Source organism: Miscanthus floridulus, chromosome 7 (genome assembly GCF_019320115.1).
Source record: "Miscanthus floridulus cultivar M001 chromosome 7, ASM1932011v1, whole genome shotgun sequence".
Classification (NCBI taxonomy): domain Eukaryota; kingdom Viridiplantae; phylum Streptophyta; class Magnoliopsida; order Poales; family Poaceae; genus Miscanthus; species Miscanthus floridulus.
Genome location: NC_089586.1, coordinates 131,866,340 through 131,921,983, shown reverse-complemented (window position 1 = coordinate 131,921,983; position 55,644 = coordinate 131,866,340). Strand labels below are relative to the sequence as shown.

At 47.3% G+C, this 55,644-nt stretch overlaps 3 protein-coding genes, 1 long non-coding RNA gene and 1 pseudogene across 4 annotated transcripts; 1 reads left to right on the top strand and 4 right to left on the bottom strand.

Moving 5' to 3' along the window:
* Nucleotides 1–7,090: 7,090 nt before the first annotated feature.
* Nucleotides 7,091–8,000, top strand: LOC136464840 (uncharacterized). Its single transcript, XM_066463781.1, has 3 exons — nucleotides 7,091–7,475; nucleotides 7,563–7,802; nucleotides 7,884–8,000. The coding sequence occupies exons 1-2, from the start codon at nucleotides 7,116–7,118 to the stop codon at nucleotides 7,599–7,601; spliced, it is 399 nt and encodes a 132-aa protein (XP_066319878.1). The 5' UTR covers nucleotides 7,091–7,115; the 3' UTR covers nucleotides 7,602–7,802; nucleotides 7,884–8,000.
* Nucleotides 8,001–13,877: 5,877 nt separating this feature from the next.
* LOC136468019 (uncharacterized) lies at nucleotides 13,878–19,771 on the bottom strand (annotated as a pseudogene).
* Nucleotides 19,772–31,548: 11,777 nt separating this feature from the next.
* Nucleotides 31,549–45,114, bottom strand: LOC136466306 (CLIP-associated protein-like). The gene is made up of 14 exons (XM_066464689.1): nucleotides 45,094–45,114; nucleotides 44,899–44,973; nucleotides 44,726–44,794; nucleotides 44,569–44,654; nucleotides 44,376–44,493; nucleotides 36,784–36,882; nucleotides 36,389–36,698; nucleotides 34,499–36,276; nucleotides 34,208–34,267; nucleotides 33,973–34,077; nucleotides 33,779–33,853; nucleotides 33,612–33,680; nucleotides 33,026–33,127; nucleotides 31,549–32,099 (listed from the first exon to the last, which is right to left on the bottom strand). Exons 1-13 carry the CDS (start codon nucleotides 45,112–45,114, stop codon nucleotides 33,035–33,037), a joined length of 2,958 nt encoding a protein of 985 aa, XP_066320786.1. The 3' UTR covers nucleotides 31,549–32,099; nucleotides 33,026–33,034.
* A 121-nt stretch (nucleotides 45,115–45,235) lies between these two features.
* LOC136464838 (uncharacterized) lies at nucleotides 45,236–46,116 on the bottom strand. The gene is made up of 3 exons (XR_010761284.1): nucleotides 46,020–46,116; nucleotides 45,450–45,611; nucleotides 45,236–45,334 (listed from the first exon to the last, which is right to left on the bottom strand). It is a non-coding gene; the product is annotated as an uncharacterized lncRNA (long non-coding RNA).
* A 254-nt stretch (nucleotides 46,117–46,370) lies between these two features.
* Nucleotides 46,371–48,819, bottom strand: LOC136466305 (uncharacterized). Its single transcript, XM_066464688.1, has 2 exons — nucleotides 48,593–48,819; nucleotides 46,371–47,106 (listed from the first exon to the last, which is right to left on the bottom strand). The coding sequence occupies exons 1-2, from the start codon at nucleotides 48,817–48,819 to the stop codon at nucleotides 46,371–46,373; spliced, it is 963 nt and encodes a 320-aa protein (XP_066320785.1).
* Nucleotides 48,820–55,644: the final 6,825 nt, after the last annotated feature.

Here is a 55,644-nt window from a genome sequence, read left to right as displayed (position 1 = left end):
ACGTAGGGGTAAAATTTGTTATCAGTCTTTTTAAATTTGTGTTCTCATTAATTTTATAACCTCACATGAATATGTCATGATAATGTATTCCCAAATATCTAAAAATTTTCTTGTGATGTCGGAATGTTTTCACACAATGCTGGGACATCTTTTTTTTCACAATGTTGGTATAAATTTCTTCTAAATATGGAACATTTTGGTCATGAAACTGAAACATTTTCTTATGAAAATGCAACGCTTTCCTAGTGAAGTTAGAATGTTTTTTCACAAAGGTAGGGCACGTATTTTTAAGCAAGGATATTTTTCTTCTTAAGCTGGAATATTTAGTTTTTATAAGCTAGCACACCCTCCCTCCCCACGGTAGGTACACAACACTTTCCTAATTTTGTATGTCACCGTGCCCCTGATCTGCATCTAGATGATCCTCTCTCCCGGCCGGACCATCTTCATGAGCACAATTAATCAAGATCTGGCACCTCATCCAGTGTGATGCACAGAGAAATTATAGCATTTCTTGTGATGTGATCTATCTAGCACCACATGACAAATTATATATAGTGTGACAAGCTATAAATGTGCATGTCATGATTTTAATTGTAATTTGGTAATACCGCCCCTGATTCCCCGTCAGAAAAAAAGAACATTACTCTTGATTGGCAGGGAACTGTCAGCTTAGTTGTAGCACAGATCAGTGCTGAATTGTTTTTAGAGTGTATTACTGTATTAAGGGTATGTTTGGATCCACTACTCTAAACTTTAGATCTCTAAATTCTTGAGCTAAGTCTCCAAATACATGGTTTAAAGTTAACGCTAAACTTTAGCGCACCTCACATTAGAGCTTTAGATATCAAAACTCAGCTAAAATGCCCTAAAGTTTTTAGAGCTCTAAAGTTTAGAGGGGATCCAAACGTGCACTAAAATGGCCCAAGTAGACTCAGAGGATTCCATCTGTGATATATAGGTCAGGCAGTTGGAGTATTTAAAGATTGTCGCAGTAGGATACAAGTTTTACTTCATGTGGTTGCTTAGGAAAATCTGCCATGCTGCAGAGTATATCACCACCTAGTAATTAATAAGTTGCAAGTTTGCAGCATCTCTGAATGGTCCTAAATTAGCAATCTCTCTACTATCACTGATATTATTAGAAAAATGATAGTACCACCGTACCAATTTTCCATGCTGTTGTCAGTACGATGCATATATGTTACGAAAATTTTATGAATGAAAACAGTGTCCTTTTTGGCGCATGTGCACACGGCAGATCCTTGAATTGTGAGCTGAATTTCTGCTCACTGAAAAAGGACACTGTTTTCATTCATAAATTTTTCGTATTGCTTCAATGTAAAGCCTTGACTGCTTGTTCCCTCTGAGAGAACGAAAAACATGCAAAATTCTGGAATCAAGCTAAGGGCCATAAGATTCTTCGTGGCTATTGGCGTGTGTGCTTGTAAAAAGTTTTTGTATCATGCTTCTTCTCTGAAGAAGTTTAAAGACTGAAACTTTTGCGTTATCTAGAAATCAAAATTATGAACTGAATCTATGTATTATATATTTATATATTGTTACTACTCTCCATGCATGTTGTGTGTTGCGTATCAGTGCAAGCATGAAGCAGCAGCTAGCTTCTGTACGTGTAGACGCACGTGAACGTTTGGTATGAGCAGTGGTGTGGTCCTGCTGTGTTTATTCAACAACAAGAAGAAAACTGGCTGGGGCTTATAGCGTACTGATGTTGGTCACCCTTGCTCCTGTAATTTCTGGTCTTCTGGATGTGCCTGCCTGTTAGTTGGAGTTGGACCATGCATGCATATCCATCTGTCCACTTAGTGTTCCAATTCTAAGATTGCGGCTAATAATATATATGCTTTCATTGGCAGCTGTGTGGCGTGAGAACTCATCGTACGTTGAACCAGGGAAAACATGTACACACAAAATAAATCAATTTCTACAATCACCCTAAGTCATAATATCTTTAGTTAATTAGTTTGATCAACTTTATAGAAACATGTAACACATCATAACACCAAATAAATAGACTATACCATGAAAAATATGTTTCATGATAAATCCAGTTACTGGTTTGGTATCGTAAATATTGGTGTGTGTTCTTTTCTGTAAGATTACTCAAATTTAAAATAGTTTGACTTAGAACAATTCTAGGTCAAAGTTGAATCTAATTCGGGACAGAAAGAGTATTACTGACTCAAAGTTGTTATTTTATGCTAGGCGACTAGCTTGATGATATACTAAATATATTACTGATGAGTAAACCCCATTCTATATTTTTCTCTCGCTGAGGAATGGTACGGCCGTACGGTCTAAATATCTAAGAATATTGTACTGAGGAATTCGACTTGATAGTCCATTCAATCAGCTTCTTCATTCCCATAAGTAAAGTACAGGCTTGCATTGCTTAAGCTGAACTGCTATCTATTTATTCTTCATCCATTTATTTACGTGCTTGCAAGACGTCTCTGATTTGACGGGACAGCGGAGTCGTCGCTCCATAGGCGTCTCAGTGTCCGTGGGTGTAGTGGGGGCCGGGACGACTAGTCCTTGCACTGGAGTGTACTAGCTGGCAGGTGGGCCCCCCGGGAGTGGGGCAGTGCTGCGTCTGCGTGATGGGTACACGTCCGCATAACTAATAACGCATGCACGCTTGCATGATTAATTGTTTTTTTTTGGGAGACACTCGCACGAACACACACTCACTACAGGAAACTGGATCTTTCCGAGTGCGTAGAGGTTTACCGAGTGGTAAAACTCGGGCACTCGGCAAAGAGCCACTTTGTTGAGAGCTAAATTCAGCACTCGGCAAAGGACGCTTCGTCGAGTGCCTAACTCTCGGCAAACTCAGGCACTCGGCAAAGAAGTTCTTTGCCGAGTGTCGGACTCTCGGTAAACATGGACACTCGGCAAAGAGTGCCAGAGGGCAAACGGCGTCCATGGCCGTCACCTTTGCCGAGTGCCTGCCGTTAGGCACTCGGCAAAGAGCTGCCACGTGGCAGGCTCTGGGGCCACTAGGCCAGCTGGATTTTGCCGAGTGCCATGTGGCCGGCACTCGGCAAACGACCTCTTTGCCGAGTGCCAGCCCTAGCACTCGGCAAAAAATATTTTTTTTGGTTTTGGCCGCCAGTTTTTTTTGTGAAGCATTCCTACAGTACCATGATCAACATGTTCAAATTTGGCACATTTTAAGTACATTTTGCTATATTTTTCACTTTATTTCGATTTGTTGATTTTTTCCGGAAAATATAGGTTTGAACTGCGGGTGCATCGAATATTCGATTTGAATGATTCAAAAAATGATATTCTTGTTTTTGAGTGTAAAGTTAGGCCAAATCCATGAACTGACCTAAAATTTCGATCAACGTGCGCACGGGGCAACGCCACCATCTTCCGTGCGGGCGGTTTTTTAATTCTAAAAAATGCAAACGAATTCCGAAAATCGCGAAACTTGTCGAGATGTCATGATATCGTATGCGTATGCTGTGGTAAAAATTTGAAAAAGTTTCGAGCACGTTGCACGTACTATGTTTACAAATCAGTACATCCCCACATGTGCGCACATTGATTGAACTTTTGGGTTAGTTCATGGATTTGGCCTAACTTTACACTCAAAAACAAGAATATTATTTTTTGAATCATTCAAATCGAATATTCGATGCACCCGCAGTTCAAACCTACATTTTCCGGAAAAATTCAACAAATCAAAATAAAGTGAAAAAATATAGCAAAATGTACTAAAAATGTGCCAAATTTGAACATGTTGATCATGGTACTGTAGGAATGCTTCACAACAAAACTGGCGGCCAAAATAAAAAAATTGCCGAGTGCTAGGGCTGGCACTCGGCAAAGAGGTCATTTGCCGAGTGCCGACCACGTGGCACTCGGCAAAGGCGAGCCGGCCTGGTGGCCCCTGAGTCGGCCACGTGGCAGCTCTTTGCCGAGTGCTGGCACTCGGCAAAGATGGAGTCTTTGCCGAGTGCCAGCCGATCTGGCACTCGGCAAAGCGCGCGGCCCACCACAAACTGACTGTGCACGGCCACACACACCACTCCACACACGCGCGAGCACGCCCGCGCCTGCCGCCGCCGCACGCGCCGCCTCGGCCTACGCCCACGCCCGCCGCCGCGCCGCCTTGCCCCGGCCCTGCCCCGGCCCGCCGCCTCGGCCCCGTCCCAGCGCCACCCCGGTCTGGCCCCGCCGCGCCGCCGCCACACCGCGCCCCGGCCGTGCCCCGTCGTGCCGCCCGGCCCTGCCACGGCGCGCCGCCTCGGCCCCGTCCCGGCGTCGCCGCGCCGTCGCGTCGCCACCTCGGTCCGGCCCTGCCGCGCCGCCGCCCCCGGCCTCGGCCCCTTGCCGCCATCCCCGGCCCCGGCCCCTTGCCCCGGCTGGTCGGAGAAGAGGAGGAAGGAGAGGAAGGAGGAAGGAAAAGGGGGAAGAAGGAGAAGGAGAAGGAGAGGAGGAGGAGGAGGAGGAAATACCGCCAACCAACCCATCCCCGACGCCCAGCCATCCTCGCACGTCGTCGACCACACCTCGCTCGGCGGCCCACCAGTCCGTCCACGCCGTCCTAGGTACACTCTCTTTTCTCCTTTTTCCTTTCTCGTAGTAGTGTAGATGTGTGTTGTGTTGTGTTGTGTTGTGGTGGTGATGGTGGTGGAGGTGGTGGTGTGGTTGTGGTGGAGTAAATGGAGGTGTTTGTGGAGGTGGAAGTGGTGGTAGTGGTGATGGAGGTGGATGTAGAGTTGGAGGTGGAGGAGGTTTTATGGCTTCATAATTAAAGTATATGGTTGTGATGTATGCTTGTGGTGTTAAATGTGTACTTGTGGATGTTTGTGTGGTTGCCGGCCATCGTGCCGATGATTTTTTGCAGGTTTTGGGAACCTCACCGTGCAGGGGAGGTTCTATCAATTTTTTTTTGGAAATGACAGTATTTTCTTGTTTTGTAGAGAAGAGCAGATCCAGAGTAGCCCTGCGCCGTGCCGGTCTACCTGCACAGCGTCGCCTCACCACAGCACCGCCACCCTAGGTATAACCCCTATACCCATACCTTGGTCGTAGATCTCGTCACCCAGTTAGGCGTCTCCCGTCCGAAAGAGATATGGTTCCCACCGTATCTCTTTTGGATTGTCCACATTTTTTGGACAGCCCGTGGATGCGTAGATGGGTTAGCTTCCATGTTCTGCTCCCGTCCGAGTCAGAGTTTCGGCAGCACCTCCCCATTGTTCTCCGGATACACACTCTCCTTTGCAGGACGTGTATCGGGAGAATAGCGGGGAGGTGCTGTCGAAATTCTATCTCGGATAGGAGCGGAGCATGGAAGCTAACCTTATCTACGCATCCTCGGGTGGGATTAGGACCTATCCTTCACCTATTAGATGGTAGGAACGCCGTGTAGATGCAATTGCTGGTTTTATTACTCGCTTACATATGTGTATGACAGAGGATGGATAACCGTGAGTGGATGTACACGGGCTACGCAAGTAAGAGCCATGAATGGGTTAGGGGGATTGGTCATTTCCTAGAGCATGCATTTGGTAGGGCTGCTAAAGGGTCGAGTCGGATGCCCTGTCCCTGTAGCAAATGTAAGAACACAAAAAGAAAATGAAAGAGTCAGGTGGTGAGAGATCTTTACAAGCACGGATTCGTTACAAACTATACCCGCTGGATCTACCATGGTGAAGGCGATCGTATTAGAGAGCAGGTGGTGAGACCACGCCTCGAGGAGTATGATGGAGATGCCGGGATGGCAGACATGATGGCAGACTTTCACGATGCATGGTTTGTTGAAGGATTGGAGGAGGAGGAGGATCCAGAGGAAACTGCAAAGGTGTTCTTAGCCATGCTGGATTCGGCACAGAAGCCCCTTCACGAGAAGACAATGGTTTCGCAACTGGATGCCATTTCACGCCTAATAGCGTTGAAGTCGCAATTGAGCCTGAGTCGAGACGGCTTCGATGCCATGTTGACAATTTTGGGCAAACTGCTTCTGGAGGGTCACATCCTACCGAAGAACACGTATGAGTCATAGAGACTCCTTCGTGCACTTAAGATGCCATATGAGACGATCCATGCTTGTTCGAACAGGTACGTCCTATTTAGGGGAGACCACGAGAAAGCAACGCACTGTCCAAAGGGCAAAGCCTCTAGGTTTGTGGAGGTAGACGGTAGTGATGGCAAGAAGAAATAGTCTAAGATCCCTGAGAAGGTCCTACAGTACCTTCCTTTCCTACCGAGGATCCAACGGCTGTACATGACAGAGGAGTCCGCGAAACAAATGACATGGCAAAAGAATGGCAAAAGATACAGTCCTGACAAGATGATACACCCATCGGATGGTGACGCATGGAAGCACTTCGATGACATGCATCCTGGCAAAGCTATGGAGGCTCAGAATGTATGTGTAGCGCTGGCAACAGATGAGTTCAACCCGTTTGGAATGATGGCGGCCCCGTACACTTGTTGGCCTGTTTTCGTGATCCTCCTCAATCTTCCCCCCAGCGTCATTTTTGAACCCAGGAATGTGTTCTTGTCGTTGATAATACCTGGACACCCGGGCAACAATATGGGTGTGTTCATGCAGCCAGTGTGGGATGAATTGCAAGATGCTTGGGAAAAGGGGGTACTGACGTACGACCGAGCTACAAAGAAGAACTTCACAATGCATGTGTGGTACCAGTATTCAATGCATGACTTCCTGGCGTATGGCATATTCAGCGCGTGGTGTGTTCACGGGAAGTTCCCTTGCCCAACATGCAAGGCAGCTGTGATGTTCACCTGGCTGAACAAGGGTGGCAAGTATTCTTCGTTCGACAAACATCGTCAATTTCGGCCTGACAACCATGAATTCAGAAGAGACATCAAGCACTTCACGAAAGGTGTTGAAGTGACCGACCCCATTCCTCAGATTATGGGCAGTGCCACCTGGAGATGCAAGGGCCGTCACACCACCAAGGGAACCGGCCCCTCCCAGTCTACATGGAAAGATGGGTACGCTTCTGTTGATCTATTTATTTATTTATTCTAGCGCTCAATTATCATTACTTGTAATCATCTTTGTGTTTTCCTCGCAGTCCTAGTCGCATGGTGGCCAGGAAATCAACGAGTTCATGGGGTACGCCCTGGCTCAGAAGGGCCCAGCGACAGCGGCGGACAACGTCTACAACCCGGAGGACGGGGCCGACGCGTACACCAACGCGAGCGTCTACCCCAAGCTTGCCGAATACACCTCAGCTGCTCGCACGCGCCATGGGGAGGACTTCGATCCGGCCACCCAGCCCCTAGATACGGACCTCGTGATGAGGTTGGGAGGAGGGAAGCAGCACGACCGGTACTGGATGGCCAACAGCGCAATCGAGTCATCCTCTGTTCCCAGACTGAGCCAGATTCGACAAACCAGCACGAGCTCCTCCGACATCCCCATAGCACCTCGGCAGCCGAGCTCCACGCAGATGATGGCGGCATTTCAGGTAAGTACAGTTTTATTCGTCGTTCACTGGTTTTACACATGTACCTGGCCTTTGCATTGTTTAAACCTTGAGGGTGTAATATTGTAGGCCCAGCTGGCAGAGTCACAGGCCCAGCAGATGGCCTAGGCGTAGGCCCATCAGCGGCAACTGGAGGCTGTCCAGCAGCAGTCGGCGCGTCAGCTGGAGGCTGTCCAGCAGCACTCGGCGCGTCAGCTGCAGGACGTGGCAACCTACTTTCAGGGCCTTCAGATCCCGGGTTTGGTCCTGCCTCCGTTGCCTTGCTCGCTGTTCGCTCCACCCCCTCCTCCTAGTCCTACAGGGACTCCGGTGAGTATATATGGTTGTTTATTGCTTTAGCTTGTGCGGCCATCCTGCAGGTACTAATGAGATCGCTTCTCCTTTGTGCAGGCACAGTCGGCGGGTTCGAACCCGACTCCTCCAGGTGGCCCTTCTCCACAGCACGGGTGGCCGGTTGGCACGGTTGGCCCGACTCCATAATACACGTGGCCAGGTGGCGTTCCTCCGTCTACGCAGCACGGGTACTCCGGGTGGACAGGCGGCCATCTTCCGCCACCCGGGTGGACGTTCCAGGGTGGCCCTCCGCAGCAAGGGTGGCCTTCGTGGCCATCTGGGAGCTCTTCACACTCTGGGGGCCAGGGGGACCAAGGGACGCAGTAGGTACCTCTCATTTCGCTTTTGGACTTGTGATGGTTATGTTGGACTAGTGATGGATTGGCTTCTGTGAGGGTTATGTTGGACTTATGTTGGACTAATGATGGATTTGTATGGATGTACTTGTGATGAATGGATGGATTTGTTACGGATAAACTTGTGGATGGATTTGTGTTGAATTGTATGGATGGAATGTGATATATATGATATTGTATGGATTTGTGTTGAATATATGTGTTATTGCATGGATGGAATGTGAAAAAAACTGAAAAAAAATTTACCCAGATTTGCCGAGTGCAAAACACTCGGCAAAGCTGGGGAAGTTTTTTCCAGCACAACAGCTTTGCCGAGTGCTGACACGGCACTCGGCAAAGTGACCATAAGTTTGTCGAGTGTCAGCACTCGGCAAAGATTGTTTCAAAAAAAAATTACTTTGCCGAGTGTCTGTCAGAGCGGCACTCAGCAAATATTAATTTTTTAAAAAAATTAAAAACTCTTTGCCGAGTGCCTGCTACGTCAGCACTCGGCAAAGAAATCGACAGATGACGGTGGACGTTAACTTTGCCGAGTGCTGACATGACACTCGGCAAAGGCTTTGCCGAGTGCCCGACAGGTGGCACTCGGCAAATAATTCTTTACCGACGAATTCTTTGCCGAGTGCGGCACTCGGCAAAGCCTTTGCCGAGTGTAAAGCGGGCTTTGCCGAGTGCGGCCTGCACTCGGCAAAGAACCAGAATCTTGTAGTGACTCACCCGTATAAACGCACTCAAGTACACTCTATCCTTATGAACACCTTCGAAGAACTGAGTTAGACCGACAAATCTCGAGATTGACGAGGTCACCATGGGTGTATTGCTACCACTGCTCGTCTCACGGGTCACATGATGTGTTTTCAGTGAGAGCGAATAGCCAGAATTAATGGTGTAGCTCATGCATTGCAGCAGCAACGCAACCGGGAGCCATGATACCATATCATATACATGTTTTATGATTCTATACACAGGTATGCATGATTAATTGCTTGTAGTAGTCTATATATATCTACACTTATGCAGTGATTTGCTTGTGTTTAGTTTGATTTATCAGCATAGATTTATGCAGACTTTGCACGGTGCTCGAAAGCAGGCTCAATATAGCATTATAGCTAGTACGCCATAATTGGTCGTTTTGGACAATGCATATTTGCACAATCCGATAGTAGTCGCACAAGGAAAAATATTTTCACCCGACATACGTCTACTAGAAACATGAGATCTCCACTAGAATATGGATGTGAGTACATTTAACAAATTGTAAACAATCAAACATAGTTTATTAAACACGGCTTGCCTATATAGGACAACCAAGCACGAAGACACATCGCATTGGCTTGGGTTATGCTACGTATATATGTAAGGTCTAATGCAGATTAAGCCTAATGCAAAGCAACCAATCAAACTCTTATATCTAGTAGCTACAGAGTCCTGTTTTTGTCAGTTCTTCGTTGTTGCTATGCACATCGATCGACTATATTCATTCATATGTATTTTCCAAGCGATGTACAACTTTGCTTTGGCAGCAAAGATGTGCTGTCAAGACGACGTATGCATATATACGACGTACGTATGATGCATGTGGATATACTACTATCTGTACATTACATGCATGGACCAGCATCAGTTGGCCAGCTGAGTACAGGAGTATGTTTGAGACTTGAGAGGGCACGCATGCAGGGCAGTAGCGTTAGATCACATTAGGTGTAGTGATTGATGGGAGTGCATGTGGTAGTTGAGATCTGTACTGCAGTACCAGTAGTTGTAGCAGGAAGAGAGATGCATCAGGCAAAGGCATTGGTTGGTCAGTTGGTCACTGCTGGCAATGCCTGCCCGGCCAGCCTCATCTTCCGCTTGCTTGCTTGCATGCTCTGGTTTTAGTTTGGTCGATCTGGACTGCTTTTGAATGTTGCTGGGGTAGATGACCGACGACTCACTGGCGATGCAGTCTGGCTCTCTCTCTCTCTATCCCCTGTTCTCGCGCGTGTGGGAGTTGCTATATTTCAGGTGATGTAGCACCACATTGTCAAATCATGGACTAATAGGCTGTAAAAGATTCGTCTCGCGAATTAGTCGCAAACTCATACAATTAGTTTCGTAAATTAGTCTATATTTAATACTCCATGCATGTGTCCAAACATTCGATGGGACATCGAGCTAAAATTTAGGAGGTGCAAAACCAAACACCACCTTATATATAAGAGTCAATTCATAATTGTTAACAATAAATTATTTACATATTACCTAGCATAAGTGATATATTTACTTCCTTATTAGGTTCGTTTCTAAGCCAAACCACTCAAATATTTTTACCTTTGACTATGAATATCTAAAACTCTAATATGGATCAAGTGACAACATAAGATCGGAATTACTTGACTATATCATTATGAAAAGATCTTTCTCAACATATTTCTAAATAAGTGTCGAATGAAGGGGTAAAAGGGGCAAGTGAATGGGAATGCTATTATTTGTCCCGAATGGAACTACTGTCTTCTCATCGTTTCACTGATAGCTGAGTGATTTCACAAAACAGTCTAAATGGACTCATATATCTCTGAATCATTTTAATTATTTCTTAGATTAGAGATGAAGGCCTTTAGTTATTTGCAACGACCAGGTCAGAAGTAAAGTAACCCAGTGAAGCTGGAGCCTGGCCGTCAATCAGCAGGGGATGCATGCGTGCATTGAGCTAGGTAGCACAGTAAGTACTAGTAGGGTTCACTGCTGCATGATCATCCTGGATGCATGTTGAGGAGGACGTCCTTGCATGTGTTTGGGTGCTTCTCTGCCGTGCCAATATAATAATTATTAAGCTGCATGCAGTAGTTTTATCAGTGGTGACGAAGAGGGCGGGCGCGGCCACCGGGGCAAACACAGGCACAGGCGTGGAGATGGAAGAAGAAGGACGACGAGGGATCGAGGCTGGAGGCATCGGGAGAAAGTGAGAGAAATACGGAAGGAGGATATAAAAATACGGAAGTGAGAGAAAGACAGCACTGTGAATATGTTCTTCATCAATTCTATCTACTATGATATGATGAGCCGATTTACCAGACGCTTCATCAAAACAGTTTTGGTTCCACAAGTTACGAAAAACTACTCGACCTGTGAAGCAGAGCCATATCAAACGAGACCGCAAACTACGTTTGGGCTTAGGCTTGTTTAGCTGATAAGTCATAACTAAAAGTACTATTGGCTGATTTAGTGTGAGAGAAAAATATTGTTCGTTGGCTGATAAGCTAAATACCACCAAACGAACAGGCGGTAGGTTGCTAGTAAAAAGTGGTTAACTGAAATTACCCTTCCGAGTCCCATCATTCATTAGTCATTATTACTAGAGTAACCATGTGTGATAACCAGGTTGGAAAAAAAAAACCCCGATAACCCAGCAGGAGCTGGCTGCATCTGCACAGCAGCATTGCTTTGCCTGCTTGCCAAACGCCATGCCAGATCAAACAAGCAACCACCCTTTTCCTTTCTTTTCTTTCATCAGTCATCGTACACATGTATGCATGCATGCTTCAAGGACCGGTGAGAAAGCATGAAGGCAGAAGCCGGCCAGAGACCGTTGTGAGCCGTCGTGGAGATGGTGCTGGTGGCAGTGGCATGGCAGCCCCAATTCATCAATGTTGCTCCGATCCACACCTGTCAGTCAGTCAGTCACTGTGCACACACGCCGTGCATGTACAGCACTGTGCATGCAATCTGAACGAGAAGAACCAACCAACCAATCAACAACACACAGCCAGCCACAACAGGCCCACACGACAGGGGCAGTACGTACCAACGTACTAGTAGTACCTAGCAACCTACTTTTCAATAGCAAAGCATGCAAGCCGGCCATGGCATTCATTCATATCATACCACAAAAACCTGGCAATTTGTCGGCAGCGATTTGTCGGCAGCGGCTGCAGGGGAAAGGCAGATTTCATGGCAATTACTGATAGCCTTCAGCCTTCAGCCTTCAGGCTTTGGATTGGATCCCATGGCAATGGGCCAATGGCCGAACACTCCACTCCAAATCCAGCAAATGGCGGCATCAGCAGCAATAGACACTGCAAAACAAAGGCATCTGATGTCAACACTTTTCGTTTACATCTTTACCATCTTTCTTGTGAGAAATGAGAACCAGCCAGTCTGCATGGGCTAGCTTTATCTACTGTTCACAAGTACCAGCGAAAAGCTAGCTGATGATGGCATGCAATGCAAGCGAAAAGGCACAATGTACATACGTACATATACAAGCCCGAAGCAAAGCAGAGAGGAGTCACAAACATTTCTTTGCCCTGCTGTCAGTGACTCAGTTCAGTCCCCATGCAATGCAAGTATGCAACCACCATTGAATTGTTACTGGAGAGACAGGGCGATGTAAGTATATGTAACAACAGTCACAGCACCGAGTCGGAGCTCGCCCTTAGCTAGAAAACAAGAGGACCGAGGCCGACTGCTGTTGTGGTTTTCTTTAGAGGCCAGATCACAAACAGTGGCAACTTGAGAGTCTGGAGAGGAGCGCGAAAGAAATTACACTGCTGAGTTGCAGATGCTCCAGGGAAATTCACATGCTCGCCTGAAAAGTGAGCAAAAGATGAACAGAGCTAAGCTACCTGCCCGGCCATGGCTTTAGCCACCACCTGCATGCTGGCTACTCCTCCAGGTCCCCAGTGACCTGTAGCATGCCGCAGCAGCGGCAGCGGCCCGCCGCCCCCTCCCCCGCCCCCGGCCGGTATCATTCAGCAGCACCAGTGCACCGTCTCCTCTGCCTGGCACGTGGGCCCACGTGGCACGCCCACATGGAGCCACTGTCGCCCACATGGCAATGGCAGCCACAGGCCACAGGAACCCTAATAATCCAACCAGGCAGCAACAACAACATCAACATCAACATCACAAGCAAACCTCCTTTCTTCAAGCAACAGCAGGAGTAGTATACTACGTATCAAATTGGTTTGAACTAACTGGTGGAGTGGCGCGAGACACCAGGGCAAAGCTCCATGTTTGATGCCGTGGTCTTCAGCTTCACCTCAAATTACTCTTTCCCAAATGTAACCGTGATATGAAGGCTGCTCAAGAGATTCTCCTCTCCCGTTAGTTTTTGCTTATGCAGGGCCCAAAACGTGCCAATCTCGAGGCGATGACAAGGCAGTTTAGTCTGGTTGATTCCTTCACCAAAATAACCATGCCAATGGGCAGGCAACATTTGTCTTACTGCTAAGCATGTACTACGTTTCAGCCTAGTGGCATGGGAGTACTAGGCTCTAAGCTTGGATTAAACTAGACTCAACTAAACAAAAGGTGTCCTCGAATCAAATAAACAAAATGACAGTTGACATGCACACTAACAGGATCATCTTGTGCCTTTTGAGATGTGTGGACAGGACAGGACAGGCTCCAAGAAGCCATGTGCATGTTTTCATATCTTTTGCACTAGACCATGCAATGGACTGATTGATCCAAGCAGGCATAGGTCCCCACCACAAACGAGACAATCTCAACTACAGGCAGCATCAACAAACTAATGCTGTGGAAGTGTGGAGCCATGCAACTTATTATTTTTTGTCTTGTGTGTGCAAAACGGCTACATATAGACACAACAATGGCATAATTCATTGCAAAACCATTAATAGTTAACGGCTAGAGCAAATATCAGAGATCAAAACAGAAATGTAAACAAGGTAGAGACCCATTTGACATCACATTTCAGCAAGTAATAGCGTGAATAAATGGAGCAGTGTTACAGCAGCAAGTATCACACCAGCAGCAACATTAGGGAGCAGAGGCAAGATTATTAGTTAGAGGACAGAGGTACCTCACTAGCAGTTAGTCAGATCTACAACTGTCTCTTCAACCAGGTCCTCCAAGACCATGGTGCAGACCGCGGTGTTGAGATCAAACATCTCTAACCGAGTCGTGTCAGCGCTGGCTGCCTCAGCCACCTCCCTCTTGAGTATCATCTCCAGCAAGAGATTTCTTTCAATAGCTTCGCCGGGAGGATACTTCTCAAGTATCGACCAGTTCCTAATGACCCGCCAAATTTCCTCAGCCGCCAAATTACTGGAACCATTCTTGCAATCCCCGTGCTCCGAAGAGCATGATCTACCCCAGGGGTATGCAGCCAGTTCCGCCATCGAAGCAAGCTCAGTGAGTGCTTCGTTTACGGCGTCAAAAAGAAGCCTCTGTTTTGACCGTCTTTTCCCAAACTTAATTCCTTCATCATAATCTGAAATCTTCTCAAGCAAATCTGGGTCCAAAGGGTCAGCTAATATGCAACTTTCTCCATCCATGCCACAAGAGTGGACCAGCTTTTGGATAAAAGTCAGTGAATCTAGATCTTCATCAGCCTTTGAGAAAAGCCTTGAGAGTCTCAAAGAATTTGGCGACATGACTTCCAGCGGGGGATCCTCCCATGACAGTGACCGTGAAAATGATCCGATCAGGGGAGACCTCGACAAAGCTTCTGCACATATATGTAAAAATGCCATTTGAGATAGACCATCTTGCGCTAGACAGCTAAGAGTTTGATGAAATGGGTTTTCAGGCTTACGTGGGGATGAAGTTATGAAATTTTCAGATGAGTACAGTAGCCTCCTGTTATCACATATAAATGGTCCATCTAGTACAGATACAGGACTAGGTTGGTCCTGAGGGTCACCAAAGATTCCTGGGGCGCCAAGACTTGAAATGGAGGAAATATCCTGATACAGCAAAGCTAACTATCATATTTTGGACTTTTGAAGGCTACACAAGTGATTGTACGAAAACCATGAGCACCAGATTTAACAAGATAGATGTTGAATTACCTTGGCAGGGATATTAGCTGTATCATTAGTATCACAAGAACTAGTCACGAGTCCTTGCACAGTGTTCTTCTCATCTGTATTTAGACAAGTACTTTGTTTCTGAAGATTCTCTAGCGCAAGATGGCTCCAGCCTTCCTTCACATCACCAGTAGTCACAGCCCCTCCATTCTTGAGTCTATTGCTCAGCAGATGGATCTACCTTCTCCCTAGTTGATTTCTTATTTTTAGAGAACAGGCTAGAAACTTTTTCCCTAAATGATGATGACTTCCTGATTCTTTCCTTTTCAGCTTCCTGAGTGCCAGAGGCTAATCCATTTGACTCAGCGACTCCATAGGACAAAGAAAGTGGAAGAGATCGAGATCTTGGCAAACATGAGAAAGGCTCTTCAGGTTCCAGCTCAGGTGCTGGGCTCCCCAGTGTTTCAGCCCCAATTTCTTCCTGGTCCTTGACTTTCGGTATTGTGAGCATGTCACCAAGTGTGCCTGTACTTCTGCGACCTTCCATTTCTTCCTCACTACTGACTGTTGATGATACCATAGACCATCTCTCTAAAATCTTCTTCTTGCCTTCCCTAACTACAGATGGTTCCCTTCTATGGGATGCCTGACTAGAGCATGACGCAGAGTAAGGACTTCCACTTCTACTCAGAAAATCCCAAGAACGACCAGAAGTCGGAGTGCCAAACTCCAATTCCTCACTTGTTTCACCAGACATCTCTTTTGCAATCTCAATTTCTGACTTACTGAAGGAGTCATCTCCGAAATAAAAGTCAGGGTATTCACATGAGAGCATGCTCTCTTCATCTTGCTTGTCTTTTAGCTGCATCCTCATCTGCCAAGTGATCTCCTTTGCCAACCTTCTTGAGCACACGGTTTCATCAACCGTCATCATACTTTCTTCTTCACTATCTTCTGCTGATGATAATGAAGACCTCGCAATCCTGGAATCATGAGAATTGGAGAGTCCTGGCTTTAGTACTACAATTTTTGTTGGCTCAGACAAATTTGAATTTGCTGGGGAAACATCTAAACTCTGATGGCGTCCTGTATCTGTTACGTTCAGCTTTCATCTCCATCTGAAAACAGTTGTCTCCCCACAAGGATGCTGCCTTTTCTCTTTGTTGGTTCTGATGGCTTCAGTATGGTTATTTGCTTTACTTCAGAAGGTGGTGCAACAGGTTGGAACTCATAACGGTTGCTTGATAACAGAGGATTTGGCTCATCAAGGAACTCCAAGAATAGCTCTCTATTTGAGCTTAAAAACTGCAGTGCATCTTGGAACTCCTTCGAATGAAGAAGCTTCTCATCCGTGGCTAGACGCTTCGCTTCAGCAAACTTCTCGCGAACAAGCGACATCCTCTTCTCACAACAAGGCTCATTTCCTAGGTGCTTGCTCTGGATGCTATTGATTCTTGATGGTTGGTCACCAGAACCATTCCAAGTGTGCTGATGGCGTGCCCCTACCTTTTGGTTTTGGTGGCATTTGCTTTCCTTCTTCGGCTTGAGATTCCGGTAGTTCTCTTCAAAACCACCACAATGATATTCCTTATCCAATTGTCTTCCTAAAGGGAAATTAGATTGCTGAACTGGAGCGTCATGTAGACCCATTAATCTTGCAACAACATTCAGTGGCTCCTCATCAGGCATCCCTTCTTTCCACATGTCCTGCTCCATGAGCATCTTAACAGGTGTCGCACCAGTCCTTTTAGTAGGTGAGTTGGATCTTTTAGTAGGGGAATTCCTTCTTGTCTGACTATCTCTCTGCAGGTAAATCATAGAAGATGAACAAAATTGTGTAACTTCTAGTTGTGCGCAAGTTTTATTTCGAATGAGAAAAAACATATAAAAAAATCGTACATACCTGTTTATCTTCAGTCTGAACTGGGGGGTTAATTGCCATCTTGAAAGTATTACTCCGGTCTTTTCCGGCTGGAGAAACTGCAAAGCATATGCTACACTGCATCACAGATTTTGTGGAGCATAACCTTGCACACGCTGAAGAAGAAGAAACCCATCCCAGGGAACAGAAAAAATCATGCAAAATTTACAAAACCATGTAGTGGAAAAGGGTAAGAGAAATAGGTACCATCTCTATGTGCCTTCTCGGTGAGCATCTTGGTGGCAACCACGCCATTGCCGAGATCGAACATGTTGATCATCCTCCCCAGGCATCCCGGGAAGGGCGCGAGAACCTGAAGGTCCTGCTTCTTTCTGTGCCTCTTATCCTGAACCCCTTTCATTCACAACTTCCTCCTGCAAATCAGAGCCATAACTCATCAGATTCCGTAATCACGTCGCCATCATGCTAGCAGTGACATACATTTCAAAGTTAAACCTTTTGAAGACGATAGTGAGAGAGAAGAACCGGACAAGGCAGGAGCGGAAGAACGGAACAAAAAAATACAACAACTGATCAGCTGCGTCCAAAAAGCGGCTTCCACATCACGAAATCCGACGAGGAGGCAGTGCGGGAGCGCGAGGAATCAACACGTGAAGCGCGAACCCCCACACGCCTTGCTCCCCCGAGGACAAGAACAAATGTGCAAAGGACGGACGACAGGGAACTATGATGATGGGAGAACGGCGAACAGATCGACGGACGCCACGAGAACTCATTATCACATATTCACATTTCGCCCGCCGGCCCCCGGAAAAGGCCACAAGAAACGAACTAAGGCCTCGTTTAGATGCTGAAAAAGTATCACTTTCGTCTTATTTGACAAATATTGTTCAATCGTGGATCAACTAGGCTCAAAAGATTCATCTCGTGATTTCCAACTAAACTGTGTAATTAATTATTTTTTTTACCTACATTTAATACTCCATGTAAGCAGCTAAAAATTGATGTGATAAAGAGAGAGTGAAAAAACTTGGAATTTTGGTGGCATAACAAGGCCTAAAGCTAGCGGGGATAAAAAGATGCGCCGCGGGCGTGCAAAAGCTGCCGTTGCGGCTCTCTCTCTCTCTCCGCCTAGCTGCCTTTCTCTTTCGCTATGCAGGCTGCAAGGAAAATGGCTCCTCGACGCAGTAGCAATCTCCTCGCTTTGGCAGGAACTTGCAAGCTAACGCAGCGGAAACAGAGGGAAGGAAGGAAGGAAGAAGCTTTGCCAATGTCGCAACCACGCCGCGAAAGGTGGGCGATTTCCTACCCAACGAACCGAGGCGCTGTGTGCCCGCAGACGCGCCAAGAAAGCTGCGACGGCCGGAGCAGCTAGCTTGGGGCGCGGAGGAAAGGCACCGGCCTTTTTATTTTCTTGCCCGCTCGAACGGACGGCGACGGACACAGGAAAAAGACCCGACCGAATCTCATCTCATCGGACGAGACGCAGCGGTGAACCGAATAATAAATTACGGAGTACATTACATGCAGACGAGAGAGCGGCACGAATTGCGTGATTGGGACGGGCAGCGCGGAGCAGAGCAGAGGCGCATGTTACCTGGTCGGCGGAACGGAGCCGGCGTATTGTTCGCTGGTTGCGTGAGAGAAAAATACTATTCCCATCGAAAATTTACGATCTTTTACAAGCCACAGCCAAACGTTGGCGGGGACGCAGCCGTCGTTATCCCACCACCGAGGAGGAGGAGGACGGGGACAGGGCGCAGCAATGGCAACGGCGAAGTCGGCAACGGCACCGGAGCCAATGGGCGTGGCGGAGGGAAAGCTGGCGATGGCGCTGGTCCCCATGGATGCGGCAAGGCAGAGGTTAGGAGGGGAGAACTAACTACGGGCATTAATTACTACAGGATAGAGTGGGAGGCGAGCAGGTGACTGCGATTAGATCGGATTAGAGAGGAGATTAAAAAAAGGGTAGGAGCGAGGAGGAGCTCCGTAATCCAAACCGAAGCCCCAGCTCCAATCGGAAGCGCGGCTGAAAAGGCGCCGCTTTTGGGAGCGACAGGGACGGCGAACGGTCACCTCCCACCACCATGGCACCACCCCGGATGAACAGCTCACCCAACCCAAACCAACCCAAAAATGGCAAAACCCACCACGGCCACCAAGCAGAGATAGAGAGGAGCGTAGGAGGGTGGGGTGACGGACCTGCACTGCAGCAGCTACGTTGGCGCGCGACGAGGAAACCGCGGCCGCCGCCGCCGCGGGCGGCGGTGCGGTGGAGGCGGGGCCGGACACGCGGATCTAGCGTCCTCCGCGCCTACCCCGTGTCTCCCCGCGGCGAGGGCGAGGGCGAGCAGAGGAGAGTTCCCGCGGCCGGTGGCGCCTGTGTCTTGCTTGTCGCTGTGAGGCAGCGCCGGCCGGACTGCGCTCAGTCGGCCGGGCCACGTCCGTACCGTCAGAGACAGAGCCGCCGGGCACCGGTTGCAGTAGGCCGGAGGTATGGGGCGGAGCCCAGCAGGGTGGCACCGGCGAGACCGAGATCGTGGCGCTGTGCTGTGCTGTGCTGTGTTGTGGTAGAGCGTGGAGGGGGGAGACAGGGCGACAATGGCAGCTACCGTGACTCCGTGAGTGGGGAGGGACTAGGGAGGGATGGGGAGGGGAGGCAAATGGCAAATTGGCCAAGGGTCCGGTGACCGGTGAGGGAGGGAAGGGAGGCAGGGCGCGATGGGCACACGGCACACGCGGACGGACGGACAGACGGAAGGGGAGGGCAGGAGGTAGGGGCGTGGCAGGTCACGTGAAGCACCATTAATGGGCCGCGGCGCCCGCCACTCTCTCTACCCCTCTCTCTACCGGTTCCCTCTTCCCTCCTCTTGCTTGTGCGCTGCGTGCTCGGGCTCGGGGAATCGAATCGCGGGGATGGAGTGGACGGCGGAGGGGATGTCTGAACGACCATCCCATCTGCTCATCCCAATAGATAGTAGATCAATAAAAAAAAATGCACTAAGCACGAACGGGAGGGGGGGTACTGCTGCCAGTAATCTTCCTACTCCTCGAGGACTAACAGGGATGCTCTATCCATCCACCGCACGCATGTTGTGCGCGCGGCCGGCCCGCTCACAGCCACAGACCTACAGTGCTTGCCTCGTCGCCCTCGCAAGTCACTCACGAGCCTGGCTAACTGAACTGGACTGGACCGACCTCAGCTCCGCTCGATGATTGCGGCCGGCCGGCAGCCTTCTCTTCTCCCTGCTGCTCCCATGCCATCCCTGCAGTGCAGGCTGCAGGGCGCAGGCTCCATTTCACTTGCCCTCGCTGCTCTCTCACCCTCTCTCTTTCTCTGTCTCTCGCTCTCGTAGCAGGGTAGTGTTTAGATGGCGAAATTTTTTTTTACAAAATGATACTGTAGCACTTTTCGTTGTTATTTAACAATTAGTGTCTAATCATAGACTAATTAGGCTTAAAAGATTCGTCTCGTGAATTTCGTCTAAACTGTGTAATTAGTTTTATTTTTTATCTATATTTAATGCTTTATACATGTGTCAAAGATTCGATGTAATGGGAAATCTTGAAAAATTTTGCAAAATTTTCTGGAACTATCAATCTCCGGATGGACAGGGTAGGGCACTGGGCATGTTCGTCCGCCTCCTTCCTTGCTGAACCTTGCACCTGCGCCGCGCGTTCATGGTTGCAAATGGCCATTGTCTGCCTGGCGTGCCCGGCCGTACGTATATCCTGTATCCTCCTGCTCCCCGCTGTGCTGCTGCAGCATCATGCCATACACCAGTCGCCATGTGTGGCCGTGTGCACCTGGTCATTTCGTGCATTTTCAATATTGGTTGGTTGTTTCAAGAAAACACGGTTATTTAGACTCAGGCTCATAATTTACAACCTCGATGGAAGGCTGCTTCTTACATTTTCTAAAACAGCGTGCAATTAGGCTATCCCAAAAACAACACCCACACAATACAATATCTATTCGTCCTTTGATAGCGCTACGGGCAAAAGATTTAATACCTATTCAGAATCTTCTCCAACAACTAGACTCAAAAAAGAATCCTTTCTACAAATGAGTTTTCAGGAGAAAGGATGCCCATATTTAAACTGTGCCTCTCAGACAACCCAAAATAAACCTTCTATATAGATACTCTGTTGGAAGCTAATTTTGAATCTCTTATTACCCTTTTTGAATTTGAGTACCCATACGAGTGACCGTCTTACGACGGGGAATGGGACCCAACAGAGCGATGCATGTACTGGTATTATGCATACTTCTTCCGTCCAAAAAAAATATTAAACATAGAAACCAATGTACATATAAAATTACCTAAATGCCCCTGTAAAGTTATACCCCACCAAAGTGTGCATCGTGCAGATTTCCTTCCCGCAGACAGAAGCATCTGGATGGAGCGCTCCGGAAGCCACGCGTGCCGCCTGTTCAGCTGGTAAGAACCGGCTGGTGTTGGAAACCAGCTGGCACAGGGAACACCAGCCAGCACAGTTCCATCCAGCCAGCACACATGCAGCCAACAGGAAACCCAGCTCATTTCAAACAGATGGCGTGAACAACACAGGATGTGTCCAGCCCAGAAAAAATGGCGCCAATAGATCTTCCATTCAGTGGCGCCAAACCCATCATCCATTCAAATAAAAATACAACATCTCAAATAACAGACAACTTAAGGGCTGCTAACAGTCCATTAGAAGTTAATCCATTACAAGTTCACTACACATAACTGAAGCCTGCAAGCACTTGTACAATAGTTCAAATTACATACACCAATTCAAATTATAATTCTTGCTGACAAATCATGTAGCCTGCAAGTTACACAAAAATGAAGATTCGAATTCTGTCTTCTTGCCACCTCTGTCCTCCAAGGTAGACAATCAACATTCAAACAAGATAGAGAACTTGCAGGAACCATGGCCTGAAGGAAATCAGGAGTAAAACAAGAATCCATAAGCACAACGTTAAGCGATCAAGATGCATGGCACAAACAAGTTGCTCAATTGGTTGCAAGTAAAGAACTGAGCAATGCATTATGATTGCAAAGGTGTTTGTGGAAGAACTGAGCAATGCACTATCACTGCTTTGTGACCCAACCTATGCAATTGCCACAAATGGTTTAGATCTTATATTTCACGAACATTGTCACCCAAATTCGTATCAATGCAACAAACTGGACAATATTCACACTCACAAACACAACATAGTTGCTAGTTAAATGGGCGCTGCCTCATGTTCAACACTGGTACCTAAACCTTTAACCCCCTCTTTAGACATGCATTCAAATCGAATTAATTAAACCATGAAACACCGACAATGTACACAATGCAACTACACAGCCACAAAGGAAACTATTAACAAAATGAGGATCACCTTTGCAAAGCAGCCTATGCAGCACCACAAATATGTCCTGGGCAACCTATAAAACAAAAGAAGAACCCATCCTATATGAGTTCCCCGCCATCCCAGCCCCCACAAACGTGAAGCGCATATCCATGTCCACAATGGCACAAACATTAATTGTCACATCTCCTTTCCTGTTTATGTAGTCAAGTTTGGCTTCCTTGTTCACCGACACTTTAATATGAGTTCCATCCAACGCCCCAATGCAACCATCAAAAAATGGTGCATATGTTGCAAACTGAGCGTGCACTCCAGCATAAGTTGTCGTTCCTTCGCTCGAGGTGTCGCTGATGTCGGAGTCCTCAGGGATGCTCATCTGCAAGAGCATGATATACAAATTAGGTATGCCTAGTAAACAAAATAGCAGTCTAGAAAGTAGCTCAGCCAAGAATACTAACTGCCAATATTGAAAGCAATATTGCCTCTTTAAGGGAACTAACATTCAGAACAGTCAAGAAGACAGGCCGTTGCAAATAAGATGCTCAGCAAGGGATGACATTAAGTAAAAGGGTGAACAATAAATTTAGATTTAACTGGCCTTATTGAGTACTGAATCTTGCTGTAAATTTAAGCACGTTTAAATTGCCAGGCTCCTCTTCGGTGCATCCCTCACAGCTCGCACTGGTGGCACATTCTCCTTGTTGCTTGACGGTGATAGGGCCTGTCGAGCCAGCGGCTTCACAGCACCTTTCACTAGCACAGCTCCTGGCGAGAGCATGATATACAAATTAGGTATGGCTGACAAATAAAATAGCAGTTTTGTCTAAGTTGGACACAACAAGCATTGTATTGCTAAGCTGTGCAGTATTGACTAAGTAGTACAATCTAGGTTCAGTGCATGACGTACTGAATACTAAAAATTATGAAACTGAACAAAAAATAAAACTGACAATTGAACTTAATTGAGACAATAAAGCTGAACATAATATGTCTCAGTAGACGTCCAGTTCATATCTAACACAGATCTTAAAAACTGAGATGTTATTAAAATAATTATTCAAACTAAGAAAGCACTCAAGCTCCATAGTTTAGCTTATAACAGATCTAACACATAACACTGAAGACACATGGTGGCCAATTAAAAATTATGCCAACATACAAAACAAAATAGAACTGATGACCTAAAAAGAGAGCAAATCACAAAAATGTAGTCATTGCAACATGGATAGAAACACAAAGAAGGCAAATAGAAAAGCAAGGATCTGAACTCATACCTAAATGTGCTCCCTGTCAACCACACTGCCACTGACCTAAAAGGCAATGAAAACAATGAAACTAAACTGAAATACTTTGGATTTGCATAAGAATGGCACTGCAGACATAAATACCTTTAGTTTTTCAAAGTGACCACAGCAGCCGATGGGATGGCCCAGAGAAACAGCACCACCGCTACAAACTGGAAAAGTAGGATAATGTGAGAAGTCACAATAAGAGAGTTAGCAAGATAACATAAAACTCCAATTAATAGAGTCTTGTCTTGTTACAAGTTGTAGGTGAACCTACAACCAACGCATGTACATCACAGCACACAATTTATTTGATTATCGAAAAAAATGAGTACACAAAGTTCAGGCCACAGGCCACAACACATCGATGCAACTAAGCAAACAATGTCCAGGGAACATTACAATTACAATTATAAAACAAAACGAACATAGGGCAAACATACATCCTCAACATGCACAATTCGAACATAAAACTACATAGACTGGCACAGTAGGAACGTTCGTTGGGATAACGACTACTTGGATCTAGCTCTTAGAACCTCCCAGCAAGCCTCAATCAAGTTCATGCGGCCCTCTTTGGTTTCCATGGTTAGAAAGTTCCTACGGTCAACTGTGTTCTTGAACACAACTAACGCATGAGCAAACGCAGGATCAGACTCGGCAACCCCATCTTGTTTCATAAGTTGCTTCACTTTGGCCATCTCCTCCTCGTGCTTGCTTGACCCCGCCTTCTGCTGCTGCTGGTTCTTAATGAACTAGGTTAGGTCTTCAAGGCACTCTTCAATGGAAACAGTTTTCTTACTGGGGGGCTGTTGATGGAATGTTCTCTATGGGTTCGCTTGGAGGACTGGCCGACACTGTGTGTTCCTATAGGTTCCTGGGACATGTCGTGTGGACTTGCATTGGTAGGAGTACTCGGTGTCCTCTCGCGTTGATGGCCACCACCAGCGAGTAGGGTGCCCCTTTCACGAGGGGTGCGTCCCCAAAGAGTGACTAGTAAGTCAAGGCATTTGGGAACTTTGGTCTGCTACACAGCCGAGTGGCTAGTTTCCTGCACACGTGCCATGGTTCCACAAGTTAGGCCGAATAGAATAGGAGCGTCCATAGTAATTGGTAGTCAGTGGGTTAGAAAGAAAAAGGTCGAAGGAAGTACCCTGTTGCCATCCTCAAAAAATAAGGGGCCAACTGCGACGCCTCCTGTGATCGGGTCACGGCCCAGGCCAGTGTGGGTTTGAAGGTCACGCCAAGCGAAATATGACCACTTCAGGTCACTCAACTTGTTCTGAAGCTGCTTCTTGTCATAACCCAACTTTGTTCTATTTTCGAATTGTGGGTAAAGATTGTTCCACCCGACGGTCATGAGGCCTCGTTGGCTCCAGTGCAAGAGGTTTTTCTGTTCTATGACTAATTCGAGAAAGATCCTCAAGGTGGCTTCATCCCAGTTAGCACGGTCAGTGGACATCTGTTGGCATTTCGAAATTGTATGGTATGATGATTGCAGCATACAAGCAAATTTGTAGCAATTGTAAGAGTGACAAACAGGGGAGTTAGGTCGTAATACAAGGGGACTTGCCTTGCTAGAAGTCCTCGCGCGTTTTGAATGGCGGACGCAGTGCCTACCTTTAGGAGAGGAGCAGGACGAAGCGGACAACGCTGCCAGTGTGTCGGATCCAGCGAGAAGGCTGCCGAATCCGGCGAACTGATAGGCGGACCTGTTGGCGCCGGGCGGCCTTAGCTACAATAGGAGCATGTGGGTGTTAGATCCAGTGGGGGTGGGGTGGGGGGGGGGGGGGGGACGACGGCGATGTCGGATCCGCAAGGCGGGTCATAGAGAAACCACCTACGGGGTAAAGGCTAAAGGCCTAACCGCTTCAACCGCGCTGTGCTATGCCGGCTGAGCAAGCGCCAATCCCGTAGCTACTCAGAAAATAGGGACGGACCAAGGAACTGCGGGCGCGGCCACCGGCCACAGCATTTTCCCCCCACGGCCTCGAAGAAAACGGTAAAACGAAACCAAGGACGGAGGACAAGAAGAATCGGGAAAAAAGCAAGGATCTTTGGGCTGCTTACCGAACACGGCGAGCCGATCTAACGCGTAGCGGCGGCGAGGAGGACCCAGAAGCTTCGGCGGTGGAGAGGATGGCGGATTTGCGTAGGATTTTTCGCCTTTTTCTTGCGGTGGAGAAAGGCAGTGCTGTGGAGAGGAGTGAGGAGAGAGAGGGAGGGCTCGGCGGGGACGAAGTGGAGTCCAGAGTGTGGGAGGTTTCGACGGTGCCGGGGAAGGAACGGAGAACCGGAGCTCACACCGGCGGCGACCCGCGCGGCGGAAACCCTAGGCGTGGGGGTGCAGGGGACGGAGTGAGGGAGGGAGGACTACGGAGTGAGTGAGTGAGCGACTCAGACGTGGAGGGATGCTGGCTTTACAGCCATTTGGCTGGACTTGGGCCAGCCGAACGGCTGGGCTGATCAGCCCAGCGAACAGCGGCCCAGCCAGCCGCTTTTGCCTAGCCGAACGGGCTGGTGAGCATTGCAGGCTTGCAGCCCGTGGCCCGTTTTTTTTCCCGGGTGAACGTCCTTGTTTTTTTCTTTTTTATTTAAATGAAAAATGAAAAGACGCTGCTACGCTGGGTTCTGAACAAGTAGACCCCAACTAGCTGATACCCAGACTGTGCTGTAAGTGTGCGTTTAATTTGGGGAAAAAATTGAATTCTAGGATTGCAATATTTTTGGGACGGAGGGAGTACCGGTTACCGTGGGCTGAGCGGTTTTGTCCGCCACTATTTTCTTCTTTGAATGAATGCTCTGTATGTAGTGTAGATTAAAAACATAGAAAAGCCTGTCAGATGAGGAAGCCTTCATCAGGAGTTGATTATGGATGCAGCAGCCAGCAGGCAGCAGCTGCTTCTTCTTCTCCGTGGACCATGCTGAGTGGAGTGGAGTGAGTGGGTGGTCAAGCCTGTTGAGCTATGATCCAAATTCAAGTTTAGACCGAAGCAAAGCGGCCCATTAGCGTTAAGAGGGACTACATCATCTATTAGTTCCGTATTGCTAATAGACGAGGGTGTGGATTTTTTTCTCCCTATATATACGGACCACCTCCCTCATAGGCATCATAGACTTGTATACGGGAAGGCCCCTAGGTTAGGGTATCCCTAAGTTGTAAATCTCCGACGTTTGTAACCTCACCCGATATAGTGAAGATTTGCTGGCTGGTGTCCATGGTTTTTTCCTTCCACCTTGGGAGGGTTTTCCACGTTAAAATCTCATGTCTCCTATGTTTGATCTACTGTTCTTCGTCGTTTATATTGCCTATCGTTTATAACAAGTGGTACCAGAGCTTGGTTTGACCTTAGGGTTTTCGCGATGGCATTGATGAAGTTTGATCTACCGCTGCTGGATTACAAGACGAGATTTGCACTGTGGCAAGTCAAGATGCGGGCGATTCTGGCACAATCTTCGGATCTTGATGAGGCGCTGGACGGTTTCAGAGGAAAAGGGCAGAAGTCATGGACCGCTGAAGAGAAGCGGAAGGATCGTAAGGCTCTATCTCTGATTCAACTTCATCTACATAATGATATTTTGCAAGAAGTGCCGCAGGAGAAAACTGCCGCAGAACTTTGGCTTAAGCTGGAATTAATCTGTATGTCCAAGGATCTAACCAGTAAGATGCACGTGAAGATGAAGTTGTTCACGCACAAGCTACAAGAAGGTGGTTCGGTGATGAACCACTTATCGATCTTTAAGGAGATCGTTGCCGACCTAGTGTCGATAGAGGTAAAATATGATGATGAAGATTTAGCTCTTCTACTGTTATGCTCACTGCCTACTTCATTTGCAAATTTTCGAGATACCATACTATTAAGCCGTGATAAACTAACTCTTGCGGAAGTATATGAGGCCCTCCAGACGAGGGAGAAGATGAAAGGTATGGTTCAGTCTGATGTGTCGTCCTCCAAGGGCGAAGTGTTGCAGGTTAGAGGTAGGCTCGAGTAGAAAACCTACAATAACAACAATAATCGAGACAAGAGCAAGAATGGTAAAGGCCGTTCGAAGTCCAGAGGCAGGGATAAGTTCTGCAGGTATTGTAAGAAAGATACTCATGTCATTGAGGATTGTTGGAAGCTACAGAATAAGGAGAAAAGAAACGGTACGTATAAACCGAAAAATAAATCCGATGGTGATGGTAAGGCCTCTGTTGTCTCCGCTGTTGATAATTCCGATTCAGGAGATGTTTTGGTTGTTTTTGCTGGTTGTGTTGCTGGTCGTGATGAATGGATACTTGATTCTGTATGCTCGTTTCATATATGCTCTAACAGAGATTGGTTCAGTTCTTATGAGTCTGTGCAGAGTGGAGATGTTGTGCGTATGGGAGATAACAACCCCCATGAGATTGTGGGCATTGGCTCCGTTCAGATCAAGATGCATGATGGCATGATACGTATACTGAAAGATGTGAGACACATACCAGGGATGGCCAGAAATCTCATCTCCCTCAACACACTTGATGCCGAGGGGTACAGACACTCCGGTTCAGGTGGAGTGTGTAAGGTATCAAAAGGCTCTCTCATTTATATGATAGGTGATATGAACTCTGCAAAGTTATATGTTCTTAGAGGAAGTACTTTACATGGTTCTGTCACTGCTGCTGCTGTTTCTAATGATAAACCAAGTAAAACTAATCTCTGGCATATGCGTCTCGGGCATATGAGTGAACTTGGTATGACAGAATTGATCAAGAGAGACCTGCTGGATGGCTGCACTATGGGTAAGATAAAGTTCTATGAGCACTGTGTTTTTGGTAAGCACAAGAGGGTAAAATTCAATGCATCTGTTCATACCACCAAAGGTACACTTGATTATGTACATACTGATTTGTGGGGGCCGTCTCGTAAGCCCTCTTATGGTGGTGCTCGTTACATGCTTACCATTATTAATGATTACTCTAGAAAAGTGTGGCCTTATTTTCTGAAAAGTAAAGATAATACTTTTGCTGCTTTTAAAGAGTGGAAAGTTATGATAGAAAGGCAAATTGAAAAGAAGGTAAAATTGCTTCGTACTGACAATGACGGTGAATTCTGTTCGGATGCTTTTAATGATTACTGCAGGGAAGAAAGCATTGTTAGGCACCACACCATTCCGTACACTCCTCAGCAGAATGGTGTGGCTGAGCGCATGAACCGAACGATCATCTCGAGGGCTCGTTGCATGTTATCCAATGCTCGTATGAACAGGCGTTTTTGGACTGAGGCTGCTAACACTGCCTATTACTTGATCAACCAGTTACCTTCTATCCCACTTAATAAGAAAACTCCCATTGAGGTATGGTCTGGTATGCCTGCTGATTATTCATAGTTGAGAGTTTTCGGTTGCACTGCTTATGCTCATGTTGATAATGGAAAGCTAGAACCTAGAGCCATTAAGTGTCTGTTTCTTGGTTATGGTTCTGGAGTTAAAGGATATAAGTTATGGAATCCTGAAACTAAAAAGACTTTCATAAGCAGGAGCGTTGTTTTCAATGAATCTGTTATGTTTAATGACAGCTTGTCCACAGATGTTTCACCAGTTGGTTCTGATGAGGAGCAGGAACATGTTAGCGTGCAGGTGGAGCACGTAGATGATCAGGAAACTGAAATTGTTGATAACAATGTTCATGATATTGTTCAACACTCACCTCCTGTTTTGCAGCATCAAAATCAGTCTATTGCAGATCGCAGAACAAAGAGGAGTTGTGGACCTCGTCCACGTTTAATTGAGGAATGTGATATTGTTCATTATGCCTTTAGTTGTGCTGAACAGGTTGAGGACATTCATGAGCCGACTACGTACACTGAAGCTGTTATTTCTGGTGACTGCGAGAAGTGAATTTCCGCTATGCAAGAAGAGATGCAGTCACTTGAGAAAAATGGCACATGGGATGTTGTGCGCTTGCCTAAACATAAGAAGGCCGTTCGTTGCAAATGGATCTTCAAGAGAAAGGAAGGTTTGTCTCCTAGTGAGCCTCCAAGATTTAAGGCAATGTTAGTAGCAAAAGGTTTTAGTCAGATTCCTGGTGTTGATTATAATGATATGTTCTCTCTAGTTGTAAAGCATAGTTCAATTCATACATTTTTCGGTATTGTTGCTATGCGAGATTTTGAGCTTGAGCAGTTAGATGTAAAGACTGCATTTCTTCATGGAGAGCTAGAGGAGGAGATATACATGGACCAGCCAGAAGGGTTCATAGTACCTGGTAAGGAGGATCATGTTTGTAAATTAAAGAGGTCCTTATATGGTTTAAAACAGTCTCCTCGTCAATGGTATAAAAGGTTCGATTCTTTTATGATGTCACATGGTTTTAAGAGGTCTGAATTTGATAGCTGTGTGTACATTAAATTTATTGATGGATCGCCTATATACTTGCTGTTATATGTTGATGATATGTTAATTGCTGCCAAGAGCAAGAAAGAAATCACTAAGTTGAAGAAACTGTTGAGTAGTAAGTTTGAGATGAAGGATCTTGGTGCTGCTAAGAAGATTCTAGGTATGGAAATTACAAGAGACAGAAATTCTGGTTTGTTATTTCTTAGTCAGCAAAGTTACATTAAGAAAGTTCTTCATCGTTTCAACATGCATGATGCAAAGTCTGTTAGTACTCCTATTGCTCCTCATTTCAAATTATCAGCTTTACAATGTACTAGTACGGATGAGGATTTTGAGTACATGTCAAGAGTTCCATATTCTAGTGCTGTTGGTTCTTTGATGTATGCCATGGTTTGCTCTCGTCCTGATTTATCATATGCTATGAGTTTGGTTAGTAGATACATGGCTAATCCTGATAAAGAACATTGGAAGACTGTTCAGTGGATTTTCAGGTACCTTCGTGGTACAACAAATGCTTGTTTGAAGTTTGGCAGGACTGATAAGGGACTCACTGGCTACGTGGATTCAGATTTTGCTGCTGATTTGGATAAGAGGAGATCTCTCACAGGTTATGTGTTCACTATTAGTGGTTGTGCTGTGAGTTGGAGGGCAACATTGCAGCCCGTTGTTGCCCTGTCTACCACTGAAGCAGAATACATGGCTATTGCTAAAGCATGTAAAGAATTAGTTTGGTTGAAAGGTTTGTTTGCTGAGCTTTGTGGAGATGATTCTTGCATTAATTTATTTTGTGACAGTCAAAGTGCTATATGTCTCACTAAAGATCAGATGTTCCATGAGAGAACAAAGCACATTGATGTCAAATACCATTATGTTCGCGATGTGGTCGCGCAAGGTAAGCTGAAGGTATGCAAGATAAGCACACATGATAATCCTGCTGATATGTTGACAAAGCCAGTTCCTGTTGCTAAGTTTGAGCTTTGCTCAAGCTTAGTTGGTATAACTGTTTAGTCCAAGAGGCTATTTGGCACCGGAAGTATTTCTTTGTTGTTTCATGGTGAAGGTTCGTTTTATGCTACAAGAAGGAATTTGTTTCAAGGTGGAGTTTATTGAGCTATGATCCAAATTCAAATTTGGGCCGAAGCAAAGCGGCCTATTAGCGTTAAGAGGGACTACATCATCTATTAGTTCCGTATTGCTAATAGACGAGGGTGTGGGGTTTTTTCTCCCTATATATATGGACCACCTCCCTCATAGGCATCATAGACTTGTATACGGGAAGGCCCCTAGGTTAAGGTATCCTCAAGTTGTAAATCTCCGGCGTTTGTAACCTCACCCGATATAGTGAAGATTTACTGGCTGGTGTCCGTGGTTTTTCTTTTTCACCTTGGAAGGGTTTTTCACATTAAAATCTTGTGTCTCCTGTGTTTGATCTACTGTTTTTTATCGTTTATATTGCCTATCATTTATAACAAAGCCAACCAAAGCTGATGGGGATGCATGAGACTGAAGCATACCATACGGCACACCTCGTCAGGCACCGCATTGATGAAGCAGCAAGCCAGCAAGTACCTAGTAGTATCAGCGACGGGATATGGTGCCCATGCAGCTGCAGCAGCCTACAGCCTGCAGGCCAGGCCGCCATGAGGGAAGAGCCTTTGGTGCTCTCGGCAGACAACCACTTCCACTTGGGTATTGGAATAGTATCCATCCAGTCCCGTCCAGGTTCCATTTTCACAAAATCTTGCTCTTTCTTATTCAAATTCATCACTGCAATGCATGCAGCAGTATTTCACAACCGACTGACTGTTCACCCTTCTACTTCCCACTTTAAATGACAACAGCCGCACAGCACAGCACACACTCCACAAACAAGGAAAGAGGAGGAGGACAGGAGGAAAAACCAGGCGCAGCCATTGCTGCTCACAGTCGCAGCACGGCACGGTACACTTCCGTCCGCAGCGCAGTGCAATCTATGCTCATAAATCGGGATCGCAGGAGGCCAAAGGACTGCGATTCCTTCTTCTTCCGGGGCGCGCACTGGAGTTATGAGAAGGCAGCCTACGGTACGCACGCTGCCCGTCGCCTCGGAACATCCTCTTCCTCCGGCCGGCCTGGCCGTCCGGCGTGCCCTGCTGCGTCTGCCGTCCGCCGCAATCAATCTTGCCTGGGACAGCCGGCTGGCGTAGGTGGTTACCAGCTGCAGCTGCGCGCTGTCCAGGCCTTCCAGGTACGGCGGCAGCGCCGGCCGCAGCTTCAGGTATGCGTCCACCGCGCACACCATCGCAGCCTGCATGCAGCGCACAGCCGTGGGTGAAAATGAGCAACACATGTCATCATTTTCTTTTTTTGATTGAGGGGGCGAGCAAATGCAGATCTTTCCAGCAAATACAAGACGACTACTGCCACTACCTGGTATGTCAGTATGTGTGTGGTTCAGGTACAATGCTGCTGCAGGTAAAATGTAAAGCTACTGCAGGTCCTACCTGATGACGGCTCCTTGTTTCTTCTCTTCAGTCATGCAAATATGCTTAGGAAGCGGCATGCATAGCATGGATGTGAGAGAGTAGTATCAGGATGCAGTCTGGTGCTTACATGCATGACCTCTATCTTGACTGGATCCGATCATCCGAATAAAGTTACCCCCATGCAGATGCAGGCATGCACTGAGCTCTGTTCAGTAAAGAGGGATATGGCCCGGCTAAACGAAAGGAACAGACCAAACATGTGCGGAAGAAATGCTACTGAATTTTCTGGTTCTCTGAACACATTGAATCATGCTAGACAGCAAGGCATGATTATTACAGTTTTTATTGTGGCCACCGCAGTCCATAGATCAGTAAGAGGCTTCTTGCCCATGGACCCTTGCATGAACAGATCAAGTCGACCATTTTGTACCAACCTTTTTAAGCCGATTGGTACTGCAAGTTTTAGATGCTGCTAGTGAATTTATGGTTTTGTTCACACATTGAATGCAGAGTTTTTATTTGATGATTTTCCTTGCTAACATAGTCCAATAACCGATCTTCTAGTGCAACCTGTACATTGTGTTGCCTAAATAATTGACCTCTAATCATTCCTAGTATTTTTTAGTCTTTTATTACCTGAAGTAATTTGGAGGAGATGAAAAATAAGAACAAATTTCCCGGGGAAAAAAGTGAGCGATCTTAGTGGTCTGGAATATGTAAATCAAAATCAAAGCGGGGCTGGATTAACCTTGCGGACTTATGGACTGCGGTTTTCGAAAGCATCCAGAAGTGAAGGAAGAAACGTTGACAAATGAGCCATGAGGTTGTCCTCTGATAATCGGATCACAAGCTGAAACAAAGAAAGAATAATGAGTATCCAATTTGGGAAATGCATGCTAGCTGTATGCCTCACCTAACTCATAACACGGGTCAAAGTGGGACAATGAGCTGTACACATGCATGCGGCTAAATGCTAGTTGACTCCCAGTTCAAGCCATGAATATGTTAAAGCTAAAATTGAGGCTCATAGCACTAGTTTCCTAACTGGTTTGCAAACATGATAATCATAAAATTTACATAACGAAACTTGGTGTGCTGATTACTTTGCTCAAACTATTGATGCTCATAATAAGAATTTTCTCATCCTGGCTGGCCAACTGAGAAGCTATGGCCAACATGTTTAAATGAGAAATATAAGATTGCTTACAAAAAGGTAAACACCAGTAATAAAGGGGGAAAAACAGCAACAAGCCGTTCAAGTCCTCTATCCATGAGATTCAGTTCAAAAGGTATCGACAGCTATAACACTAACAAAAATGCAAAAACAAGCGTACCCCAAGGCATCTCAGTGGGTCAAATTGAGTGACCACAGTTGTCAAGCAGATATGGGCCTGATTTACAACCTGCAGCGACAGTGACATGAAGGCCTCAGATGCCAACTTTATGGTTGATTGGTTGCATCAGCAAATGCTAGCTGAACCAAGCACTGCAAGTGTATTACCTTCAAGGCACCGTCTTTGGTTCCATGCAGCAGTTTAGCTATAAGAAGTTCAACACAGTTCTCCATCGCCTTTCGCTGGATGGAAAGGGCAAGGCAAAGGGTCGTTATCATGGAAATTGGTATTCAATAATGGCACATGTTAGATGTAGGAAGCAAACAAGTAGTCACTGCTAACGAGTCTCAGAAAAGCTTACGTGCTTTTCAAGAATTTCAACCAACAGAGAAAGCGCAAGCTCTCTTGTGGGCACATCTGGATCATCAAGCATCTCAAAAAGGGAAGAAGACATCTGTTGTAAATTCTGAAAACGAGTGCAAGATGAGGTGATGTCCAGCAAAATAACCAGGGGAGGAGAAATACCCCTGAAACAAAAATGATATTGAGGTGATTACAACATATGAAAAAACAACAGCCCGTCAAAATAATCTAACCTTGGTGGGCACTGAGTGTCCATTCGTTTCAGAATCTTCTTCCAATTGACTCACTGCCTCCTTTAATAGAAAATGAAAAATCCGTTACCAAGCTTTGTAGAAGAAAGCTCATAAGACACTTACAGCATGTAACTGTTGCGGAAAGAGAACAAGCTAAATAGTAGTTATCAAACAAAACACCATCAGGTTAGTCAAATTTTTAGAGATCTGATGTATGTGCAAAGTGCTATGTTAAGAGAGAGAGAGATGACTGGGAAATTGCATCTAAAAAACAGACTGGGAAATGCTTACCTCATGATCCTGGCAGTCATTCCTCATCCTCGTAACTTTGTTTTTTCGGGTATTTATGTGCAGTTCACTATCATTTGGTTCATCAAATATCTTCGTACTCCGACTGTCCCTGCTTGCACTCTGAACTATGTTATCTGATATCACACTAAAGTCACTTCTTCTCGGGAGATCATTATCATTCCTTGACCTCACGGTACAAGACTTCTTGTCCATCATTTCAGTTTTGTGACCATAAGATTCATTAGATGATTCAAACTCAATCCTTTCAGTATGGTGCTCTGGGACTTCCAAAGATAAATTTGGGAGACACTGGAGTGCAGAACTGAAACAATCATCAGTCTTAACAGAACTAGATTGATATGCTGGACGCAGCGGTGATTTAGCAGATTGATATGAGGGATGCAGCGGTGACTTAGCATATTTATATGCGGAATGAAGTGGCGATTTAGCAGATCGAGGATGGAGTGGTGATTTAGAAGATCGATAAGCAGGATGCAGGGGTGATTTTGCAGATTGAGATGCAGGATGAAGTGGTGATTTAGCAGTGAAACCATCAAAAGATGCAGCCTTTTGCTTATGTCTCTTTTGTTGCAAGAACTCTTCCAAGTCACTTTCTATTGTAGGTATTAATTGCATCATTGCCCGTCTTAACTGCTTTTGTTCTTCCATTGACAAGGTGACCAAAAAGCTTAACATGGATTCAGGGTCATAATGAGAATAAATAGATGAGAAACCAACCACTGTAACCTCCTTCAGTTTTTTGTTTTTATCATTAAGCAAAAAGGCAAGCTTTCCCAACCATGGCTTAAGGAAACTGCTGCTAGAATAGCTTTCAGAATTGACTGTGCATTTTACAAAAGAGGCATTTGCAAACTCAAGAACTGCCAGTTTTGCCTTGGGAGATTTCTGCTCATCTAGCGAACGAAGTAAGGCGGGTAAAAGAGAATCAATGGGATAACTTTCATTTGCATGTTTAAAAATTGCCAAGCACCGCTGCTTGATTGATTCCTTTGGATCATTCAACTGAGAGAAAATACGGGGCAGTGTCTTGTCGAGATAATGTTCAAAAGGCTTCTTGAAAGCTGGCATGATCTCAGCTAGTGATGAGAGAGCGGCCTGTGCCACTTTGTGATGGGGATCATCCAGATATCGACAAACAAGTCTCATAACCTTCTCAAAATTTTGTGCAACTTCCTGAGTGCTTTTTGATCCACGTTCTAGCAAACACTGCCTTAAGAAACTGAATGCATATACCTTCATCATCCAATCTGATCTTGGGTTAAGACCTAAAGAAAGTGCCTCTGTAAGAGATGAGGGCACATCCATGTTATTGACCATTTCTCCCAAAATGAGTTGCTTCTCATGTATATCACTTTTGGTACTGGCATAAAACCAATTTGTCATCTGCTTACCCAAGAGAGGTCGACGGAAGTTAGGGGTGTAACTGCCACGTGGCTCCTTAGAAACAGCACTCTTCTTATGAGTTCCTACTTTTCCACTTGATCCAGCATCAGAACTTACTTCAACGGGATTTTCCTTTAGCAGGTTCCCTGGACCTTTCGAGTTAACTGCAGGTGGCAGGCACGTCAATTCAGAAGGATCTTCTCGTCCTTGAACTTGCTGAGTTATCGGTTCAACATTCAGCCTGCATTCAGCCTTATGTTGAACAATTGTTACAACAGCTGCATCATTCAGTGACATTTCTGAAGGTGCTTCTGTTGCAATGGGAGTGGCAGTTGGCGGGTCACAAGCCGATAAATTGACACCTGCACTGTTGCCTGAATTTATGCAATAAATTGGTCAGCAGAGCCTAATATTTCCAGTTAAACAAATTAAAAAAACAAGTGTTTACAGGTAATGATAAAATTTGTTTTTTTTAATGACAGGTACCTGAATCATATTTCTCAGTATCTCTGTCTTTAGTTTCTACTTTTCTTAGTGTGATCTTATCCTCAAAAGAACTTCCAATAGTCAAAGTGTCATCCTTATTGCCTTCATCTGGGCCTTTTGAGGTTATATCATCACACTGGAGGTATAGTCTGTCTGATGGTTGCAGGTCTCCAGAAGAAAATGATGTCCCAGAATCGACCTTAACAACTTTATCTATTACAGCTGGAATGAAAGAACTAGGTTGAGGCTGCCTTAATTTAACTGGAGGAAGATGCCTTTGAGGTGTCTCAGCATCTTCATCATTTATCATCTACATAAAAAAATGTAGTTACATGATTAGATGATTAGTATGTCTAATAAATTTCCTCAACGCAAGATAAGTTTAAGGAAACCACTTTCTGTCTGGATGGTTCAAAAGATGAGTACAGCTGATGTGAACGGTCAGGCCAAATCTTTGAGAACATCCTGTAGCATGCCCTTGCGCTTGATCGGACCTTGAAATTGGAAAAGAGCAGAATAAATCAGAGGACTTTTGACTTCCATAACGAAAAGACAAGAAGTTGAGGACTGCAACAACTATAGGTTCTTCACGGCATCTTTCAGTTGACCAAAAAAAGGACAAACTGACTAATGCACTGTTTTATTTTTTGAGGGGAACAAATGTGTTAGGTTAGAGTTTTTAGGTATATTTATCAGATCGGGATGTATTGCATAGGAATAGAGTATTCGGATTTCACAGAGAGAGAGAGGGGTGATAGGTCGCAAACCATCGAATGCCGTAGTTGTTGAAGCTCCGACCGGGGTTTCGTTGACGGACGCCATCTGCGCGCCGGCAGCGACGGTCGGTGGAGAGGGAGTCGGCGCTGTGGCGTCCTCGGCGGCGGCGTGTGCGTCGGGTGGCGTTGCCGGCGTCGGTGGTGCTTCCCGTCGCTGGCAGCGCCCCTACTTTCGATCGGGTCTAGGGTTAGGATGTCGGTGGGGTAACTGGCGGCGCGATGAACCTCGTACCGCGAGCCCCGGCCCCCACCTTTCCTTTATAGCGCTGTGCGACGGGGGCCCACCAACCATGTAGGGTTGGGCGCCCCCGATCAGGGCGCGAGGACAAGGCCCAGTTAGGCCGTTGGGCCTAACTGGTGGGAGATCAATCCTAACATTCTCCCCCTTAATCTCTCATCTATTCTTCGTTCTTTAATTTCATACTCAAAACTTTCAATTCATATTTTTCTTGCTTCCATCTTATTTCATCACAGATTAGTGCATAGAACTGTCCCATCGTCACAGCAATTAGTGCCGTTAGACTAACAGCCACAATACACTTCTCCGTTTTGAAATATAAACTTTCTTTGGGCCCTTCGTATGTTCGAGAATCATAGGCTTTCCCTTAAACCCATGCCGGCTACATGTTCTCTGAACACGTTGGGTGGTAAGCCCTTTGTGAGCGGATCCGCGAGCATTTTCTCTGTACTTATATGCTCAAGATTTATTATATGATCCCGAACTTTATCTTTCACAACATAGTACTTTATGTCAATGTGTTTGGCAGCACCACTTGACCTATTGTTGTGAGCATACTGTACCGCTGGATTGTTATCACAATACAATCTCAGTGGTTCATTTACATTATCAATCACTTTCAATCCGGGTATGAATTTCTTCAGCCAATTCACCTGCCCCGTTGCCTCATAGCATGCTACAAACTCGGCATACATTGTCGAGGATGTAGTTACGGTTTGTTTGGAGCTTTTCCACGATATAGCCCCTCCTACGAGAGTAAATACATATCCTGACGTGGATTTTCTTTCATCTCCCGCATAATCAGAATCTAAATACCCCTCTATCTGCAGGGAATCAGATCTTCTATACGTAAGCATGAGGCCTTTCGTACCCTGCAAATAATGCAGGACTTTCTTTACTAATTTCCAATGTTCAATTCCTGGATTCTTTTGATATCTGCCAAGTAACCCGGTAACAAAAGCTAAGTCAGGGCGTGTACACACTTGAGCATATTGTAAACTTCCAACAGCTGAAGCATACGGTACCGCTTTCATTCGGTCAATTTCATATTGGTTCTTGGGACACTGATGTTCCCCAAATCTATCGCCCTTGACTATAGGAGCAGGTGAAGGACTGCACGCATGCATACTAAATTTCTTCAGGACCTTTTCTATGTATGCCTTTTACGATAATTCTAGAACCCCTTTTCTCCTGTCTCGGTGAATCTCTATTCCCAAAACGAACGAGGCCTCACCGAGATCTTTCATATCAAAGTTTGAGGACAAGAATTTCTTCGTTTCTATTAGTAGATTGATATCACTGCTAGCAAGTAAGATATCATCCACATACAAAATTAGGAATATGTACTTTCCATTCCTGAACTTTGCATAAACGCAATTGTCCTCAACATTTTCTTCAAACCCAAAACCTTTTATCGTTCTATCAAACTTCAAATACCACTGTCTTGAAGCTTGTTTCAATCCGTAGATTGATTTCTTCAGGCGGCATCCCATATTTTCCTTTCCTTTTACGACAAAACCTTTCGGTTATGCCATATAAACATTTTCTTCCAAATCCCCGTTTAGGAAAGTCATCTTTATATCTATTTGATGTAACTCCAAATCATAGTGGGCTACAAGTGCCATTATTATTCTGAAGGAATCTTTACATGAGACTGGAGAAAACGTCTCATTGTAATCAATCCCTTCTCTTTGCGTGAAGCCTTTCGCCACAAGTCGCGCTTTAAATCTTTCTATATTCCCTTGGGAGTCATATTTCGTTTTGTAGACCCATTTACAGCCTACTGTTTTGGCTCCTTTAGGAATATTTTCTAAGTCCCAAACTTTATTGGTACTCATTGATTTCAATTCATCTTCCATGGCCTTAAGCCACTTTGATGAGTGGTCGCTTCTCATGGCTTCTTCAAATGAGGTGAGATCATCCCCCATCTGACATTCTTCTGTTTCATAAACTTCATAGTCATCAGTAATAGCTGATCTTCTTATTCTTTGAGACCTTCTAGGTGCCTCCGACACTTGTTCCACATTTGACTGTTGTTGTTCTTCCTCATGTGCAACATTTGGTTCTATAGGTTCCTCAAGGATAGGTTCCTCAAAGACACGTTCCTCATATTCATTCATTGTCGCCATGGGAGAACTTGCAACAGGTGTTGGCATTACAGTGTCCTGCACTGTCGGTGCAACAGCAGCAGATAGCGTGAAGAATGGTTCTTCAACCATCGGAGTGGGTACATGTACCCGCTTCTCCTGTAGGCTGATTTCTCGTGCTACCACGCTCCCCCTGATCATGTTGTCCTCCAAGAACACAGCGTGTCTTGTTTCTACAATCTTTGTATGTCTATCAGGACAATAGAAGCGATATCCCTTCGATATTTCTGGATAGCCAATAAAATGGCAGCTGACTGTCTTGGAGTCTAACTTTCCTATGTTTGGGTTAAACACTTTTGCCTCAGCTGGACAGCCCCACACACGCAAATGGTTAAGTGAGGGTTCCCTTCCTGTCCATAATTCATACGGTGTTTTAGGCACCGATTTACTTGGTACTCGATTAAGTATGTGAATGGCGGTTTTCAGTGCCTCCATCCATAAACTAATCGGTAATGTGGAGTAACTCATCATGCTTCTTACCATATCCATTAAGGTACGGTTATGTCTTTCAGCCACTCCATTCTGCTGAGGCTCCCCCGGTGTGGAGTACTGAGCAACTATGCCATTTTCCTATAGGAACCTTGCGAATGGTCCAGGAATTTGGTCATATGGGGTATGTCGCCCATAGTACTCTCCACCTCGGTCTGATCGTACTATCTTGATTTTCTTATTGTGCTGATTTTCAACTTCAGCTTTAAATATTTTGAATTTATCCAATGCTTCCGATCTTTCTTTAATTGGATAAATATTGCCATAACGAGAGTAGTCGTCTGTGAATGTTATAAACGAGTCATAACCATCCACACTTTTCACAGGAAAAGGACCACATATATCTGTGTGGATTATTTCTAAAATTCCTATGCTTCGTTTAGCATCTTTCTTAATTTTCTTGATATATTTTCCTTTAATGCAATCAATACATTGTTCTAAATCTAAAAATTCTAAGCGCGGGAGAATTGATTCCTTAACCAATTGTTCCATTCTCCCCCTCGAAATATGGCCCAAGCGACAATGCCATAATTTCGAAGAGACAGTATCAATTCTCTTCCGCTTCTTAGTTACATCCGCAGATAGGGAATCATTCACATTCTCATCACATACATTGTTCGCATTCTCAGCAAGAGATAATAAATAAAGCTTGTCTTGTTGGAAGGCAAGACCAACACATTTATTATTAACCAGTATCTTACACTTGCTATTACCAAAATGTCAATCAATTCCATCATCATCAAGTTTCGAAACACTTATCAAATTTCTACGCAAAGAGGGAACATAAAGTACTTCTTTAAGTCTAAGTACAAAACCATTATTCAATTCTAAAGAAAAATCTCCAATGGCTTCAACATTGGCTTGCAGTCTATTTGCAACTTTAATCGTTCTTTCTCCTCTTTGCAAGGTTCTCGTCCCACTTAACCCCTGTAAAGAATTTGCAACATGAGTAGTTGCTCCTGAATCAACCCACCAAGTGGATTTATCATAACATAAATACAGGGATTCATCTACAAATGTAATAAATTCATCACCTTTCTTTAGCAGAGATTTTAGAAAGTCTGGACAATCCCTCTTGTAGTGTTCCTTCTTGAAGCAGTGCTCGCACTGATCTTTTTCAGCTCCACCATACTGCTGATTCTCAGAATCCTGGGATTTCTTTCCCTGTGAACTGGAGGAAGAGGACTTATCCCACTTAGGTTTCCCTTGTGGTTTAGAATTCTTGCCATTAAAGTTCTTTCTTTTGTTGTCCTTCACAAAATGAGCAGATTCACCTTGTGAGGACTTTATCCTCTCCTCTTCTTGAGCACACATTGAGATGAGTCTTTCTATGCCCCATCTTTCAGGCTGCATATTATAGTTCACAATGAAGGTGTCATATTCTTTTGGCAAAGAAGCAAAAATCAAATGAATCAGGAAATCCTCCTCCTTCAAATTTATTTCTTTTAGCTTAGATGCCGTAGTGTTTATCTTCAAAATGTGCTCTCTTATGCTACCACCAGTGAATTTCTCATTCACAAGCTTCTTAATCAGTGAACTTGCTGTGGCCTTGGTAGACCCAGTAAACTGACTCTTGATTTTCTCAAGATATTCTTTGGCAGTAGCACATTCAGGGATTGAGCCCCTTATCTGTTTTTCTATGGTGGCTTTGGCTACCAACAGGCACTTACGGTTGGAGAGAGTCCATTGCCTATGTTCAAGGTCATATTTTATTCTTATTTCAGCATGATCACGCTTTCGAGAAGCGAAATCAGCGTCAGATTCATTGTCACCTCTCACCGGGTCCTCTGGCTTAGTAGGACACGGTGAGGTGATGGCAAAATCGACCTCTCCCAACGCAAGTTCCAATTCATATTTCTCCCGCCACACATGGTGATTGGTTCCGTTGAGTGTCGGGATGTTGGCAATGTTCACAATGCATTTGCCTCCTGAAATCACACCAGAGTAAGTAAGAAACATTTATACGTAAAATTCCATGCTTTAACTCAACGTTGGTCAAATTAAAACTTATAATTCATCCATGCAAACATTTTACATCACCGTTGGGCAGAAGTAAAATTAATGCACAATTTCTCATGGATCAAAAATTATAATATTGTTATTAACAACGTTGGTCAGAAAATAACAGTATCATAATCGCATCAAAATTATCAGAAATTCATTTCTCTTAAAATTAAATTATCCTGTTGGTTCAAATTTAATCAAAGAGAACAATAATTATCATGCACAGCGAAAACATTAATAATCTTTTCATATTATTATTTTCCAGAAGCACTAAAAATTCATTGTTTTCTGAGCAAAGTATCGTTGGATAAAATTTGCACAGAAAATTGTATAAAAATCATTCAAATTCAGCAAAATATGCATTTAAAATTGCTCCTGGAAAATAATAAGAAAAATCTTCTTCTTCTTCTTTCATTTTCAGCCCAGCGCGGCCCAGCTCGCCCAACAGCGCGGTCCGGCCAGCAGTGTGCGCTGCAGCGGCCCAACACAGCCCAACGCCCGCGCGCACGCGCTGTCCCACGCGCCCAGGCCGCACCCAGGCCGCAACCTGGGCCTGGGCCGGCAAAGTGCGTCGCACCTCGCGCCCGCCTGGGCCTCGACTTGGCCCAGCGCATCTCGGGCATTCGATCTGATCCGACGGCCGAGCGGCCGTTTCGCGCGGATCAAAAAGCTCGCCGCGGCCGGTGCCCTGGAAAAAACCCTAGCCATTTCATTCGGTCTCTCTCTCTCTTCGCCTCACTGCTCTCTCTCTTCTCCTTCAGCGCAGCGCAGTCGCAACCGAGCGACGACGAGCGGAGCGGGCAGCCATGGCGAGCCTTGGCACCGTCGCCGGCCCCCTTGCCGGTGCGCGTGCTCCCCCCTCCCGGGTGAGCACGCCGCCGTCGAGCGGCCTGGCCGCGGCGCCCCTTGGCCGAGCCCAGCGAGCAGCGAGCCGAATCGGCGCTTCTTCTCCCGCGCCGGCGAAGAGCCGGTTCGGCTCTTCTTCTCCCGTGCCGGTGGCGGTTCATCCAACGCACCCTAACCCTACCCCCTCTTTCCCCTTTCTTTCTTTGAGTTGTTCTTTTCGGGTTTATCCGAATGGGGAAAAACTAGGGTTAGGTTTAGGGTTTGTTCTTGCCGATTCGGGTTAGGGTTTGTTCTTGCCGATTCGTTTTGTTTGCCTTTTATTTCTTTCTTTTCGTTCATCCGAATGGAAAAAAAATGGGATTAAGGTTAGGGTTCGACCCTTCTTCTTTCTTCTTCCCCTTTTTTCTCTCTTTCGGATTTGCGTCTAGGGTTCTCGGAATCCGACCCTCCCTTTTCCCCTTCTTCAATCCCTTGTTCAGTTTTGATTTTGGGAATTAGGGTTAGGTCTTAGGGTTCGGTTTTCTACTTTATTTCCCGATCCGCATCAGATCGGTCGGTTTCACTTAGCCGATCTGATTTCTTGTCGAACCGTGGCTCCGGTACCATTGTTAGGTTAGAGTTCTTAGGTATATTCATCAGATCGGGATGTATTGCATAGGAATAGAGTATTCGGATTTCACAGAGAGAGAGAGAGAGGGGTGATAGGTCGCAAACCATCGAATGCCGTAGTTGTTGAAGCTCCGGCCGGGGTTTCGTTGACGGACGCCATCTGCGCGCCGGCAGCGACGGTCGGTGGAGAGGGAGTCGGCGCTGTGGCGTCCTCGGCGGCGGCGTGTGCGTCGGGTGGCGTTGCCGGCGTCGGTGGTGCTTCCTGTCGCTGGCAGCGCCCCTACTTTCGATCGGGTCTAGGGTTAGGATGTCGGTGGGGTGACTGGCGGCGCGGTGAACCTCGTACCGCGAGCCCCGGCCCCCACCTTTCCTCTATAGCGCTGTGCGACGGGGGCCCACTAATCATGTAGGGTTGGGCGCCCCCGATCAGGGCGTGAGGACAAGGCCCAGTTAGGCCGTTGGGCCTAACTGGTGGGAGATTAATTCTAACAAAATGAACTAATTTTAGACAAGACTTCTCTCTTAAGACTTTAAGAGTGGTCAAAGATCTGCATCTTAGAAGAAACTATAACAGTCCAGGTTTTCCTTTTGCCCCACATAGAGCGTATATTGATAATAATTCAGGGGTACTCAGCCTTGACAATCAATGGGCTAGTCAACTTTATGTTTTAATTATGTTTCAAAAAGAAAAACTTTATGTTTTAATGAATCTATGTGGTAATACCTAAAGAAAGTCTTTTAAAAGAAAACACTAAAATGTGCTCCAAATTTATAGGAGGAACAGATGACCCTGTGGAATCCCAATCAAACTTCTAACCAGCATTCCTCTCAGGAAATGACAAGAAATGGAGAATGAATGAATGACGCAATGTAAATACCTCACTAGTTGCATCTGCTATACAACATTTTATAAGGTCTTCGTACAGGTCAGCTGATCTCTGTATTCCTGGAGTATCAACCCAGTACTCTAACATTAGTATTGCGTATTCGCAACACCTGCAATTGGGGAAAACCTTTTTAAGCTCCCATCAAGTATTATCTGTCACAATACCATATCAGTGCTTCTCATACCTGGCACGAAGAACAGCACTTTTATCATTATTTGCAAATTCAATAATCCTTGGTAGTATACGAGCTACCTTGCAGTTCCTTAACATCTGTGCATAGAGAGCAAGAATCAAACAACATGAAATCAAAATGGCCAGAGCTAGCGCTTGAGCATGTATACCTCTTTTATACAGTTATCAGCAGACTCAGCAATTACAAGGACGGTGATCACGACATTCTTAAGAAGGACCTGTGGTTTTAAGTAAAAACAAGGTCGATTCAGATACATCAGACTGAGACCGATAGCTGTTACTGTTAGCAGTGGATGCATAGAGAAAGAAAGCGACACCATACTGGAATAAGCAGCTCTGCATATGGTTCAAAGTCGCGGAGTAACTCTTTCGATAGGAAGTTTAGTAAATGGCATGCCTATTAGTATCCAAAATACAAAAATGCATTTCAGCGAGTGCCAAAAAAGGACAAAATATGGCATGTTCTATTTAGTAGGATATTTGACAGCCACACGTGATGTCTGTTTTCGGGTCAAACAAATCTACAAGGCACTACCATCGCAATTTTGTTGATTTGCAGATCAGGTTACAGTACATGTAACTATGTAGGCAGAATTCTCTTTCCTAACAACGAAAGAAAGTTGTGTTGCAAACATGAAATGAAACTATGAGTGACTGAACCTGTTTTACAACGCTCGGTCTCCTATCCAGAAGCTGAGTTATTAGAGGGGTCACGAGCTGTTTTAGGAGCATGGGGAAGGCTGAATAGTCCGCAGCACCTGGCACAAAGATGAAATAGAAAAGGCCCTCAGAATAAATCCTACACTTCTTCAACTGAGAAACATAAATATTTATGTGTACAGTAAAGCCAACATAAAAAAGGCATTCAGGAACCTCCAAGCACTAAACCCTCCACTCTTTGCATTGCAGTTATCCAGATTGACCACTCATTATCTGGCTGCAAAGTAGATACTGCTTTTTCTATCTCCCTTAGTAGGTCCTTCTCAGAGAAAACCTTTATAGGTTCGACTAATTTTCTTGTAATATCTCCTTCTCCTGCAACAAAAGGGGATGACAGATTATATCCCAATGATAAGGAACTGGTATGGTAACATAGAAAAGCAACTACATAAGTGCACCAGTACCCTACATTTGGGGTACATGACCAGCAAATTGGCTCCATCTTACATATTCAGTAACGACATTAGGTTCGGCTATTGGAAGTATTATCATCAGGTTTTTCTGCACTTTAGTACTACTATGAGTATAATATTATATCATGGATTTACTAAAAAAAGATATGTGAGAATGAATTAATTTACTAATTTCTGACGTATGAATCCATACAAGGCTCTTGTTAGACATAGAAATATATTAAAATATTTCACTCTTCTCTTTAATGAAATTAGATATTTCACACTCCATAGACCATAGCCTGAAAACCTGAACGCAAGCCCAATGTACCTGCAAGAAGTGAGATGTCTCTTGTGCTGAGCTTGTCTTTGGAATTTTTTCTTGCTTGACTGGTATTAGAAGATTCCATTTCGATTGTCGTATAGTGAACGTGTTGGTCATCTGGCATGCAGGAATTTGGCTCTGTGTTTTCCGTTCTTGCATTCATCTCCTTCATCTGCAACATGAAACAAACACAGCAATTCTTATGGTTCTCCAAAATCACCGTGGACCGTCCATTTGGCTAGACATATTAAACACAACTTAATTCAATACTCACGGTAACAAATGTTTTCTGGAACTTATGACAAGTACCTCTATTATACTTCAGTCTTTTCTTTACTATATGACAAGTATCTCGAGTCATACCCGCACGAGGGCCGAGTTTCCCTCGCCCAGGGTCGGAACCAGCTGCTCCACGGCGCCGGCCACCTCGGCGTCAACCACCTCCTGTGCCTGGGAGGTATCGTCGGAGGAGATCGGATGGACCTCCACCTTCCGAGCGCCCTCCCGCGACGACGACGGGCCTTGGCCCAAGGGTGCCACCGAAGCCTCGGCCGCCTTCATCTCCACTTCTTGGGCCAACAGCCTCGCCGCAATCACGTCGGCCTCGGTAGTCCCAGGGGCTCCGGTCTCCGCCGTCGTGGCCTCGGTAGTCCCCGGGGCTCCGGCCTCCGCCATCGTGGCCTCGATGGTCCCGGGGGCTCCGGCCTCCGCTATCGTGGCCTCAGTGGTCGCGTGATCTCCGGCCACCACCGCTGCGGCCCTGGCGGTCCTAGGCGCCGCGGCCTCCGTCGCCCCGGCCTGTGAAACCTCGGGGACCTCGATCCCGGTGGCCTCGTTAGCCAAGGGAACCTCGGCCCCATCCGACCCACGGGCCTCGCCATCACGGGGCGGAGGCGCTCCCTCCCCCGCCTGTGTCGGGGCCGCCTCGGCAGCCCTTCCTTGGGTGGCCGACTCCTTCGGGTCGGCCCTCGCCGATGCCGCGCCACGTTGTAGGGCGGCTTGCGCCTCCGCCACCCAGTGGGCGGTGGAGTCGGGGTTCACCTTGAGCGCTTTGAGGGGCGCCAAGGTAGGCACCTCCGCAGGTCGCTTCCGGCTAAGAACAAAACGTTTACAGGGTCAGCACGAGACAAAAGAACGAACGGAAAGCGCTGCGGCTCCACCAAAAATACGCCTACCTCGAGCGGGGCTGCAACCGCTTCGGTACGACGACTATCGTCTGCAAAGGCAGTGGCGGCAGTAGAGGCACGATCTTCGTGTTCATCGGCGCCGGTTGGTCCTCGACGGACCCCGGTGCCCCCTCGGTCCTCTGCGAGGGCAGTTGCGTCGCCCCCGCCGCCACCTGCTCCACCGCTGCCGCCGAGCCCACTGGGCTGACGGCACACTTGCCCAACGCCCACTCCTCGGGTGTGTCGGCCTCGGCCCCGAGGTGGGCAATCGTTGACCTCGGGGCGGCTCCTCCTCCTCCTCCTCCTGGGAGCGCCAGGCTGCTTGGCGATGCCCCAGGCACCGTCTCCTCGACGTCAGGGAGATGGTCCAAGGGACCCCACCCTATCTCGCCCTCGTCATCTCCATCCGAGGCATCCGTCGATAGCGACGGCGACCGGGACTCCTCCAATGGGAGACCGTCCTTCCTTTGCTGCCGGCAGCGCTTATCCAGTTCCTCATGCGCAAGGATCTTCTTCGTGCGCTTCGCCACCTTGGCATCTTTTCGCCTTTTCTACGCCTCGGCGTGCGCCCAGTTAGCCGCCCGCCGCCTTGCGTCCTCAGGAATGGGCGGCGGGGAGGCTCACACGTCCCTCATCCCCTGCAGGGATGTCGAACGCAGATAAAGGAACAAGAAACAATGAGAAACAGGGACGCCCCGGGGTTGCAGTGGCACGTGACTTACCAGCGAGAGGAACCCCCGCGACGGGCGCATCACGAAGGGGGTCAGGTTACTGCCCCTCAGCTTTGCCTCCACCGTCTCCCCCACCCGGAGAAGAATTTCCTCGTCGAAAAGGGCGGAGGAAGACATCCGGATGCCCTCGTTTGGCTCATCCGGCCTCATCTCGAACAGGCGTCGCCACCGAGCCATCAGCGACAGCACCCTTCGGCGGTGGAAGGCGGCCATGACCACGGCCATAGTAAGGCCATGGCCCCACAGCCTCTCCAGCCCCTCCAGGAGCGGCTACAGCTTGGGCTAATCCTCCCTCGGGACGCCGTACTTCCATCTCTCCGGGCAGCTCCCCACGATTCGCCCGGTGTAGGGGGGAAGTCCACCGTCGTCGTTGCAAAGATAGAACTAGCTCGTGTACCATCGGCGATTGGATGACGAAAGCTGGGCTGGGATGTAGAGGTGCTGACGGTCCTGGCGCACTTGGAGAGTGTAGCCGCCCGCCCTCACCGCCTTCCTCGTGCCCGGCGTACCCGTCGGCTTGGTGGTATGCCCCACCCAGAAGAGGTGGAGCCACAACTCCCAATGGGGAGCAATCCCCAGATACCCCTCGCAGACAGCGACAAAGATGGCCGCCTGCGCGATGGAATTAGGGTTGAAGTTGTGGAGCTCCACGCCGTAGTAGTGCGGGAGCGCCCGCATGAACCGGTCCGCCGGAAGGCCGAGGCTGCGCTCGTGAAAAGACACGAAGCTCACGACGTAACCGTCGCGAGGCCTCGGCTCTGGCTCACCCGACGGAGCGATCCACTCCGCCCTGTTGGGGTCGGTAACCGGGCGAAGGAGCCCGCCGTCGACGAGCGACTGAAGCATCTCCACGGTGACGTCGGATGGACCCCAAGGATCCGCCTCAATGACAATAATGTCGCCGGCCATAAGTGCGATGGAGGGTTCGACTATGGCGGTGAGTCTCTCTCTCTCTCTCTCTCTCTCTCTCTCTCTCTCTCTCCGCCTCGCCTCTCTCCCTTCTTCCTCCCGGGGCTCTTTGCTCTAGCGATGGCTAAAAGACGGCAAAGCTATTGCGGGCAAGGTAAGGAGGGGAGGGGCGAGGCTTGTCGTGTATTTAAGCAGGATGAAGGCGAAATGGACGGGCGATGAAATCGGGGAAGTTTCCCTCAGATCCGGCGTGGTTAATCCCGATCCGATTTTATCGCCCACGTGCCCACCGTTTCCTCATTAATCGTGGGAACAGTTACGTCCCATCCGCTGATACCACGTCGCGCCCGACAGCTGCAGCAGCAGGCGTCGTTCCATCTCCCTAGAAAATCGCCTCAAAAGGCGCGCCAACCATTGTCGAGCCGATGGGGGAGACATTCCCCCCACCCTATTCCTTTCAGATGAAGGAACTGGCGCCGAGCCTATTATGGTCCAGGGATTCGGAGGCTGGGCCCCTAAGGGTTTCGACAGTCGCCCTAGGGCAACAGAGTCAGGGATGACCGCGGGCGAGCGCACATGGGGCCGAGGCCCAAGAAAGCAAAACGCTTGGGACGCCCTAAGTCGTGTCCGAGACCAGCAGAGAGGTCTCCGAATGGGATCCCACCGTAGGGAGGCACCGAGCCACCAGGGCCTAGCGAACAGCCTCGGCACCCACTAGAGAAACCCTCTGGTACTCTTGGAGTGCGTCTCTGGACCACTAGCCGACCCCTAGCGAATGGGGCATGGGCCTCCACTTGTACTCACCCGATAACAGCTCACCAGAAATGCCACCGCTCGCGCCCATTGAGGGTAGCTTGGCATATTCCACCCCTCCTTCTGAACAAAAAGGAAGCGCGAGGGTCGTACGAAAAGCCAGGGGAACCCCTGACGGCCCTCTTGCTCCGTGCAGAGGCGGGGGGGGGGGGGGGGCTCCTCCTGCAATCTTGCCGAGACCCAGCGACCCAGGCTCGCGTACGAGGGGGCTCGGCAAAACAACCCCTCCTTCCGAACGAAAAGGACGCACGAGGGTCGATTCAAAAAGTTAGGGGAACTCCTGATAGTCCTCTCGCTCCGTGCAGAGGCTAGGGAGCTCTTCCTGCAGATATGCCGAGACCCCGCGACCCAGGCTCGCACCCGAGGGGGGCTCGGCAAACAAACCCTCACGCGCGAGGGGCGTACAAAAAGCCAGGGGAACTCCTTATCGCCCTCCTGCTCCATGCAGAGGCTCAGGGGCTCCCCCTGTAATTTTGCCGAGACCAAGCGACCCAGGCTCGCACACGAGTGGGCTCGGCAAAAAACCCCTCCGTCCGAACGAAAAGGAGGTGCGAGGGTCAAACAAAAAAGTCGAGGGGGACCCCTGACCGCCCTCTCGCTCCACGCAGAGGCTTGGGGGCTCCTCCTGCACCCAAGACCAAGACAAGCGACCTAAGCCCGCGCTAGAAGATTCGTTAAACACACGATGAAGGGCATCGAGCCCGTTATGGTCCAGGGGTTCGAAGGCTGGGCCCCAGAGGGTTTTGACAGCCGCCCCAGGGCAATAGAGTCAGGGACGACTATGGGCGAGCCCATGCATGGCCGAGGCCTGAGCAAACAATCGCTCAGGACGTCCTAAGTCGTGTTCGAGACCGGTAGGGAGGTCTCCGAATGGGATCCCACCGTAGGGAGACACCGAGCCACCGGGGCCCAGCGAACGGCCCCGGCACCCACTAGAGAAACCCTCTGGTACTCTTGGAGAGCGTCTTTAGACCGCCAGCCGACCCCTAGCGAACGGGGCACAGGCCTCCACTCGGACTACCCGATAATAGCTCACCGAAAGTGTCACCGCTCGCGCCCACCGAGGGTAGCCTGGCATATTCCTCCCCTCCTTCCGAGCGAAAAGGAAGCGCGAGGGTCGTACAAAAAGTCAGGGGAGCTCCTAATCGCCCTCTCGCTCCATGCAGAGGCTCGGGGGCTCTTCCTACGACCTTGCCAAAACCCCGCGACCCGAACTCGTACTTGTGGGCTCGGCAAATACGATAAAAACTTCTCACTCAATAGGGAAAAAGCCCCTGGAGGAGTAAATCCACTCCTCCAGGGCCTCGGGGGCTACACCCGGCGGGTGCGCTCGCGCGCACCCACCGAAACCTCAAAAAACAAAACACAATCCCTACAGGAGCAGCTGCAAGCCAAGTCTCGACAAACCCTCAGGGAGAGTGCTCGCACTCCTCCTAAGGCTCGAGGGCTACTATCGGGTACCATAAAATGGGGTACCCCGAGCGTACACCAAAAGAGTCACTTAAACCCCATCAAAACAAAGCTAGAAGGTAAGCCGTTGGTTAACCACCGGCCCCGTCCGAGCCCACCGGCTCTCCGCCTCGCCTTCGGCCTCGCACGGGAGGTCTCGACGCCCTGACGAATCTCCGCCTCGCACGAGGCCTCTCGCGGGAGGCCTCGACAAGGAACCCATTCTCCGTCTCGCCCGAGACCCCGTGCGTACAGCCTCGAACGAGACAGCGATTCTCCGTATCGCTCGAGGCCGGCTTGGCAATAACCCGTCGCTCCCGCCTCGACCCGTCTTCCCGACAGCGCGTCATGTCCCATTAATGCGTCAACCACTCCCGCAATCTCAGCCGGACGACGGCTCGACACCACGGAGTGGCCGACGGGACAAGGAGTCGCATCAACGCCATACCGACTAGGACAAGGCGCGGCAGGGATTACTGGCCACTGTGCTCTGGTGACTATGCCCACGATCAGCACCTGCACTACACTGTGCCCCGTAACCCCCGCCCCGTAGACAACGCGACATGGGGAGTCTAGTCCAGGTCATCATAGCCTCAGAATCAGAGTACAAGATCAACTGTTCCCTCCAAGCCTCAACACTCTACATCAGGGCATCGGCTACCTCGAGATTCACATCTGCCGAGACCCCCACGATGGTTCGGCCTAGGCATCAACTGAGCCTCGGCTTCGCGTGCAGTCAACCTACAGTGACCCGCACGCCGACCGCCACACCCGCTTCGAGGTAACCCTGGAGCTCCCATGACGCACAGGATTGGATGTGACCAGCGCGTCGCCCCAGTACTTCAAGGACGGACCACTCCGTCGGCCACGCCGCCCCAGGAATAGGCTACAGGGCTTGGACACGTTGCCTCCGTTCGCACGACGCCGTGTAGTTAGCACACGTATTACCCTTGTCCCCCCTTCAACTATAAAAGAAAAGGACCTGGGCCGTTTCTAGGGGACGAACACACACACGTAAGCAACACTCTGTAACACGCACGCTCCCCCGCTGCCTGAGAGCAACGTCTCAAGTAGCCCGCATCGCTCCACGCCGAGACTTGGGACTAGCTTCCTCTCTCACCCAGCTTGTAACCCCCTACTACAAGCACTTCGGTGTAAGGAATACAAGATCGATCTCTCAGACTGGACGTAGGGCATCGATTGCCTGAACTAGTATAAGCCTTGTGTCTCTTTGCATCACCATCTGGGATCGAGAACACGCAGTATAAATTTACTAGTTGGTTGAGGACCCCCGGTCCGAAACACCAACACCATGGTAGAAATTTCTCTTTCCCTGGTTGAAATTTCTAGGAGGGGCTATGATATATGGCATGCATGATGGCATGTCAACCAGCGTACAAGGGGCCATTCGGTACAAATTCTTGGACAGCTTTAGGAGTTGTTTTGTAGCATTTTCTACCAAAGGGCTGAGAAGGGAGATGCTCGTTGCACAGAGTCGCAGAAAGCCTACTAAGACAAGTGGCTGTCACTGTATAGTGAAGCTGAAATAGGCATCTTCGACTACTCCGTCTGCTATCACATAGGCCCGGACCCTTGTGCCCCGATGCGGGGCAAGCAAGGCCACTCGGGCAGGAGCAGGACGGAAAGATACAGGTGGAGTGCAGGAGCGTCGGTGAGGTGGAGCGCAAGCCGCATGGGCATGATGGCGAGGAGGGCCTCGACACAGCTATGGAGGGGGACGAAGGGCGTCGGTGCACGGTCGGCGGAACGCTTGTGCACCGGCAAGGAGAGCTCCGGTACGGCTGGGGAGGATAAAGGGTGGCGGCGTTGACAGAGCTTCTTATCTGGCCAGCGGCGACGAAGAGACAACACAAGGAAAGAAGGGTTGCACATTTGTGTGGCTGGGAAGAGGGGAGAGAAATCAAGGAGACAAGAAGAGATGAAATAAAAATAAAGAAAGAAAATAGAAAAGAAAAAAAGGTGTTATTGTTATTTCACCTTTATATCCACATGGAGAAGTTGTTTTGTCCAAAAGTTTCATCAAAACAACTTCAGCTCTACCCGTGAAGCTGCTCATGGAGCCAAAACCGAAAAAGATCACTTGTGTGAAGCGGAGCTAGCAAACAGATCCAAAAATTGATCTAATATTATATATGTCAAATCCTAATTTGCTGAAGCAGAAATATAGCATGATGGAAACTGTACGTAAAGGGTAGTCACGCTCTTTCTGAGAATCTTTGAGGAAGGAGATGCCCTGGAATTAAACATGATCAACCCCAAACTTATTTAAGAACTATTATTCATATGCTAACTTTATTTTCCCCAGTTTTGTTATGCCTGTTTTACTGATTATTATGACTTTCTGAATTGGTGGACTGCATGTTCCTATATGTCATAGGTTACTGTGTCATTGATGAAATTATGTATATTGGAGTTAGTTTCAAAACAGATACTGGCTCCAAATTTACATGCTCTGATTCTAGCTAGACTGAAGACACCTAATGAGCTCCTTTTTTACATATATATAGATACTAGCAAAAATAAGATTTAGGTGGTGGCTCTAATAAGAACTTAGATGTTGTTTGGTTCCACATAGGGACAAAGGTAACACTCCTTAGAGCTCTTCTGATCTGTGAATGCAACTATGCTTATCTGAATGCAACTTGGTTTTGGCGCCTATCTATTCTTACTAGTATATGTAGTTTCTTGTTCAGACTACTTAAATTTTCTGGAAGGGCAAAAAGCATAGCAGTCGTAGTCTGAACTGTGTAGTCATCTTTATTTGTATTGTTTACCTATATACAGGTCCCATAATTAACTTCATGTGTGAACTGTGTTTAGGTGGGAGGAAGCTAACATATACATTTTGCTTTTTGATAACTTAGAAATTGGGCATTTTGTAGTATATCTAGTTAGATTATGCAAGTAAACATATGACTTGTGCCTGCCATTTGACCTAACTTGGTTGTATATATCTTTTTCTTTTGTAATGATGACCTGTCATGGATGAGATGATAGAACTTGATGTATTGCTTCAATGAAAACTTGAGATATCTTTACCTAATAATGTGGTTTATGAGTGTTGTGGTGTCGACAGAATATCGTCGGCAGTCCTCCGAGGGGTATCCTACGAAGGTAGATTGATCGGCAGAGGAAGCGTGAGATCAAGAACAAGAAGGCAACAGAGATACACGGTGTTAGACAGATTCAGGCCAGTCAGTATGACGTAATACCCTACTCCTATGGTCTGTTGGTTTGTATTAGTTATCGTCTGATATTGCGTGTATTTAGAGGGGGTCCCTGCTCGCCTTATATAGTCCGAGGAGCAGGGTTACAAGTCGGTTACATCTGAGAGATAACCAGAAAGTAATAACTGATTATAGGAATCTTGAGATCATACATATCCTAACAGATCTCATAGTATCTTTTGGATATCTTCCAGATGTCTTGCGGAAGGCGCCGACCAGAGTCGTGCCCCGCAAGGCTTCAGTCTTCTGGGCCGGAGCCGCCCCTGAGGGCGTATCCCATGTGGCCTGCCATGGGTATCCGGGGTCATACCCCCCACATCTAGTCCCCAAGCACCTTGTACCCGTTGTGCAATGCCGTCTTGAGCTTGTCCGAGTAGGTGCGAACAAAGCCGGGCAGTCGAACTCATGGTCCGACCACCGTGATGAGTTGCCAAGCAGTTGTGAGCAATTGTCGAGCGACATGTACTGTTACCGAGCAGCATGAACCATAGCCGAGCAGCATAACCCAAGCATGGCTTGCCATAAGGGTGTAAGGAGCTCAAGTTCAGAATCGAAAATTTCTTCGTAATGGATGAAGTGTGCCCACTTAGAATCCGACCACGAGAAAAGGAGATAATCTTCCTTAGCTTCGAGAGGCGTGGAGTCTTCCAGAATAAAGTAAGCACATTCACCGCAAAGTGAAGTGTGCCCACTTAGTCCCCGAGCCTGACAGTAGATGACGTAGTCATATGGTGTCAGGGTCCAAAGTAGAAGAATAGTAAAAGACCAGCCGAACAGGCAGCCAGTCCTCGAGCGTAGCCCTGAAATGAGAGAGAGAGAGAGCACATTCACCACAAGGTGAAGTATGCCCACTTAGTCCCTGAACCTAATAGTAGGTGACGTAGTCACGTGGTGCCAGGGTCAGAAACAAAAAAATATTAAAAAGACCGATCGGGCAGGCAGCCAGTCCTCGAGTCGTTTACGAACATATCTGAAAAACTCCACCATAGAGAAAAAACCAGAGTAATGGCTGTACAGTAACCGTTACTGAGCCTCAATAAATGGCGGAGAAGTCGGCGATTATTTGGCGAGTAATAACCAACGGTGGCGATAAATGAGAGACATGGGCTGCAGTTATGTGAAAGCCCAGGCTGCGGCCCATTAATCTACATCGGAGAATTCGGAGGGACGCAAATTGCGGGCACAGTTTCCCAAAAACCCTCGAATGCGAGAGGGTAGGGAAAGTGCTTTATAACTGCGCCGCCGCATCCCGTGTTCATACCTTTGCCACTCTACCATTCCGTCTTCATCCTCAATCCTCGCATTTCTAGATTCG

Coding starts and splice junctions, on each gene's coding strand:
- LOC136464840 (XM_066463781.1), top strand. CDS start 7,116: ATGGGGTACGCCCTGGCTCAGAAGGGCCCAGCGACAGCGGCGGACAAC. Junction 7,476..7,562: donor AGATGATGGCGGCATTTCAG/GTAAGTACAGTT, acceptor GTAATATTGTAG/GCCCAGCTGGCAGAGTCACA.
- LOC136466306 (XM_066464689.1), bottom strand. CDS start 45,114: ATGGTAGTGCCTTGTAGATTT. Junction 44,974..45,093: donor TGGTAGTGCCTTGTAGATTT/GTTTGACCCGAA, acceptor GGATACTAATAG/GCATGCCATTTACTAAACTT. Junction 33,128..33,611: donor ACCCACTGAGATGCCTTGGG/GTACGCTTGTTT, acceptor TCTTTGTTTCAG/CTTGTGATCCGATTATCAGA.
- LOC136466305 (XM_066464688.1), bottom strand. CDS start 48,819: ATGGCCGGCGACATTATTGTCATTGAGGCGGATCCTTGGGGTCCATCC. Junction 47,107..48,592: donor CTCGGCCTTCCGGCGGACCG/GTTCATGCGGGC, acceptor TTTTGTTCTTAG/CCGGAAGCGACCTGCGGAGG.